The sequence below is a fragment of the Hylobates moloch genome, unplaced genomic scaffold, assembly GCF_009828535.3.
Source record: "Hylobates moloch isolate HMO894 unplaced genomic scaffold, HMol_V3 SCAFFOLD_13, whole genome shotgun sequence".
Lineage (NCBI taxonomy): Eukaryota > Metazoa > Chordata > Mammalia > Primates > Hylobatidae > Hylobates > Hylobates moloch.
This window is the reverse complement of record NW_026652288.1, coordinates 104,244,231-104,316,319: the sequence shown is the minus strand read 5'-3', so window position 1 is coordinate 104,316,319 and position 72,089 is coordinate 104,244,231. Positions and strand designations below refer to the sequence as shown.

General features: G+C 42.0%; 1 protein-coding gene and 2 pseudogenes across 2 annotated transcripts; 2 read left to right on the top strand and 1 right to left on the bottom strand.

Annotated features, from left to right (window-relative positions):
- Window positions 1-13,128: 13,128 nt before the first annotated feature.
- On the bottom strand, window positions 13,129-15,909 carry LOC116480124 (large ribosomal subunit protein eL24-like; annotated as a pseudogene).
- Window positions 15,910-25,080: 9,171 nt separating this feature from the next.
- On the top strand, window positions 25,081-53,057 carry PPP1R2 (protein phosphatase 1 regulatory inhibitor subunit 2). Of its 2 annotated transcripts, XM_032171945.2 has the most exons (6): window positions 25,081-25,513; window positions 39,118-39,225; window positions 44,401-44,478; window positions 45,527-45,621; window positions 50,125-50,292; window positions 52,370-53,057. In XM_032171945.2, exons 1-6 carry the CDS (start codon window positions 25,392-25,394, stop codon window positions 52,414-52,416), a joined length of 618 nt encoding a protein of 205 aa, XP_032027836.1. In that variant the 5' UTR covers window positions 25,081-25,391; the 3' UTR covers window positions 52,417-53,057. The 2 variants fall into 2 exon arrangements, with proteins under 2 accessions (XP_032027836.1, XP_058282190.1); XM_058426207.1 differs by lacking the exons at window positions 25,081-25,513; window positions 39,118-39,225 and adding an exon at window positions 41,332-41,540.
- LOC116481353 (U6atac minor spliceosomal RNA) lies at window positions 46,090-46,202 on the top strand (annotated as a pseudogene).
- Window positions 53,058-72,089: the final 19,032 nt, after the last annotated feature.

The following is a 72,089-nucleotide window of genomic DNA, read 5'->3' as shown; positions in this document are numbered from 1 at the left end:
CCCCATTCTGGAGTAGATGCTCCTTTCAGGGTGAATTACTTGGGGGTTCGGAGTCCCTGTGGGGCAGTTTCTTTGAAGTGTTTACTTTCTCCTCAGGTCTTCAGAGCCAGGCTGAAGAATGAGCCCATCTAGGGGTTTATGTAAGGAAGAATCTCTGAGGAAGAACATAGGGAGTTTCTTTTAAGGAAAAAAATACATACATATATATATATATATATAATGTTGTCATTCATTCAACTGATATTTATGGAAGCCCAATCGCATTCCAGGCATTGAAAAATACAGAATCCCTGTCCTCCCACAGAAGCTCACAGTCTAGTGACAGAGAAACAAATAAAGATGCAGTTATAATCCAAGGTGAAGAATGCAAAGGCAGAGGCACACAGAGGGTGCCGGGGAGCTCCACGAAAGTCCCAACCCCTGCCAGACACAGGTAAGCAGTAGGGTTGTGCAGCTACACCTACGAGCACTCCAATTTCCCAAGACCAACAGGTCTCGAGAACCTCTTTGTGGCCAGGCGCGGTGGCTCACGCCTGTAATACCAGCACTTTGGGAGGCCAAGGCGGGTGGATCACCTGAGGTCAGGAGTTCAAGACCAGCCTGCCCAACATGGTGAAACTCTGTCTCTACTAAAAATACAAAACTTAGCCAGGTGTGGTGGCGGGCACCTGTAGTCCCAGCTACTCAGGAGGCTGAGGCAGGAGAATCGCTTGAGCCCGGCAGGCAGAGGTTGCAGTGAGCCGAGATTGCACCACTGCACTCCAGCGTGCATGACAGAGCGAGACTCCATCTCAAAAACAAAAAAACCTCCTTGAGTTTGTTTTTTAACATTGTGACTTGTAAAACCAGAAAGACCTCAGAATGATCGCCCTGTAATTTAACTTAGCTCACATAACTGACAATTTACTGTTTTGGGAAATGAATAGAAAATTAAGCCATTTCATTAGATTTTTGCTTTTTTAGCATGAATATGAAATGTTCATTTTCTGGAGCACTCGAGTCTCTTTGATGCTTTAATGATTACAAAAATCCCAAGGATTTTAATATATACAATTTTCATTTAACTAAATAAATACGACCTCAGAATGTAGCTTCCAATTCTAAATCCCAAAAGGCTGAAAGCCGTTAGCAAAAAGGCAGTGAGGAGGAGGTGGACATGGAGGGAGGAGGGCCCCTCCTGGGCTCTGCCTGCGGCTGCACCCTACACTCTGACACCCTGGCCCCACCGCCCCCCACCAAAGGGCATTTGGCTCCTCTGCTGAAAGACAGTTATTCCTGAGTGTTGCACTGGGGAGCTGGCTTTTATCTCAGGGTGCAAAATAAGTTGTGATTTCATTCCTCTTAAGAGCTGTCTAGTAACATCTAAAACAATGAATGTCACTATATTTTGCAACATTTTTCATGTCTCGAGCAATACATAGGCTCACTTTTCTTTATGTGAATGAATGACTGAATAGGTAGATAGACAAATGGACTTGAGTTTTTAGGTAAGGAAGGAAAAGGAACCTATGGGGCAGGTGTCAGGGGTAACCAAACCTGAGAAAAATTGGGGGGAATCACAGGGCAGTATGTGAGTACCACACGTCTATAGGAAACATGGGGACTAACAACAAAAAAATCCAGAGGGGAGAGAAAGAGAAAGGAAGTAGGACATAAACCACAAAACAGAGGCAATAGTGTATCATAAATCTCACGCACCCATCATCAGCTCCAGCAGTAGGTATAAAATATAAAATCATCTTAAATTCCATAGAGATTACATTCTCTGAGCACCTCCAGAACAGAAAACATAACCTTGCACTTTTCTGTTGTTGTTTAAAAAGTGTATTTGCGAGAGATTTCACCAATCTTGCTTCAGCTTTCAGCAACCCCTAATTTTTTTCCTAGAGTGCTTTGAAGCAGATCCCACGTATCACATCCTATTATTTTGCCCATAGCTTCTTCAGTAGAAATCTCTAGCAAATACAGACATTTTTTAGACAACAAGAAAAAATTGCAAGGTTATGTTTTCTGTTCTGGAGGTGCTCAGAGAATGTAATCTCTATGTAATTTAAAGATTATTTTATATAATCTGGAAGATGAAAAGGAAGATGTATGCCCAAAAATGTTCATAGTTTTACTTGTAGCCATCCCCAAGCTGAAAGGGGCGATAAACTAAAGCTAACAGCAGAGGAAGGGTCATAAATCATGAAACAGCCACTTGATGTGATGTCATCTGTGCATGAACATTTGTAGTTGTAAGAACTACGAAGCCACACTCACTGCTGGGGGGGTCCCAGTGCACGGCCTTGCTGCCCTGCAGAGCTAGAACCTAAAGCATGTGACTCCACCTCCCCAGCCACACCTGATTGGACCAATATGTGTCCACCTGAGCTAACGACAGCCAATCCACAGGCTGAACAGAAACCTCTGACTTTTATGGCCTCACTGGATGGAAATGATAAATTGAGACAATCAAATAAGGGTTTGACTTTAAGCAATCTGGAAAGAGGATCATTGAAAGCTCTGGTACTGCAAGGTCACGTGGTTTGTAGTGGCCACTACTGGCCATGCACTACTGAAGTGATGTGTGTGGAGCAGAAACGCAGGGTAAGCAGAGATGTCCCCGCCCACCCAAGGCCCCTGACAGCAGCTTCAGTAGCTGTTGGCGCTCCCTGTCCTAGCACCAATTCCTGGGGAGCTTAGCCAGCTTAGACGCCTGCCCTTGGTTTCTGTAAGATTAGGCACGTACACACAACTATTTTCCGAGACAATTTAACTTCACTGAGTAAATGTTCCTTGCAACCAAAATAGTCCTCAGACAAAAGCGTTCACAATATAATGTTGAGTGAAAGACAGAATGCTGCATTTTAACTATGCTGTGTTTATAGCCTCATGAAATGATGGCATAAAATTAAGAACTAAAAGTGAACAGAGGAAATGAAGGCAATTAATGTGTTAGAGTGGTGGAATTATGGGTAATTTTTCCCCCTTTTATAGTTTTGCTGCTGCTACTCATAGTGGAGACCCTAAAACTTCAGACCCTAAAACCTCCTTCTAGTTCAGCCTGACCCTCTTGTAAGTCAGGTGTCCAAAGAAATAGGCTTCTTCTTCCAGCAACTACCTCAGACTTTGAGACCTTTCTGGACTATTCTCCTATCCCACCACATCCACAGAACAGCTGAGATGTACTAGTTTGTGAATACAGGATGTGTTGTAGTTTAAAATTTCTCTATTAAAGCGATCTTTATTTACTACCAAAAAGGCTCTCTATACACTTTTCTAGGAGACATTAAGAAAGATATCAAGTAATTTAGAAAGTTTTTATTCTTATTTTTATTTATTTTATTTACTTATTTATTTATTTTTTTGAGACGGAGTTTCGCTCTTGTTAAGCCTAGGCTGGAGTGCAGCGGCATGATCTCTGCTCACTGCAACCTCCGCCTCCCGGGTTCAAGCGATTCTCCTGCTTCAGCGTCCCGAGTCGCTGAGATTACAGGCATGCGCTACCATGCCCAGCTAATTTTTGTATTTTTAGTAGAGACGGGGTTTCACCATGTTGGCCAGGCTGGTCTCGAACTCCTGACCTCAGGTGATCCACCTGCCTCGGCCTCCCAAAGTGCTGGGATGACAGATGTGAGCCACTGTGCTTGGCTGAAAGTTTTTATTTTTGTAGTCGTCTAAACATTGTTTTGTTTTATAACAGATATCCACCCCAAAAGCAATCATTTTCACCTTGGTAGTGAGAAACTACTACAATTTTTTTATATTTGTTAAATATGGTCAACTTTCACGCTACAATCAATGTTTCGAGTAAACACAACATTCAAATAGACTTCAGAGTTCTCTAACATTTCCAGCAGAATAAGGCGATCGGAACTAATCATTGGAAGTGCTAAGGAGCAGTGTGGTGGGAGGTACTGGGAGTGGGCCCAGCGCTAGCCCTGACCCCACTCATGAGCCACTCACTCCACCAGATCTCTCTAACAACTCTTCTAGGTCAAACATTTAGTCTTGTAGTTTTGTATATGACAAATAAGGTGAGATTTTGCTGACAAAGAGGGAGTCTTATATCATTTTTAGGGACAATAAGCCACAAACTTATTTATAAGACCAACCCTATAGATTGTTTTGTCTTTCTAAACCTTACCAATGTATATGTTATTTTGCAGTCAAATGTTCTAGCCCTAAGCTATGCCCCCACTTAATTATTTTGATGTATATCTGGCTCCTTGGGGATACGTATATTTTACTCATATTCCATATTATAGCCTATAAATGCAAGAAAGTACTGTATTTTATTCTCCGGAGTTTTCCTAGTATTCTAATTATAATTAAAATATTAAAAAGCCAACGTTCAGCATCTTCAGTACACCCAGAGATCCAGGAGGAACAACAGCTCATTGAATTATAAAGCGACTCTCTCAGTGAACAAGGTTGGAAGACTTGAGAAAAGAGCTATCAAAGCTGGATCATAATACATGTGGTTAAACTCTACCCCAGAGCTCTTGGTCTAAGGGTGCTGTAGCCCTAATGCTGCCTCTGGGTATCTGCAGAGGGGAAGGTGCTTAGCTTCTGCTTAGAGACTTTCTGTGACCCTTGATTGACATGCATCCTCCTGGCTGGGCATCTCAGTCCTCGCCACCCAACTTGCCTGCCTCTTCTCCTGTGGCTCCTTCTCAGGCAGCCATTTTTGGTTTTCAGCCAAAGCATGTCGCAATTACCTGGGGCGGAAATATATTGGTTCCTTGGGAAGATATCCCAGGATGGGAAGACAGAGGGCAAAAGGCTGCAAAACATTCTCCAGGGTGATTCAAACCTGCTTCCCTGACTTGACTGGGAACCACTGCTTTTTCAAAGAAAACTAATGACCACTTCCCATGCCTCCCCTATCTGTACCTTTAGTACACATCACTCCTTTTGTTGAAATGTCCTGCTGCCAAAATCCAACCCACATCTGCTCTTTCGCGGAGCAATTTGGCAAAAGCTAGTAAAGCTGAGGATGACCTAGTAATTCTCTTCCCTGGTAAATATCCTAGAAACACTTCTGCACATAAGCAAAGAAGACACATATGAAAATGTTCACTGCAACACTCTTTGAAAGATGGAAAAACCAAAAATAACCTAAATGTTCATTAACAGAAGAACTGATTTAAAAATTGTAGGCTGGGTACAGTGGCTCACGCCTGTAATCCCAGCACTTTGGGAGGCCGAGGTGGGCAGTTTACTTGAGGCCAGGAGTTCGAGACCAGCCTGGCCAACACGCTGAAACCCTGTCTCTACTAAAAATACAAAAAGTAGCTGGGCATGGTGGTGCACGCCTGTAATCCCAGCTACTTGGGAGGCTGAGGCACGAGAATCACTGGAATCTGGGAGGTGGAGGTTGCAGTGAGCCAAGATGGCGCCACTACACTCCAGCCTGGGTGACAGAGCAAAACTCCATCTCAAAAAAAAAAAAAAAATTGTAGCATGCACACATATGTGCAGGTACGCATACATACCATGGAATACTATGCTACAGAGAAAATTAGAGCTACATGTATCAACATATATAATCTATAAAATACGTTGGGCAAAAAGCAATATACAGGATATAGTATGAAATATATAAAATGACATTATTTCAGAATACATAAGTATGCAATAAAGTATAATGAAATACAGGAAATAATAAACACCAAATTCAAGGTCCTGGTTCTCTCTGGAGAGTGGAGGGAGAGGGTTGCAGTTGGGTAGAGGAACACCAGTGGCTTTCATTGCATGGGTAACTGTATTAGTTTCTGTGGCTGCTGTAGCAAATGACCACAAACTCAGTGGTTTAAAGCACCTGAAATTTATTCTCTCATAGTTCTGGAGGCCAGAATTCCAAACTCAGTATCACTGGGCCAAAATGAAGGTGTGGGCAGGGCTGTGGAGGCTCTAGGGGAGAATCTGATCTGTTCTTACCTCTTCCAACTTCTGGTGTTTTGGTGGCTGCTGGCACTCCTTGGTTTGTGGCCACAACACTCCAATCTTCCAATCTGCTTGTCTTCACAGGGCGTGTCTGTGTGTGTGTGTGTGTGTGTGTGTGTGTGTGTGTGTCGTGTGTGAAATCTTCTGCCTGTCTCCAAAAGAATACATGCAATTACATTTAGGGCCCACCTGGATAATCCAGGATAATCTCCCTACTTCAAAAGTCTAACTCGGCCGTGTGCGGTGGCTCACGCCTGTAATTCCAGCACTTTAGGAGTCTGAGGCAGGTGGATCACTTGAGGTAAGAAGTTTGAGACCAGCCTGGCCAACATGGTGAAACCCCGTCTCTACTAAAAATACAAAAATTAGCTGGGCGTGGTGGCACGTGCCTGTAATCCCAGCTACTCAGGAGGCTGAGGCAGGAGAATTGCTTGAACCCAGGAGGTGGAGGTTGCCTTGAGCCACTGCATCACTGCACCACTGCACCCCAGCCTGGGCGACAGAGTGAGACTCTGTCACAAAGGAAAAAAAAAGTCTTATTCATATCTGCTATGACATTTTTTCCAAATTTAACATTTCCAGGCTTCAGAGATGAGGACCTGGTAGCTTTGGAAGAGCATTTTTCAGCCTATCACTGTAATATTTTCTTAAACTGAAGGGTAGGTAATAGAAGATATAATGGCTTCCCACTTGGGCCCAGCAGAATGACTCCTGCAAAAAGGGTAGCCAGAAAAAGGGGGGTCATTCTGCCATCAATGAGGCAGTGACCTGAGGATACACCACCAACATTCACAGGTGCACCCATGGAGTGGGCTTCAAGAAGAATGCCCCTCAGGCACTCAAGAGAGATCCAGAAGTCTGCCATGATGGAGATGGGGACTCCAGATGTACGCACTAATACTAGGCTCAACAAATGTCTGGGTGAAAGGAAGGGCCCTACCACATCCATGTTTATCGTGCAGAAAACATAATGAAGGTGAAGGTTCACCAAACAAACTCCATACTTTTGTTTAACTATGTACCTGTGACCACTTTCAAAAATCTATAGACAGTCAGTATGGGTGAGAGCCAACCACTGATTGTCAAATAAAGTGATAAAATCATACACACACAAATAGACACACAATCATGGCCCTTTACCTTTTTTTTGAGACAAGGTCTCATTCTATTGCCCAGGCTGGTGTGTAGTGGTGCGATCATAGCTCACTGCATCCTCTGCCTCCTGGGGTCAAGTGATTCTCCCACCTCGGTCTTCTGAGTAGCTGGGACCACAGATGCGTGCCACCATGCCCAGCTAATTTTTGAAGTTTTTTGTATTTCACCATGTTGCCCAGGCTGGTCTCAAACTCCTGGGCTCCAGCAATCCACCTGCCTCGGCCTCCCAAAGTGCTGGGATTACAAGTGTGAGCCACTGTGTCCAACCTTATGGCCCCTTACTTTGAATAACAGTTGTCTATATCTTAAGGCAGATACAGACTGTGAACCTTTCATAGAAAAAGAGGTCTCCATACCCCTGAACCCAAAATGAAAGTTTTTTTTAAAGAAAAAGAGGTCTCCAGGAAGCTGAAGGGCACTGTAATATGGGTAACTCAGTGGGAAGGTTAGAAGATTATGTGTCATGCTCTAAAAGTAGAGTGTATGAATTTGTCATTTCAGAGGTGGGACAATTCTGGATAAAATGAGATCCAGGGCCTAACATCTATAACCTGATTTTGCCATTCTGAGATTTTTTTGTGAGTCTTTTTTAATATGTTAAATTATGTTTCTAAACAGTGGTATCCTCCTCCAAACATTCACATTAGTGAGAGAGCTGAAGATCAAAAATCAAAGAAAACCTTTCAGAACCAAGTGGATTGGATACTAACTTCTAGCAGAATTCCAAGAATTGTGGACAGGTCAGTGGACAAAAATTCCCATCATACTACCTAGGCAGCCACCAGCTCCACCTGCTTTTAATCCAAGCCTTCTGTTTCCCACCCTTCCCAGGCCAAAATTACTGCCAGTTCTCTATGAGTCAGCTCTGTCCCCAGGAAGTGACAAATGGGCTCAGGAGCTGGCATGGACAGCACTGGAGGAAGCAAATGGCCACTCCTTTGTCATCACAGTTCACTAAGTAGTTGTTTGTTCTTTGCCTGCAGCCTGGTCCCAGCAGGACTGGTGAGAGCTCGTGTGTGCACCAGAGTCAGAGGACACCCTGTGTCCTCCCTCCCCAAACGGGGGAGTGGTTGGTAATGACAATAACCAACCTTACTGGAAGATGGTATGAAAATCCACAAAACTGAAGCTGACATCTGTGGCATTTTGCTTCAGGGCATTTTGTCAACAAAGCATACTGTGCACTAGAAACAGTCTAGGTGGGTCATTTGCACCTGTAAATTACTAATAAAAATAACATCTCAAGCTTGGCAGGCTTAGAGGCTGAGATTGTTGGCACTTCATCTGTCAAGTCTCAGCTCAGATGGCATCTCAGAGGCATCTGCCTAAAAGTGATTGCCCCAGTTACCTTCCATCCGGTCACACTTTTTATCTCTTTCTTACCATTTTTCATAATCTGCAATGATTTTGTGTATGTATTTGCTTATGTATTTGTGGTCCATCTCTCCCACTGGGAGGTAGGCTCTCTGAAAAAAAAAAAAAAAAAGACCCTGCTTTTTTGGTACCCTCTTATACCCTCAGACCTAGAATGGTTCCTGGCACATATTTAAGTACTCAATAAATATTTATTGAATAAATGAGTGGGTGAATGAACAAATGAATGTACAAATGCAGAGGCTGAATATAAATGTCCCAGGGCCCAGAAAGAATCAGTCACAGAAGGGAAAACAGGACCTAGATAAAAATGTCTTATATTCATGTGCCTCAACAGATCTGGCTACAATTGCTTCCCAGTTTGCTATATCTGGTATGTTCCCACAACTTACACTGGACTATCACAGGCACATTCATTCATTTTTCAACTGGGGAGACTGAAGCCCAGCATAATGAAATGACTTAAGTGAAATTATGTGGCTAGTTACACTTATAACTTGAACTTGGACCCTGTCTTCCATCAGAAAAATAACTTACTCATAGGATGATTTGGGTTTTTTACCTCATTTTGTTCATTTCCCCACAAACAAAACGTATTCTATGAGAAAAGTGTTTTTGTCTCCATGAGACAAAAAAACATGGTATAAAGTCAGTGTTATATTTTCCAAGTCAATAACCACTACCTAGGGGATTCTATTCAAGGACTAATTATTAAGGAGGCAACTTTGGCCAGGCTTGGTAGGACTCACAGTAACAGAGATGAGTGAGATGAGGACGTCCTGCTCCCAGGGCCACCAGGTACATGAGACCGTCAACATGAAAGTCCTGGACTCAGACCCTGGCTATTTTTAGCATTAGGGAGATATGGTTTCAATGGTTAAGGGGCAACTCTACCAGGACGCAGGGAACTGAATGACTCCATGAGACACTCCCAGCTCCAAGGGGCCTTCTGGACAAGAACAGCACAGGCAGCAGGAAGAATAGGTGTTTTGAACAGACCCACTTCCCCTCCTCCCATGAGACTATGCTGCCTCCTTGTGATTGAAGAAGCAAATGCTGATTGCAAGTACTTCATACATCAACTGAGAAACATTAAAATGTTCTTAATAAGCATGAAAGATTTATCTGCATCCAGTTCCCATTTCCCCCTTATATGTTATAGAAAGTTTACTCCAGCTCATTCCTTCATCCTTTGCTTCTCCCTGAAAATGTCAGGTGTTCCTAAACCTGTTTTGAATTATAACAGAAAAGCACCACTGTCTGTTACTGAAAGGAGAAAGAATTTTTTCATTTCATACAAATAAAAGCCCTGAAGGATGATATCTTCTCCTAAGTAGGTTCACTGTCAACCAACAGCAAACAAATTACCCACAGTAAGCAGTGACTCTGTGAAAATGAGTGATTTATCAAAGAATAACCTTAGAGAATCTTTCCTAGTTCTCAAACCTCTTTGTTAACTAATATTATTCATTAACTATGTCTAGTATTGTGGGTTTGTTTTGTTTTTTTTTCCGAGATGGAGTCTTGCTCTGTCACCCAGGCCACAGTGCAGTGGCGCCATCTCAGCTCACTGCAACCTCTGCCTCCCGGGTTCAAGCAATTCTGCCTCAGCCTCCTGAGTAGCTGGGATTATAGGTGCCCACCACCACACCCGGGCAATTTTTGTATTTTTCATAGAGACGGGGTTTCACCGTGTCAGCGAGCCTGGTCTCAAACTCCTGAACTTGTGATCCACTGCCTCAACCTCCTAAAGTGCTGGGATTACAGGCATGAGGCACCACGCCCGGCCCTATGTCTAGTATTGTAGCAACTACTTCCACCACCATCTCATAGAAAAGCATCTCCTTGAAAATCACAAAAAGCAAATGATGGATGGCTTCCTAAGGGGCAATTTTCTACACAAATAATGTTTAACAAAAAACTGAAAAAAAAAAAAAAGGACAAAGCAAAGCAACTTATAATGTAGACTAATTAGAATAATAAAAGAAAATTCAAAGGAAACTATTCAGGTAGTAAAGCAAATCTCTAAAACAGAATTCATAGGACACCCCGGAAAATATCGCATACACGGCCACCAAATTCAATACCAGCAAGAAATAGTATGGTGGATTGCTGCCTGCGGGACAATGGTTGGTAACCTAAGCAAACCTATGTTTGCAGTTATCTCCTCTGAGGACTGGTTCGACTCATTATTTGATTTATGCCTGAGAACTCTGACCCTCACATGTGCGCTCTGGCAGAAAGGCAGTTAGTTCTTGTCCTTGGAATTACTGCCTCCAAAGATAAATCCAATATGTCAACTCAAAATCATTTACCTAAATTACCTCCTTGATTAACTGTTGGTTTGCCAGCCTGTCTCTCCCACTAGATGGTGACAGGAACCCTGTCTCATTCATCTTTGTATTCCTCCCTTCTAGTACAGAGAAATGAAGTTACCAAAAATTAGCGTGGAGCTGGGCTTAAAAATCAATCCTTTTTTGAGTATTTCATTGTTCCTATCTTTTTGGCATTTTAAGGAAGTTTAAAAATATTTTTAAGGCCAGGTGCGGTGGCTCACGTCTGTAATCCCAGTACTTTGAATCACTTGAGGACAGGCGTTTGAGACCAGCCTGGGCAACATAAGGAGACTCCGTATCTACAAAAAATAAAATGAGCCACGTATGGTGGGGTGTGCCTATAGTCCCAGGCACTCAGGAGGCTGAGGTAGGAGGATCTCTCGAGCCTGGGGACTTGAGGCTGCAACGAGCCACGATTGCATCCCTGTACTCCAGCCTGGGCAACACAGTGAGACTCTGTCTCAAAAAAAAAAAAAAAAAATTTTTTTTTAACCAAAAACACCTTAGGCTCCGTATCTCAAATTAGCTCATAACAGATTCACAACATTTTATGAATGATGGTGTTGTTTAGTTCCCTTGGGGCTGTTACTATTCTGCTATTATTAATCAAGATCTCAAAAATCACAAAATAATACATCGAATTCTGAAATATTAATTATAAAACCTATAAAGTACAAATCCTAATTTGTACCAAATATTACAGGTGACTGCAAGCAAGTTATCTCAAGCATTTACAGCTGGGATCCACCCAGAAACGATCATCGTTAGAGTCTCCACGTGTAACCTCAGCATCTCATCCACAGCAACGCCCCCAGCTGCCTGCTGATTGCTCCATCCCCAACTCAGTGTTCGTGGCTCAGCATCCATCGCAGTACTAACACTATGCCTTCGGAGAGGAGTGCCTTAGAGTCCACAGCTGAAGTCTATAGAAATCTAGCAATTCTATCAAGAGAAAGCAAAATAAAATGTCGAAAATCAGGCCAAAAGAAAAGAAAAAAAAAAAAAAGCACAGGATACTCCCAATAGGTGCCAATAGAGCAATGATTTAGGTACAGTGTTTTGGGGAGAACTGGAGTCTGCTGGAGTTGCTCAGAGTCTAGAGGGAAAGAGAAACAAGAAAGCCGGCCATGTAGACGTGGAGATCAAATAAGATGAGAGGCTGCAATGGAAGGTAGAATGAGGGATTCTGGGGGAACAGAGGAGGGCCACCTGATGCTGCCCTGAAGAGGTAGAGGAGGCTTCATTCCAGAGCAAATCCTGAGCTGCGTTTGGAAAAACAAGCTGCAGGTAGTCAAAAATAGAAGGGGGAGTCCAGGCGCGGTGACTGACACCTGTAATCCCAGCACTTTGGGAGGCCGATGCAGGTAGATCACGAGGTCAGGAGTTTGCGACCAGCCTGGCCAACATGGTGAAACCCCGTCTCTACTAAAAATGCAAAAATTAGCCGGGCACGGTGGTGGGCACCTGTAATCCCAGCTACTCAGGAGGCTGAGGCAGAAGAATCACTTGAACCCAGGAGGTGGAGGTTGCAGTGAGCTGAGATCGCGCCATTGCACTCCAGCCTTAGCGACAAAGCGAGACTCCGTCTCAAAAAAAAAAAAAAAAGAAAGAAAGAAAAGAAAAGAAATAGAAGGGGGAGGAGGCGGTATCCCAGGCAGAGGAAAGACTGCCACCAAGTAGGAACTCAATTCCGTAGCACCTAGGGTCCCGGATCCTGTAGAGGAGAAGTAGAACAGGTGGTCAAAGGTCAGATCGCTGACAGCTTTGTAAACTGTGACATGGAGCTCAGATTACAATCTGAAGGTGACTTGATTCAAGGACTCAATTCTAGGAAACAATTTAACTTACATCGTAAAAATGAAATCCAAGTACCAACTTGTTAATTCACGGCAGGAAAAAAGTCACTAAAGAGCAAATCGAGGCTGGAGTTCTCTGAAAGCAAACGCTCTGTCTTCAGGTTGGCTATAGAGAATGCCAGGATCTGATGAGGAAGGGGCTGGTAAAGTTCAGGCAGCTGACTAAAGCAGCGTCATTCATGACGCTATGGGGATCCACCTACCTCTTGCCCTGGGAGGGGTACCGTCCGCAGCACTGAGTGATGGCTCTAGCAGCAGAGGAGAATGGAGAGAGGATGCATGGGCCTGATAGCAGGAGGACCTGTGAGATGGCCAGTGCTCCACTGTGTCATGATGAGGGCCTGAACTAGAAAGTGGAAGTAGAAAGGAGAAGGTAGATTTAGGAGATTTTTATTTTTTTTTTCTTCTTCTTCTTCTTCTTCTTCTTCTTCTTCTTTCTTCTTCTTCTTCTTCTTCTTCTTCTTCTTTTCTTCTTCTTCTTCTTATTATTATTATTAGAGTTATAATCCAATCTTTATTTAAAAATCTAATCTGCCAGTTTAGTGTTTTCCACCAACTCGGGGAGCTGAAACTTTCACAGGCTTCACAATCTTTTGCTTAGGTGCTGCCTTTGTAGGTGCCTTAGCAGCAGCCATTGCAGTCTCTTTAGATGCTTGCTTAGCCATTTTTTGCTTCCTTAGCAGCCCTGATAGCTTGTTCTCTTTGAGCCTTTCTAACTTCAGGTTTCCAATTCCTCTTGGCCATTATAGCAGCAAGAGATACACCGTAATGGCCCTCTGGAATTTGACTGCTCAGAGGGTTCTTTTCTTTTGAATTTATTCCAACTGTCCCTTTTTGTGTTTCCTTCTGTAGAGGACAGTCCAGTTTATCTGCCGAGGATTCCTCTTGGAAACGAACGTCAACCCGCATTTTGAATTAAGAAACTGGAAAACCCTCCCGTCGGTCCTGGCGTGGCGCCTCCTGTGTCCGGGGTAGATCTCGTACCCGCTGAAACTGCACAGGTCAACCTTCACCGCAGCGGCTCCACAGGAAGAGAAATGATGGCAAAGAGAACTATTATTATTTTTTGAGATGGTGTTTAGTTTCGCTCTCGTCACCCAGGCTGGAGTACTGAGGTGTGATCTCAGCTCACTGCAACCTCCACCGCCAGGTTCAAGAGATTCTCCCTAACTCAGCCTCTGGAGTAGCTGGGATTACAGGCGCCCACCACCAGGCCAGGCTAATTTTTGTTTTTGTTGTTGGTTTTTTTGTTTGTTTTTTTATGAGACGGAGTCTCGCTCTGTTGCCAGGCTGGAGTGCAGTGGCATGATCTTGGCTCACTGCAACCTCCGCCTCCCAGGTTCAAGCGATTCTTCTGCCTCAGCCTCCAGAGTAGCTGAGACTACAGGTGTGCACCACCACACCCAGCTAATTTTTGCATTTTTTTTTTTAGTAGGGATGGAGTTTCACCATGTTGGCCAGGATGGTCTCGATCTCTTGACCTCATGCTCCACCCGCCTCAGCCTCCCAAAGTGCTGGGATTACAGGCGTGAGCCACCACGCCCAGCCTAATTTTTGTATTTTTAGTAGAGGTGGGGTTTCACCATGTTGGCCAGGCTGGTCTCGAACTCCGAACCTCAGGTGATCCACCCACCTCAGCCTCCCAAAGCGCTGGGATTACAGGCATGGGCCACCACACCCGGCCTGATTTAGGAGATTTTTAGGAGGCAGAATCAGGTGATCTGAGGGATCAACTGTGTGTGGGAAGTGAGGGGGAAGTAGAGGTTTGAGATGACTGATCACTGTCAGCCAGAAAAGGGGAGTAAAGGAATGCAGGCACTCCCCTGTGTGGGGAGACGATGAGATTCATGACTTGGCTCCTGTCAACTCATAGGATTATCTTCTGCCACTACCGAGCATAGATCCTTTATGCCTGTCAGACTGAACACCTTGCAGTTTCCAAAGGTGTCACCCTCTCGGGCCCCAGTCTGTTTATATACATCATTCCAGACAACACAACACCCTTCTCCCTGCCCTGCTGACTCCTGTTTACCAGCTCGCCAAGCCTGTCTGGCCAGCCTTCTCTGGTCCTTCCCCTGCTCTCCTGACTATCCCACTGTTATGGGTTGAACTGTGTCCCCCAAAAAGATATGTTGAGGTCCTAACTCCCAGTACCTGGAAATGTGACCTTATTTGGAAATAGGGTCTTTGCATATTGAATTAAGATGAGCTCATTAGGGTAGCCCCTAATACAATACGACTAATATCCTCATAAGAAAAGGAGAATACCACGTGAAGACAGAAACACATGGGGAGAACACAGGACGACAGCAGAGACTGGAGTGATGCAGCGGAAAGCAGGGAACGCCAAGGATCGCTGGCCAGCACTGGAAGCTAGGAGAAGGCAGGAAAAGATTCTGCCTGGAGTCTCAGAGGGAGGATGGCCCTGCTGTCACCTTGATTTCAGATGTCTAGCCTCCAGAACTGTGGGAGAATACATTTCTGTTGTTTTAAGCCACAGGAAACTAGTACATCATCATTTCCATGTGTCCATGTTTCTGTGTTTGTAAACACTGTATGTCCACTTAGGCATTTACCACCTAGTCTGGCCATTCTTTGTTTTATATTTATTTATTAAACTATGAGCTTACAGCTGGGTGCGGTGGCTCACGCCTGTAATCCCAGCACTTTGGGAGGCCAAGACGGGCAGATCACCTGAGGTCAGAAGTTCGAGACCAGCCTGGCCAACATGGTGAAAACCCGTCTCTACTAAAAATACAAAAATGAGCTGGGCATGGTGGCATGCACCTGTGATCCCAGCTACTCAGGAGGCTGAGGCAGGAGAATCACTGGAACCCGGGAGGCAGAGGTTGTAGTGAGCCGAGATTGCACCATTGCACTCCAGCCTGGGCGACAGAGCAAGACTCCATCTCAAAAAACAAACAAACAAACAAAAAAAACTAGCTTACCTTTAAGGACAAGAATCATGTTTTATACATCTCTGGACATACAGCAAGTTGTTTGGCACAGTGAATGCTTAAGAAATATTTCTTAAATGAGAAAAAATATGGACCAAAGTTCTTGATGCCATTTAGAGATCAGCAAGAGCTTACTAGATGGCAGCCACTGGAAGGAGTACACAGGGGGATGTCATTGACATGAGCCTCAAGAAATTTTTACCCTGGGCCATGGGTCAGGATGGAGGGAACGATGGTAACAGCAGCAGTCGTCTTGGGAGTCAAGCAGAAACCTAACTCCTGCCCAGCTCTGTGCTCCATGGCACGGAATTGCCGGCCACTATTTGTGAGTTGCCTGGGACAGAAAACCCAGCCTTCTGTTAAGGGGAGGAGTGCAGGCAACATTCTGGGAAGGCATCTGGGGTCTCACACTGGCTGATGTGACAGGCGGGTGTGTACCAACACACAGCAGTTCTACTCTGTGCACGGCCACTCTTTTGAGCCTCCAGAATGTTCCCCATCTCGTGACCACCCCTGGGACTCCCCAGTGAGCCCAAAAACTAAAGGGGTAACACCTGGTAGCAGAGGCTTCTCTGAGTGACATGGAGCCATGCCTGCATGATAGCCATTTTCCTTCCTGCTTGGTTGGGGCCTGTTCACACCGTTTGGGTTCTCAAATATCCCGAGTATCACCCTGCACATAAGCAGTGTGTGAGGAATGGAGACTGGCATGCCCAGCAGGCAGGGCGGCCGAGGAGAAGCTACACGGAGAGGCCGGAAGATGACAGTGGGGAAAGAGGCTGCACGTTCAGGAGCCCGAGGGTGACAGGGATGGGAGGCCTGGTGAGCAGACTGGCCTTGGGTGTGAAAGGCCATTCGACTCCCTGAGAGCTGGCTGGGCTTGCTTGGTTGGCTCCTAAAGTGACTATCCCAGGAGGGAAGGGCTTGGCCTAGTCCCAGAGCTGAAAAGATTGAAAGCAGAGTTCAGTACTTGTGAGGGGGAGGAAAAGACACTGTGCTTGGTTCTGCTTAGAGCTATTATAGCACTGACTTAATTGTATTGTATTTCTAATCCTTCAAGAAGCATTCTGTCACATTTAATAAGCCTGCAGACTTGATTCACCAGAAGATTTTGTTCCTGCCCACTCTGTATAAATTTTCTTAACTTCTTTTTTTTTTTTTTTTTTTAGACTGAGTCTCACTCTGTTGCCAAGGCTGGAGGGCAGTGGCATAATCTCGGCTCACTGCAACCTCTGCCTCCGGGTTCAAGCGATTCTCCAGCCTCAGCCTCCCAAGTAGCTGGGATTACAGGGGCGCGCCACTATGCCTGGCTAATTTTTCTATTTTTAGTAGAGACGGGCTTTCACCATGTTAGCCAGGCTGGTCTCAAACTCCTGACTTCAGGTGATCCACCCACCTTGGCCTCCCAAAGTGTTGGGATTACAGGTGTGAGCAACCACATCCGGCAATTTTCTTAATTTCTCTGTCCCTCTATGGAGGGAGAGGAAACGTGAAACAAAAGCAGTTAATGCTTTTATGCGTTCTCTTTGACCCTGCAGTCTTAGTTAATTTTTTCCAACTTGGCGGCATCTAGCAAGATCAAAGTGAGTTTCAGCTGTGGTCAGCCATAGAGCTCCACAGTCTTGCACTGCAGCCGTTCCTAGCACAGAGCCAAATGGACTCTGTCTGGACTCTCTTCTGAAATGTAGCAAACACAATTGCCTTTGACAAGCACAGCTGAGCAGCTTATTTAAGAATGTCAGAATATTAGGGGTGTGATAGACCTTCATAAAAAAATTAAGATGAAATTTGTGTTGACTAGGGTCCAGTCTTGGACAGGGTTAAGCTTCCAAGTAGGTAAATCATGAATGACAGGCAGTTAAAAAGAACATTCTAGTTGGTACCTACAAGGTAACAGTATAGGTGCCACCATAAAAAAAGAATGAAAAATTTAAAATCTAGAGATAAAGCTAGTTTTTACTTTGGTTTTATTTTTAATTCAATTCCATTCAGGATGCTAGTTAGAAAACCTCCATATATGAGAAACAGTGAGAGGCAAACTCTTTTGTCCCGTAGAATGTTGTTGACATCAAAAAAGAGCACTAGAAGCCTTCAACATTTCCTGTTTATGTTGCACAGATCAGAGGTTCACACAGAAACCACCTGCCCACATGGCCCCTGCTGCTGGTTTCCCAAGCCCCAGCTCTCCTCTGCAGTCTCCTCTCGCACTGCTTTCTTCTGATGAAGTCTGGCGAAGTCCTTGGGGGAGAAACCAACGAGACAGCAGTTTATCCTGTGAGAGCCTTGTGGTTCCTACTAAGGGATTCCCCCCTCCTGCCTCAGCCATGGGAGAGCAAAGAAGGTCTTGAGTCCTATCTAGAGCACCACTTGATAAAAACACCTGCTAACACAGGTGCACCTGATACAGGAAGCTATGCCTTTGTGAAAACAGCAACAGCATTCTCCTGGAGCCCAGAGCCAGAGCTGGGAGAGACACACGAAATGAGGGGTGGACGTGTGTGTGTGCATGTGTGTATGTATGTGTATGTGTGTATCTAATAACAAACTTTGTTTTGTTTTGTTTTGTTTTGTTTTGTTTGAGACAGGGTTTCACTCTTGTCACCCAGGCTGGAGCGCAATGGCATGATCTCAGCTTGCTGCAACCTCCACCTCCCAGGTTCAAGGGATTCTCCTGCCTCAGCTTCCTGAGTAGCTGGGATTACAGGTGCCTGCCACCATGCCTGGCTAATTTTTGTATCTTTAGTAGAGACAGGGTTTCACCATGTTGGCCAGGCTGGTCTCAAACTCTTCACCTCAGGTGATCCACCTGCCTTGGCCTCCCAAAGTGCTAGGATTACAGGCATGAGCCACCGCACCCGGCCTAACAATGAACTTTTTAAAGAAAGGTTCTGAACCTAAAAGGAAAAGAGGAGGCCGGGCATGGTGGCTCATACCTGTAATCCCAGCACTTTGGGAGGCCGAGGCGGGTGGATCACCTGAGGTGAGGAGTTCGAGACCAGCCTGGCCAACATGGTGAAACTCCATCTGTACTAAAAATACAAAAAGTAGCTGGGCATGGTGGCGTGTGCCTATAATCCCAGCTATTTGGGAGGCTGAGGCAAGAGAATCTCTTGAACCCAGAAGGCAGAGTTTGTGGTGAGCTGAGATCACGCCACTGTACTCCGGCCTGGGTGACAGAGCGAGACTCCATCTCAAAAAACAATTAAATCAAAATGAAAAGAGCAAATACAGTACCCGCTGTAGTTTATTTATGCAATAAACTAAGCAATAGACAATACCTAGAAAAGGACCTGGCACATAACAGACCTCAATAAAGATTTCTGACTGGTGACAGGACAATTTCCTCTTTTTAATGCATTCTCTATTGACTCAGCAGTCTTTCTTATTTCTATTATTTCCTTTCCAGCATTATAGCTGCTAATGCCTTCCTTAGCCATGCAGAACAAGATATATAGTCAGATTGCTTTCCAAGAAATTCATGTTGTTATGGGCACCATTATTGGGGAGGTCGAATTTAGGAACAGTTAATTCATTTATTCCCTGATTCAACTGTGAAAGGAAAATAAATCTTGGGACCCTAAACTCACTAAGCCAAAGGGGAAAAGTCCAGCTGGGAACTGGGTCTTGCACACCTGCCTCCCATTTTGTTCCTAAATAGATAGCAATAAGATAAAAAAGCTACAGACCTCCCTCACAGTTTGCCCACAGGGAAATTCCTGTGGGCGCCCAGATCTTTATTCTAAAATAGTTCTGTCGAATCTCACCCTGGCAATGTACATTGATAGCTTATCTTTGCAGGTATGGGGCAAAGGACAGAACTCAAAGACATCCCTCTGCTTACCTGAGACAAAGGTGTATCTGATCGCTTCCTCTGCCCTATGTTTATGTTATGTAAAAAATGCAGATTCGTTGAATGTATAAGTGAATGTATAAGTGACTGTACCTCTACCACCCTCTCACATGTAAATGGCTGATCAAAGACTCAAAAGAATGCAACTGCTTGCCTCTTATCCACCCACGCCCTTTGTAAAAAAAAACTTTCTCTTTCTCCAATATTCATTTTTTCCCTTTAAATATTGAGGTCCCCAGACCCTCTTTGGAAAAAGCATGGACCACAGTTCTTCCTGTGGATCTGTGTTCTTTCCTGAGCACATCCTTAACCTTGGCAAATAAACCTAAATCATCGAGACTCGCCTTGGTCATTTTCTTTGATTTACATAACCAACATGTATTGAGGGCCTCTTGCGGCAGACACTGTATTCATTAAGTTATGCTGTCAGGGGAGAAAGAGGAGGAAGACATGCACCTGCTCCCAAAGAGGCCAAAGCAGAGGGACGGACACTTGGAGAATGATGATACAATGAGAGAGAGGAATGCAAACCGTTCCTTAGGATCTCCGTGAAGGTGAACACTGACTCGGCCTGCATGGAGTCGGAGAAGGAGATGACCTTTGAACTGGGGTAATTTAAGAGCAAGAATAGGGGATAGCATTTCACATAGATTAGTAAAGGCATGAAAAAGGGACAGAATATAGGGTGCTCTGACACCCTGAGAAGGGCAGTGTGACTAGTGTGAAGAACACAGCGGAAAGCAAGTGGATGTAAAAAGAAAGGGAGACTAGAAAAACAGATCGGGCTGGATTGTGAAGGCCCAAGGGATTTGGACTTCATCCTAGACAATGAGCAACCACTGCAGACTGAGTTCCTTGAGCAAAAAAAAAAAAGAAGGGCAAGTTCTTTTTTTTTTTTTTGAGACGGAGTCTTGCTCTGTCACCAGGCTGGAATGCAGCGGTGCAATCTCACTGCAACCTCCGTCTCCCGGGTTCAAGTGATTCTCCTGCCTCAGCCTCCCAAATAGCTGGGACTACAGGCACGCGCCACCATGCCCAGCTAATTTTCGTATTTTTAGTAGAGACGGGGTTTCACCATGTTGGCCAGGATGGTCTCCATCTCTTGACCTCGTGATCTGCCCGCCTCGGCCTCCCAAAGTGCTGGGATCACAGGCAGGAGCCACCGTGCCTGGCCAAGAAGGGCAAGTTCTTTTTTTTTTTTTTTTTTGAGACGGAGTCTCGCTCTGTCGCCCAGGCTGGAGTGCAGTGGCACGATCTCGGCTCACTGCAAGCTCCGCCTCCCGGGTTCGCGCCATTCTCCTGCCTCAGCCTCTCCACGCCCGGCTAGTTTTTTGTATTGTTAGTAGAGACGGGGTTTCACAGTGGTCTCGATCTCCTGACCTCGTGATCCGCCCGCCTCGGCCTCCCAAAGTGCTGGGATTACAAGCGTGAGCCACCGCGCCCGGCGAAGGGCAAGTTCTAATTGTTTGCCCAAGCCTAACACTGTGTGTGGCAAAGTGGAGTTGAATTTATAAACTAAGGATCATTGCGTATCCCAATTTAAAAAATATATGAGAGCAGTATGAAGATGAATGGGCAGTGAAGAAAGTGGAGTCCTCAGACCAATCTGGAGACAACAGTCAAATAAAATAATAAAATTACACACTTGAGACGTTTCAAACAAGAATGAATGCTAACGAGCATAAATACAATAATAAAGTAGAAAAGTCTTCCAATGGTGACTTTTGACTATGTAGGCTTCAAAATATATTTAGGGTTTTCCATGAAGCATTTATAGCAACATCACATATGTTCTGAATCAAAGCCTATACTCCTTATCCCATTATGAGTTCATAGAATAACAAAATGCAAGATAATTTGGCAAAATTGACACAATGAAATTATAATACATGACATTGCTCCCTTACTTCTTGCAATAATTTATAAACCAAACCAGTTAACACTTACAGAAAATTTGCAGTCACAAAAGACTGAGTGATTTCTGGCAGGCACAAGGTAAATTCATAGCTTAGCCAAAAAACTAACTCATATTTCCTACTTACCATTCCAAGGTTTGTTACCCTGCGTGTCCTGCGTTCTTCATTTGTTTTTGCCTCATAGGTTCTGAAAGAAGTAATTGCCTAGAGTCTCTGAATTTAACCAGTTTTTTAAAAAGGGTCAGGAAACATCTAGGGACTAATGAAATCTCTGTGTACCCTAGGGGGGCCTATGCCCTGTGAATCTTCTCAGAAAAGTATTTTCGCCACTTGGTAAGGTTAAGGAATCCTTTCAGTAGATGTCTTTAAAGAGAAGAAACAGTGGAGCATTTCATGGTTGCAAATGAAAGCCATTTTTCTTAAGCAGAAAATGATTAATCTTTGTCCTTGGCTTTTTCTCTGAAACTTTCTGTTTTGTTTAAACGATCTTGCCCCTGCTACCATGAATTTCTACAATGTATTTAATACGACAAAATCTGTGATCTTCTCTTTCCGGGGAGGGATTACCTGAAAAGGAAAAGAACAATGTGCTATTCTTGGCAAGAAAAGAGTTGCTGCTGACTCAGTGGTCATGAAGTGACAACTTTTGGGAATTTTTCCAGATGTTAGGCGGGGGCACTACCCACTTCTCTACTCTGTGGACCTAGCTGATGACTCAGGCAGGCTGGGTGAGCCAACCATGGAAGCCATGGTCGCTTTGGAATTCTGTCCTTGGTGAGAAACTCAATGGTGTTGCCCATAGTCATCTGTTCCAGTGAATGGAGAGCCAAATGACTCAGCCACGTGATGGGGTACAATAAAAGTGTCCCCTCTCCTCCTCCAAATATGTTGTGTTGGGTCAGGCAACCATGATAATGAAGTCTTCAAAAAGAGAGCAGAGATAAATGCCAGATTATCCTTAAATCATGTAAATCTCTTTAAATATATGATTTGCCTTGAGCTCAATAGCTACTTCCAGAATGAAACCAGAATGAAAGATTCCATCTACAATTCACCTCTTGGCAGCCAAACCCTCAATACACAGGAAATGTAACACCAATGCAGCTAAATTCAGTGCTCAGGCTGTTTGGTCCAGATAACTTCCTACAGGAGCAAACCTCAGCAGAGGAACAGAAGGAGAGTTCTGTTTAGAGGCATTTGAAAATCTTATTTGGGCCACCCTGAGGAATAAAGTAGTTCAACTACTCTGAAAGATAAGGAAAAGCAGGCCGTGCGTGGTGGCTCATGCCTATAATCCCAGCACTTTGGGAGGCTGAGGCGGGCAGATCACCTGAGGTCAGAAGTTTGAGACCAGCCTGGCCAACATGATGAAACCCCATCTCTACTAAAAATACAAAAATTAGCTGGGTGTGGTGGCGGGCACCTGTAGTCCCACCTACTTGGGAGGCTAAGGCAGGAGAATCACTTGAACCCAGGAGGTGGAAGTTGCGGTGAGCAGAGATTGTGCCATTGCATTCCAGCCTGGGCAACAGAGCAAGACTTTGTCTCAAAAAAAAAAAAAAAAAAAAGCAGTACTGGCCCTCACAATTTTACAAACTATTTTTTTTTAAGTGCTACCAAAGTCATCTTCATCTGCATTCATTTGTTGTGGGTTTGGGAGTGGAAGAACCAGTACAGGAGACAAAAGTTTAACTCTTGATGAGGGAAATACGTTTCCAAGGTTCTTCAGAGAACTCTTCATCACATCCTGTTCCAATGTTTGTTAGTTAATTGACTGTAATAAAACATTTTATGTCATACGATCATAGTCCCTTTCATTAGAGGGTCTGAAAGCAAGCTGTTGCTTAATTAAGGGCCCAGTCACAGTTGAGTTCAGGGCTGCTGAACTCAGTGATGCTTCCCAGCCCGAGCAGGAACAAAGCAAATCTGCCCAATAATTTAGAACATACAGGGAAGTTTGTGTATTCCCTTGAAAACAGGATTGCCATCACTGACCTAGGCTCCTGCTGACAGGGCAGGAGACGCAACACAGGTGTTGAACACTGTGGTGGAAAGAACTCAGGAAGGGAAGGGAGGTGGCCATCCTGCTTCCCCTCGCTGAGAACCCTCTCTCTGCTCCATGGGCTGGACAGGGCTGTCAGGGTGTAATGTTAGATCCACTGAGCAGTCCTGGCCTGGGAGGGAGAGATGGCACCAGTGGATATTCGACTGGGAACAAAGGTGGGGCCAGTGCCAACAGTGACTGTGCAGGCCCCTGGCTGAGGCAAATCCCTGGGGAACACATTCCACTCTGTGACCAGCAACCCTGTTTCCCTTCTCCCCTTCCAGCTCACTTCCCCTCCATTATCTCCATCCACATCCATTCCCATACTGAGGCCCTGTTCTGTGCCAGGAACTCAGCTAGGAGCTAGGGGCTAGGGGCCAGACCATAAAAACAATCGTTTTCAGAACTCTACAGTCATCCCTGAGGGGCGGAGTCCTAAGGACACAGAACAGGGTCATCCTCAAAAGGCACAGAGCCTGTGTTAAAGAAGATGAGACTGTGCTCCAGAGATGAGCCATGGGAGTGAGACTGCTGCTATAGGGGCTACATAGGGGAAAACGCTTCCTCTCACCCCCAACAGCAGTGGACAGACATTGCTGGGAGCCAGGTGTCAGCTCAATCTAAGAACTCCCTGAGTCAGAGCTGTCCAAAAATAAAATGAGTTGCACGGGGGTGTGGCGAGCTTCTAGCCCCTGGGGTTGTTGGAGAAACAGGCTGGATAGCCACCTCATGGGCCTGCTTGACAAGGTCCCTTCCAGGCCCAGCGGTCTGTGAATCCGCAGGGGCTGGTTCACCGGAGGGGCCAGTTCTGGGTGGCTCAGTCTGCTGTGCTCTAACCTGTGGTGAGGACGATAAAAAGGCCTGTTCAAGAAGGAGTCATGGAAAAGAGCCTGGTGATGAGCGAGCTGCGGACTGGACTTGGGAGAGGGAGGGAAGGGAGTGTACAGGGGCCACAACAAATACCACACACTGGGTGGCTTTAAGCAATGGAAATGGGCTCTCCGTTCTGCAGGCTTGAAGTCCACATCAACCTGCGGCAGAGTTGGTTCCCTCTGTGGGGGGAACCTGTCGCGGCCTCTGCGGGCCCAGGGGGTCCTTGGCTGGGAGATGTGTCCCTGCCACCCTCCCGTCTCCTGCGCTCTCTGCCTAGACGGGTTGTGCGACGGCGGGAGTCGCTGCCCGTCTGTCCGTCGGCTTCTCCAACGGTAAAAGGAGCTGAGGCGATTCCAATGCAGACATTCTATGATTTCATAATAGGCCTCTAAGGACCACTCCAATGCTGACAGTCCATGCTTTTATAATAGGCAGTTCGGCTGTTTACACGGGCGAAATGGAAAGAGGAGATATCCGTTTTCTTCAAGTCAGCTAACCTCTCTGCGGAGTGACGTCACCTCGAGTCTCAGTCTGCTGATCTAAAAAATAAAAATAACATTACGGCATCACAAGGTGGTGGGACGAGGGTGCTCGAGAGGGTGCGCGGGTCCGGGAAGCTGCAAGCCCCGGAGCTCTCCCGCAAGTTCTCAGAAACAGCTCCCGCCTCCCAGCGCCGCGCGGGGGCGGGGCGAGCAGCCCGGGCGGGACGGAGGTGGCGGGACGAGGAGGTCGGCTTTGTTCTCGCCCCGCCCTCTCCCCGCCCCCTCCCTAGATATCGCGAGAGGGCGGGCCCGCTTGGCTTCGGCGTCGGCGTCGCTCCAGCCCTGGAGCTCTAGGCCGGCGTCTTTCTGGGAGCCGCGGGTCAAGTGCCGGCGGCTGAGGGTGCGCGAGGAGCCGCCCCCCGTTCGGCGTTGGCTCTGGCGTCGGGGTCGTTGTGTCGTGACAACCGCTCCGGTAGCCGTTTCCGAGGCAGCAGGTGCGGCCGCTTTAGCCCTGAGCGGACTCTGCGGCTGCCTGCGAGTCTCTGCTGTGCCGACCCTTCTCTTCGCGGACCCCACGCCAAGCAGCGACCCTGAGCCGACAGCCGGAGCGCCCGGCAATGGCGGCCTCGACGGCCTCGCACCGGCCCATCAAGGGGATCTTGAAGAACAAGACCTCTACGACTTCCTCTATGGTGGCGTCGGCCGAACAGCCCCGCGGGAATGTCGACGAGGAGCTGAGGTGAGCGCTGGGAGGGACGGCCTGGGAGCCCCTCCTTCCCGCCGGGCCCGTTACCTACCCAGACCCCAGGCGCGGGCGGGCGGCGTGGATGCGGCTCGGGTGCCGCTCGAGTCTCTTCTCCTGCCCGGCTAGCCGCGGGTGGGAGCGATCTTTAAGAAGGCTGGGCGATGACGTTTATCATGCTTCCTTTTTTTTTTTTTTTTTTTTTAAAGCATATGGGCATATATAATATTTTTAAACATCATCTTTGAACTTTCTGTAATCGGGAACGTCAAAGAATGAAATTGAAGCTTCAGATCTTCGACTGTTAAGCTTTTACTATTTCTTAACCTCATCTCTGAGGTATCTAAAATTCTTCGATAATTACAGTGTATTTTCTTGCTTTGGGAACCCTTTAAGATCTAGTCTCAAGCTAATAGGCGATCCTTCAAAGAAGAGACCATTTCCCCCGTTAGCATCGTGCCACACTGTATTTCTGCATCTGCAGCCAGAGTTTTGGGTGCTTTCTAGTTTTTGTTCCTGTTCAGAGATAGATCTAAGCTCAAAACAGTTCAAAGAGGAGCAGCTTGAAATGACCCAGTGATAATTTAGTTGCTCTTGCATACGCTAAAGATACACATGTAAAAAGCTGTTGACCTGAGCATTGTATGTGATAATTATAATATAATTGGAAACGACCCGAAGTCCATTAGTAAGAACTGGTGAAATATTAATTACGGTACGTTTGTATAATGGAACAATATACCAGCCTTTAAAAGAAGAAAGAAGTAGGCGTTTATGCACAGAGAAGATGTTGCAGTACAGTATCTGTAGTGGGTTAGAAGTGCAAGGGGGCTTGGGCGTTGCAAGATACTAAAAATATAAGGACTCTACTTTCTGAAAATAAGGCTTAAGAAAATTTACCATTGAAATTGGTAGTCATGAAGCTAAAATGAGGATGTTTGTGAAATCTCAGAATATAGGAACCTAGGGCATTCCTGTGTAAAGGATCTTATTTAGGACCATAAAAGGAACTACTGCTTGGTGGTGGTAAATTTTAGGGATTTGTGTTACCTTGAAGAAAATATTGAGTAGATTCACAGCTTAGAATCGTGGCCTTTTGGGGCTGGAAAGGACCTTAGTTTTGTCTAGCAACTCCCACGCTGATGGATGCTTGAATCTTACATTCTCTCACACACAATTTTCCAACCTCTATTTGGGCTAAGCCACGTTAAATGGAGTGCTGGGGGAGTGTGATGTATAGGTCATGGAATTAAGACAAAATTTCACCAGAACGTAACTGAAGCAGGAGAACCAAGTTAGTTAAAAGATAAGTAGCATCCAGGCGTGGTGGCTCACGCCTGTAATCTCAGCACTTGGAGAGGCCAAGGTGGGAGGATTGCTTGATCCCAGGAGTTTGAGACCAGCCTGGGCAACATAGTGAGACCTCATCTCTTAAAAAAAAAAAAAAAAAAAGAGAAAAGATAAGTAACGTAACTACAGAAGGCTCAAATATAGCTTCAGGGTTTTCAGCAGCAGGAATGTGGTCCTTACTGGCATTTGTGTTATTTAGCTATTCTCCAGTGTGAGCTTCTTTTGGTCCATTTACCAAGTGACTTACTCTTTATTTCTGCTTCTTTAGTTTCTGTTTATTCTCAACTTGAATCTGCGGTAATTTCCCATGGTCCCAATCTATGGATTGGCCTCTTTTTTTTTTTTTTTTTTTTTTTTAAGACGGAGTCTCGCTCTGTCGCCCAGGCTAGAGTACAGTGGCGTGATCTCGGCTCACTGCAAGCTTCACCTCCCGGGTTCACGCCATTCTCCTGCCTCAGCCTCCCAAGTAGCTGGGACTACAGGCGCCCGCCACCACGCCCGGCTAATTTTTTGTATTTTTTAGTAGAGACGGGGTTTCACCATGTTAGCCAGGATGGTCTCGATCTCCTGACCTTGTGATCCACCCGCCTCAGCCTCCCAAAGTGCTGGGATTACAGGCGTGCGCCACTGCGCCCGGCCTTGGCCTCTTTCTTTCTGTAATTGGTTGGGATTTACATTCAGGTCTTTCTGCCTCAAAAGCCACTATACTAGACTGACTCAACTACATAGGGCTGCCTCTTCTGTAGTATCTGTGGCAGGGTAGATTCACTTAAAAGGGACTGACCTGTCTAGTTAGAGTTATAGTCCCGTCTTTAAAGAGAACTATCAAACCCTAATTCATTGAAGTTCATGATGTTTGGTTCCAAGTGGTAAAAAGGATGGGTTTTTAATGATCATTGTTATGTAACTGTAAAGCAAATAAGCTAATTCTACTAGTAATACAATATTGTCTTAGTCTGTTTTCTGTTGGTCATAACAGAATGTCTGAAATGATAATTTATAAGAAACTAAATTTATTTCTTACAGTTCTGGAGGCTTGGAAGTCCAAGAGCTTAAGGGTGCATCTGATGAGAGCCTTTTTGCTGGTGGGGACTCTGTGGAGTTCCAAGGTGGTGCAGGGCATCACATGGCAAGGGAGCTGAGCATGCCGGCTCAGGTCTCTCTTCCTCTTCTTATAAAGCCACCAGAACCACTCACTTGATAACCTATTAATCCATGAATAGATTAATCCATTCATCAGAGCAGAGCCCTCATGACCCAGTCACCTTTTAAAAGCTGCACCTCTCAACACTGCCACATTGGAGATCAAGTTTCAACGTGAGTTTCAGAGAAGACAAACATTCAAACCATACCAAATATACATTATTATTTGTCACAAGTCATGCAAACAGTATCATTAACTTTATGAGATCCTCTTTGAACAGAAACAATAAAAGTATAGAGTTGGCCCCCTCCACGAATTCAGCCAATACCAAATAGCCCTTTACACTTGGGAGCCATTTTACACACCAGATTCACCAACAAAAATGCAAGAAAGTTAGCCCTAAATAGCCCACGAAAAGGACACTTGTTTATAGTACAGGAGCTGAAACAAGAAAGCAGAGCGTCGCCTTGTTTGACCCCATCTGGGAACATGCTACCTCGGCTGTGAACGTGTGCACTGGGCAACTCAGAATCTGCTCTGCTCTGTGGCAGTCTGTGAGCAACTGCTAACAGACCTCAAATGCTGGTTTTGGGATTACATGTTTTAGCAAGTAGGTAAACTTGCAAAGAAAGAATCAGAGAATAATGAGAATGAACCCTACCTTTTATCGGTGTCTTTGTTGTGTAAAATGCGATGATAGTTTGACTCCTACCCATCCCCCAGTTGTGAGAGGATGTTATTTTACATAAATATTACCAAGGAATTTTTAAAAATAAAATTCAAACATACTTCAGATATATGTTCATAATTCGTATATGTATGTACTACTATCATTAGATAATTCTCAAAACTCAATGTACACTTAAAGTGAGGTTTATACAAAGCCATCTTCAGGTAGTCTTTAGCATTTCTATTTTTTTATCCAATTGTCAGGACCGATCAAACCATCATTGAGGGGGGTTTTATTTTATTTTATTATTTTTTTATTTTTTATTTATTTATTTTTTTTGAGACGGAGTCTTGCTCTGTCGCCCAGGCTGGAGTGCAGTGGCGCAATCTCGGCTCACTGCAAGCTCCGCCTCCCGGGTTCACGCCATTCTCCTGCCTCAGCCTCTCCGAGTAGCTGGGGCTACAGGCGCCCGCCACCACGCCCGGCTAATTTTTTGTATTTTTAGTAGAGACGGGGTTTCACCGTGGTCTCGATCTCCTGACCTCATGATCCACCCGCCTCGGCCTCCCAAAGTGCTGGGATTACAAGCGTGAGCCACCGTGCCCGGCCGAGGGGGGTTTTATTTTTTTAGATGACTCAGTGCTGTTATTTTCTTATTGTTTATACTTTGCATTAGTGCTTATGTCTTTTTTTGTTTGTTTTTGAGACAAGATCTCACTCTGCCACCTGGGCTGGAGTGTGGTGGCACAGTCACAGCTCACTGCAGCCTCCATCTCCTGCGCTCAAATGATTGTCCCACCTCAGCCCACCACACCCAGCTAATTTTTGTATTTTTTGTAGAGATAGGGTTTTACTATATTGCTCAGGCTGGTCTCAAACTCCTGGGCTCAAGCGATCTGCCTGCCTCCCAGAGTGCTGGGATTACAGGTGAGAGCCACCATGCCCCACCAGTACTTATGTCTTTAATGAGTGGTTTCTGCAGGTACCATTTGTCAGATACCAATCTTTGAGGGTTAAATTAAAACTGGATAGAATCCATAAATCCACATAACTAAGTATAGATAAATCTCAGTACATTGCAACACAGCATTCAGCTGGTTTAAACACCACTGTCATCTTCAATCATTGTGGAATTCCCATTCTTTCAGCATACCTTGAATATAGGGCACAACTTATGAAGGTCTAATTTAGCAGGCCTAGTGAGTACATATGTGTATCTTAATGAAAACAAGACACTGTTGATTCTAAGATGTACTATCCAGAAAGAAAAAATACTGCCAACTGTGATTATAAGATGCCATCCTTTTAAGACATGTTCTTTTTCAGAGATGTGAAAATGTAAAAAATGTGTTTTGGGAATTATTGAAAATATGACAGTAAATATTGCTAAAGCCTATCATTTGAGAAGGATTATAGTTTAGTGGTTAATCTGGTGCCAGATTGCCTGGGTTTGAATCTTGTCTGCTGCTTATTAGCAAACTTTATTAGTTGTGACTTTCAGTGAATTATTCATTATATCTGTGCCTTAGTTTAAATATTAAATGAATTAATAAATGTAAAGTGTTTAACCCAGTGCCTTGCCCTCAAATGTTAGTTTTATTGTAATAGAAATAAATATAGAAATTCATTTTTTCCACATCTCAGTGGGTTTTTTACACAGTCTGCTTTGGAGTTCACTATTCTGTTCAATTGAAATTCTATAGTAGTCTTAGATAATGCAGGCAAATTCTGCTTGAAAAAATTATGCCTTAATTTCCTTTGATATAATTTAAGACATAAACACGCTTCAACTTTGTCTTTTTCTGCCTATAAAGGGAAGTGGAATATTAGAGTCAAAGGTTTACTGAGTAAAATAAAAAGTTTGTTTTCTAAAAGTTACTTTTTGCTTACTTGTAATGGCTTTTATTGTTAAGTCTTAGTTTAATTGTTCTGTAACGATATCAGGCTTCGAAGTCTTACATTGTGTCAATCTATATAAGTTGAATCTTCATTTAAAGAAAGAACCATTTCTTGAAATGTGCAATTAAAGTTAAATCACCTTGAAGCAAAATCTTGCTTCCCATTCCAGACACAGTCACAACTATCAAATGAGCAAGTCACAAGCAACAAGAAGTTCCAGTAGGTCTTTGAGGTGGCACCATATGAGCTAACAAAGTAAAAGTGAGAAGCGGTGACTTTTTCAGCACCAGATTTAGGCTGTAGGAAAACCAGTCACCCAAGAGGGAGGGGGAAAACTGAAACCAGCAGGTGCTCTCACCATCATGGCAGATCTGCCATGTAAATGGTGGTGCCCCTATTTTTGTCTGCAGGGATACTGACCTCAAAGGAAGTCATACAGTTCGTGATGGTATTGGGATTAGTTATTCCTTGGGTTTTTGTTACTCCACAACTAACGTTAATTCTGCCATCACTTTAGAGATGCTGACTTTCATATCCAGTGTCCCCTGCTGACAGTTTCCTCTATTTCACTAACTTTCTAAGATTTCCTAGCATTTTTGGAGTCTGTTTTGTAATACCCTTATTTAAATGCTTGTTTTTGCAAGATATTGTTGTCTTTTTTTGGATCTGAATAATTGTACTAATTTCTTTTTCTCAGTGCTCTGTTGAGAAAACAAGTTGAGTGAGGTTTTGAATATTTAGAACTTAAAATTTCATTTACAGTAGAAAGTAAACTAAATGGCAAACAAACTGGGGAAAATTGAAGTTATATAAAATGTGGTTTATATAAATCTAAAGAGCTCAAATTTATGGGAAGATTTCTAATAGGCAAAGGATGTAAACATAATTCACACAAGGAAAGTAAAATAATATTAGGCAAAGAAACAACAGTTTTAAAATACTATTTTATACCTGCTGAAATGGAAACATACACACACACAATACCTAATCCTAGCAATGGTTTGGTAATTTACTGGGGACATTACAAACAGTCCTCTTTTTTTAAAAAAAAATATCTATATGGCAACATGGAGTGAACTATAAAGTTCTTAATAAACTTTAATTCAGACTCTTAAACACTAGCAAATTTTCTTCAAAACAGCATCGAATAGCATATCTACAAATATGTTCATGTCTGCCATATTTTAAATAGGAAAACTTACTTAGATTATCAATCTAAATGAATCTTATACAGTCAGAAGGTAAAAAGAAAACACAAGCAACTTATAATCTACTACATATACTTAAAACATATCAGCATATGTATTTTATATATACTGCATGTACTGTTTTATATATATTTTATATGTTTTGATAGCTTATACATATTTATATGTATTATACAAAGGAAAGAATATGCTGAAATCAAATTATGAATGGCTTAGGGTGCTGGGATTGTGATTATTAAATTTTATTTTTAATTTCAAGAAAACATAATTTCTGCTTGTGTTCTGCAGTTCTTTTTCTTCAATCATTATCTTGCAAAAAATATTTACAGGATGTGGCGTTCTCTCTTTCCCATTAGAGATACTTTTTAAACTCCAGAAGTCTTTACTCATTCTTTTTTTATCCTAAGCAACGATTATCAGTTGTCGTTGTCTCTTTTTTTCTTTTTTTTTTTGAGATGGAGTTTCGCTCTTGTCTTCCAGGCTGGAGCACAATGGTGCAGTCTCAGCTCACTGCAACCTTTGCCTCCTGGGTGCAAGAGATTCTCCAGCCTCAGCCCCCTGAGTAGCTGGGATTATAGGCATGCGCCACCAAGCGTGGCTAATTTTTGTATTTTAGTAGAGACAGGGCTTCATCATGTTGGCCGGGCTGGTCTCGAACTCCTGACTTCAGGTGATCTGCCCACCTCCTAAATTGTCATTTTTAATTCAGTATTGTTAACATCACTTAGGAAGTAACTTGTTTTACTTTGAGATTAGGAGGCACCCCCAAACAACATTATTAATGTGTGTTTATTTTTTAAATATTTTATTACAGTGTAATACACACACAGAAAAGCATATTAAGTATAAATTTAAAGTGTCAGAAATTATTACTAAAGCACACACTGGCTGGGTGCGGTGTCTCACACCTATAATCCCAGCACTTTTTTTTTTTTTTTTTTTTTTAAAGACAGAGTATCCCTATGTTGCCCAGGTTGATCTCAAACTCCTGGGTTCAAGTGATCCTCCCACTTTGGCCTCCCAAAGTGTTGGGATTTATAGGCATGAGCCACTGTGCCCAGCCCCCTAAAACTTAACTACTAGTGGCCTCTTGTTGACTGAAAGCCTTATAGGTAACATAAACAATTGATTAACTACATGTTTTGTATGTTACAAGTATTATGTTACTACATTCTTATAATACAGTAAGCTAGAGAAAAGAAAATGTTAAAATCTTAAGGAAGTGGATCATCATAAAGATCTTTATCCTGGTGGTCTTTCACATTGAGTAGGCTGAGGAGGAGGAGGGGTTGGTCTCACTGTCTTGGGTGGTAAAGGAGATAGAAGGAGAGGCAGGCTCACTTGGTGTAAGTTTACAAAAATACATCATAATTTATGCCTAACTTTTGTGCTTTTTCATTTCTCTTAAGATGCTTCTATGTGGTGCTAATAATCTTCCTTCTACTGTTTCGTTTCAGTGTCCATAATAAAAGGGTCCATGTTGTAAAATAAGTCAAGCAGTCTCAAATAGAACTCTTTGTCAGACTGTCTAATGCCAATTTGTTTCCTGGCTTTGCTGCTTCTACATATTCTTCCATATCCTCTGGCATTGATTCAGAAGCACTCATCTTTATCAAGTCATCTTCTGTTAATTCTTCTGATGTGATGTCTATTAGCTCTTGAATTTCAGGATCTATATCTTGAAACCCTTCACCCCACCAAATAATCCACAATCTCATTAGTTCCTTGATTGGCACTGTCGTAAATCCCGCGAAGTCATGCGTGACATCTGGATACAGTTTTCTCCAGCAGGAATTCATTGTTTCAGACTTGACAGCTTCCTTAGCTTTTTCTATAACAACAATGGCATACACAGTGGTGAAACCCTTCCAGACTTTCATGATGTTCTCCATGAGGGTTGACAGTCTTTTCCATAGAGTAAGGATCCCCACACCCCAGGCCACGTGGCAGATGCCTGAGCTCCGCCTCCTGTCAGATCAGTGGTGGCATTAGATTCTCATAGGAGTGCAAACCCTATTGTGAACTGTGCATGCGTGGGATCTAGGTTGCCCACTCCTTATGAGAATCTAATGCCTGGTGATCTGAGGTGGAACAGTTTCATCCTGAAACCTTCCCACCTGACCCCACACCACGCAAAAATTGTCTTTCACGAAACCGGTCCCTGGTGCCAAAAAGGTTGGGGACCACTGCATAGAGTACCATGTGTACTGAATCTTAAAGGTCCTCTGTGACCCCCTGATCTAGAAGTTAAATTGGAGATGTTGTGTTTGAGGGTGAGTAAACCACCTTGACGCCTTCATAGGGCTGAACTCATAGGGTTCATAGGTGGCCAAAGAGAGACATTGTCCAGAATCAAAACAACTTTAAAAGGTACTTTACTGCCAGGCACGTGGCTTGCGCCTGCAGCCCTAGCTGCTCAGGTGGCTGACACAGTCAGATCACTTAAGCCCAGGAGTTCGAGGATGCAGTGAGCTATGATTGTGCCACTGCACTCCAGCCTGGGCGATGGAGTAATACCCTGTCTCTCTCTTTTTTTTTTAAGCAGTTCTGTATGGCAAGGTACTTCCTTACCTTGGGGACAGAACATTGATGGAACCAAGAGGGTTCTCATTGTCCAGACCTTCCACAACCACAAGACTGGCAGCTGGTGTTTATCTTTTCCCTTCAAGCCTCCGGGGTTAGCAGCTTTATAGTGAAGGACAGTTCTGATCATAAACCCTACTGCATTGGCACAAGACAGTAGAGTTAGTCTGTCCCTTCCTGCCTTAAATCCTGATGCTTGCTTCTCTTTTCTTACAAATAAATGTCCTTTGTGTCATTTTTTTTCCCCAGAATCGGGCACTTTTATTCTCATTAAAAACCTGTACAGGCAGATCAGATATCCTTTCTCCTTAATAATTTTTTCTTTTTCTGGACAGTCTCACTTTGCCACCCAGGCTGGATTACAGTGGCTCGATTGCAGATGGCTCACTGCAGCCTTGACCTCCTGGGCTCAGGTCATCCTCCCACTTCAGGCCACCCCCAAGTAGCTGGGACTGCGGGTGTGTGTGTGCCATCATGCCTGGCTAATTTTAAAAATTTTTTGTAGAGATAGTGTCTCACTATGGTTGCCCAGGCTGTTCTCAAACTCCTGGGCTCAAGAGATCCTCCTGCCTCAGCCTCCCAAAGTGTGGGATTACAGGTGTGAACCACTGCACCTGGCCCTTTCTCATTAATGATTTTCTTAATGGCCTCTGGGAGCTCGTCTGCAGCCTGTTGGTTGGCAGAAGCTGCTTCTCTGTTATCCTGTAATTTTAAAGTCAAACCTCTTTCTAAAATTATCAAACCATCGTTTGCTCGCATTAAATTCTCCAACTTCAGATTCTTCACCTTCTTTTTGCTTTAAGTTATCATATAGTGACATCATTTTTTCTCAAATCATATTAGAGTCTATAGTCTTGTAGCAATCCTGCACTCACATAAAAGATGCATCGGCAATACAAAGGTATTTCAGAAAATATGCAAGGTTTTCATGCTGGTATCGCTACTACAATGACAGCTTTGTGAATTTCCTTTTATTTTATTTTATTTTTACAATGGTCTTTATGATGGATTCATGTTTAAATGACTGGCAACCACAGTTGCAGAGCTCCATCTAAGGTACTCATCAAGCAGTTCAACTTTTTCTTGTAATGTCACAACTTTGCTTCTTGGGAATGCTTCCAGCATCTCTAGTGGCATTTTGTATGGGTCCCATGGTGTTACTCAAGGTTTACAGTATTGCACTAAATAGGATAAAAAGTACTCAAAAACCAAGAGAGATCACTTTTTATTGCAGTAGGCAATTTACTGGAGCAACAAACTACTCACACTGAAACAACTAGCATCATTGAGCTTTTTTTTTTTTTTTTTTCTGAGGCAAAGTCTTAATCTGTTGCCCAGGCTGGAGTGCAGTGGCATGATCTCAGCTCACTGCAACCCCTGCCTCCCGGGTTCAAGCGATTCTCCTGCGTCAGCCTCCAGAGTAGCTAGGACTACAAGTGCAAGCCACCATGCCTAATTTTTTGTATTTTTGGTAGAGATGGGGTTTCACCATGGCTAGGCTGGTCTCGAACTCCTAACCTCAAGTGATCCACCCGCCTCGGCCTCCCAAAGTGCTGGGGTTACAGACGTGCCTGGCTGCATCATAAAGCATTTTAAGCAAACTTGCAACACTTGAGGAGACTGCAGTAGCAACAAGAGATAGCTGTGAAACTGTGACATAGAGTAGTATGTACTGTGGTTAATTTTATGCAGTTATGATCCAACTGCAGAGGCACCATGTGTTGTATGTGCATGTTTTGATAAATTTTAACTTTACATTTTAACTAGGCTTGTGAATATTTTATGGTAATAAATGATAAAGTAGACTGTTCTCTACATGTAATGCACTTATGACATAACTACTTTTAAGGTTTTTTTAAATATTTCTGGGCTATGTGGTTTATCTGAGTTTCTTCAAATTATCACAAGCCTACAAAAAATTTTCCAGTAGATTTGTTGAAAAAAAATCTGCATATAAGTGGACCCACACAGTTCAGACTCATAATATTCAAGGGTCAACTATAAATAGAGTACAAGAGAAGATGTTTTTTTGGCTTCTCTATAGTAAAGGGTAACTGAAACTTGAACCTTCAATGTCTGTCTCCCAGTTAAATTTGTTTTTTGTTTTCTGCCACGAGCTCAACTATGACTGTGAGAGGCAGAAGCCTAGGCGTCTAAAGAAATCGATATTGTTAAAGCAAGCTCTGTTTACCCAGTCTAGTTCAGTCCTAGAAGAGTGTGATGAGTTCCCTTAAAAATTACACAGTCCCACTCCTGGCAGGTGACTTTTTTCAAATACTAAGGACATATTAATCTGATTAGGGCCAGGTGTGGTGGCTCATACCTGTAATTCCAGCACTTTGGGATGCTAAGGCAGGGGAATTGCTTGAGGCCAGGAGTTTGAGACCAGCCTGACAACACAGCAAGACTCCACCTGTAAAAAAAAAAAAAAAAAAAAAAAAAAGAAAAATTAGCTGGACATGGTGATGCATACCTGTGGTCCCACCTAGTCAGGAGGCTGAGGCAGGAGGATCACTTGAGTCCAGGAGTTCGAGATTGCAGTGAACTATGATCATGCCACTTTACCTAGCCTGGGGTGACAGAGTGAGACCCAGTCTCTTTAAAAAAGAGAGAAATTGTGACACATGCTACAATATGAATGAACCTTGAAGACATTATGCTTGGTGAGATACGCCAGTCACAAAAGGACAAATACTTTATGATTTCGCTTCTGCTAGGTACCTAGAGTGGTCACATTTCTAGAGATAGAAGTAGAATGGTGGTTGCCAGGTTTAGGGGCTGGGGAGAGTGGGGAGTTAGTACTAATGAGTACAGTTTCAGTTGGGGAAGATGAAAAAGTTCTGGAGATGAATGGTAGTGATGCTTGTACAATGATGTGAGTGTTCTTAATGCCGTAGAATTGTACACTTCGTAATGGCTAGTGCTTACTTCAGGAGCACATACGCTAAAATTGGAATGATACAGGGAAGATTAACCAAAAAACAAAAAGGTTAAAAAGGTGAATTTTATGTTATGTTTTACCACAATTTTAAAAAATGAAGAAAAAAAGCACTTAGTCCGAAATGGGGACACTGTGGGTATATTAGGGTAGAAAGCAAAAGAATATGAAGTCACCTGCAAGAGTAAGCCTGTATAATTTTTACGGTAACTCATCAAACCATTTTGAGAGTTTGGAGAAGGGAATATGTTATTAAAATGTTGAGTATGTTATTCTTAAAGGGTATTTCGGGATCTGGGAAATTGAAAATACCTGCAGTAAAACCTTAACAATTTAGACCAAATGCAGAAAGGATTATTTAAATCAGTGTAACATTTACATTGATTCTTTTTAAGGCAGATTTTTTCCAAGTACATACTAAGTAACAAACTATATGTAACAAAATAGTGTTGGCTTGTAGAAAGGTCTTTGAGGTCTTTTTTAAGGAGTATGTAAGAATTTAAAATGAAAGCGTTTAATTATCGAGCACCTTAATAGTTGTGCAAATACTTCATTGAATGAAATTTAACAGATGTTTCTAAAGTACTTATAGGCTACGCTCAGTGACTTGCGCCTGGAATCCCAGCAGTTCAGGAGGCCCAGGCGGGCAGATCACATAAGGTCAGGAGTTCAAGACCAGCCTGGACAACATGGTGAAACCCCGTCTCTACCAAAAATACAAAAATTAGCCAGGTGTGGTGGCGGGCGCCTTTAATCCCAGCTACTCAGGAGGCTGAGGCAGGAGAATCGCTTGAACCCAGGAGGCAGAGGTTGCAGTGAGCCGAGATTGCGCCGTTGCACTCCAGCCTGGGCGACGAGCAAAACTCTGTCTCAAAAAACAAAAATAATGGCCCGGCCTGGTGGCTCATGCCTGTAATCCCAGCACTTTGGGAGGCCGAGGCAGGCAGATCACCAGATCAGAAGTTGAAGACCAGCCTGGCCAACATGGTGAAACCCTGTCTCTACTAAAAATACAAAAATTAGCTGGGCGTGGTGGTGAGTGCCTGTAATCCCAGCTACTCAGGAGGCTGAGACAGGGGAAGCACGTGAACTGGGAAGGTGGAAGTTGCAGTGAGCCAAGATGGCGCCACTGCACTCCAGCCTGGGCAGCAGAGTGCGACTCCGTCTCAAAACAAAACAAAAATAATAAAGTACTTATAGAGAACTTCTATTGCTCTTCAAGTAAATCTGAATACACCATTTCTGAGCAAACCTTTATTTTTCTAGATTAGAAATAAACAGAGCTGTAATTTATTTGCAATCTGATGATTTAGTGGTATCTGAGTTTGATGGGGTTTTCTCTATAGTTTTATGCTTTGAATCTTTATGTTCTGATTGTTAACAGATATCCCAGGAAGAAGTTATGCCAAGGAAATACTCCTGTTGTGTTTTTACCAAACAGTTCCTGGTATATAGATCAAAAATGCCTACTGACATCAGCAAATGTCTAGAGTTTGACTTGCATTATTTTATAGGCCAAATGAAGACTAAGCATGTCATAGTATAGTAATGTTTTGAATGCCTGATATAGATACTAAATATTGTGTTTTTAATATGTGGGCACTAGGTGTTCTATATTTACTGACATTTTATTGTAGTTACTTAATGGTTTTTACCCTGAGTCAGCTTCTATTCTAGGAAAGTATATGTGAAAATAGATGTTAGCCATCAAATAGAAGTTGAAATGTTAAATTTGGACATTTGTGAATTGTGATGTTCAGGTGTATCTTTTTCTGCATTGGGAAAAACGTTTTTTCTTTTTAATTTTAGCAAAAAATCCCAGAAGTGGGATGAAATGAACATCTTGGCGACGTATCATCCAGCAGACAAAGACTATGGTTTGATGAAAATAGATGAACCAAGCACTCCTTACCATAGGTAATGCTACATAGACACCATTCCTCTTGTGACTGACTTCCATTTTGCATTTCATATGAACTTCTGGATAACAGCCTATTTGAATGTGTTTTATCGTAGGTTTGTTACTGGAGCACTAGTGAAGTCAGTAACCTAACTGCAATTGGTTTAGTGATGGTTTAAGTGATGTGTAAGTTTAACATTATGAAAGCCATTTTGTACATTGTAATGATAGTAGTAAATGTTTATTTGTTGCACCTCAGTGGTTGCTAGCTACTAATGGTGCATATATTAGTTTTAACTTCCATGAAAGGAAGATGAGATATGGGCTTGTCTGCTTCCCAAGTAGAAATCTGGGGTTTACTCAGTCTCTTTGCAGAGAAGCATAACTGCATGGATGGTAACCCACTGAAAGGTGTCATTATTACTGTTTATGTCTTTATTTTTTAACTTAATGTAATATTGTTGTTCAGATCATTACATGTAATTTTTGACAATTTCAAGTCTCAGAATTTTCTAAATGAATTGTGAAATTACATTATGCAGCAGTAACCAGTGTGAAGACAAAAATAATGCAATAAGCATTATTATGAGAAGATGAAGATTCTAAATAAGTATAGATACCTAATTAAGATAATACCCTGGGCCAGGCGCTGTGGCTCACGCCTGTAATCCCAGCACTTTGGGAGGCCAAAGTGGGTGGATCACCTGAGGTGAGGTGTTCAAGACCAGCCTGGCCAACATGGTGAAACCCCCTCTCTGCTAAAAAAAAAATACAAAAATTAGCCGGGCATGGTGGCGGGCACCTGTGATCCCAGCTACTCGGGAGGCTGAGGCAGGAAAATTGCTTGAATCCGGGAGACGGGAGGTTGCAGTAAGCCAAGATCGTGCCATTGCACGCTAGACTGGGCGACAAGAGCAAAACTCTGTCTCAAAAAAAAAAAAAAAAAGATAATACCTTGGCTGGGCATGGTGACTCTTGCCTGTACTCCCAGCACTTTGAGATTACAGAGGCAGAGGTGGGAGTATTGCTTCAGGCCAGGAGATCAAGACCAGCCTAAGCAACATAGTAAGACTCTTTCTACCAAAAAAAAAAAAAAATAGTTATGCCCTACCTACCTTGTATTGAAAAAAATAAAAGATTTCTAAGATTAAAATATTTTGTCATTGAATTAAGACAGCATAAATCCAGAAGTTGGCCGGGCGCGGTGGCTCATGCTTGTAATCCCAGCACTTTGGGAGGCCGAGGCGGGCGGATCACGAGGTCAGGAGATCGAGACCACGGTGAAACCCCATCTCTACTAAAAATACAAAAAAATTAGCCGGGCGTGGTGGCGGGTGCCTGTAGTCCCAGCTACGCGGGAGGCTGAGGCAGGAGAATGGCGTGAACCCCGGGGGGCAGAGCCTGCAGTGAGCCGAGATTGCGCCACTGCACTCTAGCCTGGGCGACAGAGCGAGACTCCGTCTCAAAAAAAAAAAAAAAAAATCCAGGAGTTACCATTAAAATAGAGTTAACTGCAGTTTCCATTTGTTCTGTAGTGAAAAAAGAGTTAAGAACTACTGTATTTTAAGTGGGTGAAAACTTTGGAAGATAATTTGAAATAACCTGTTACTAACAGAAACAGTAAAAATAATAAACATGAAGATATTAAAGATTGTGATGAACATAAAAAGAAATAATGAAATAGGTACAGATGCTGAAACTCAATGAAATTTGAGTGAATACACAGTTTTTTGTGGTATATATGGATGTACCATGGAATATATATAAAAAAGAACAAAATAATGGCATTCACAGCCACCTGGATGGAGTTGGAGACCATTACTCTAAGTGAAGTAACCCAGGAATGGAAAACTAGACCTTGTATGTTCTCACTTTTAAGCGGGAGCTAAGCAAAGTCATAAGAATGATACAGTGGACCTTGGGGATGGGAGGGTTGAGAGGGGGTTGAGGGATAAAAGACTACACATTGGGTGCAGGGTACACTGCTCGGGTGATGGGTGCACCAAAATCTCAGAAATCACCACTGAAGAACTTACCCATGTAACCAAACACCACTTGTTTCCCAAAAACCTATTGAAGTAAAAATAAATTGAGGGGAAGAAAAACAATAAAATTACAATTAGTTAAAAAAAATACGCATGTTAAAAAGAGGTTTATATTCTTACTTTTCTCCTAAATTGCAGGTATATACTTTAAAAATCTTTAAAAAAAAAAAAAAAAGATACAAGATCTGGCTATGTTGCCCAGTGCAGTGGCTATTAACAGGCACAGTTATAGCACACTACAGCCTGGAACTCCCAACTCAAGTGATCCTCCCTCCTCCGCCTCCCAAGTAGCTGACTATGGGCACACACCACCGTGCCTGACTTCTAAAACGTATATTAAAACCTTCATTGTACCAGAATCCAAAATCAGTGTTCTTTCTTTTTACTAAATGTAGTGGCCATCCCTCACGCACTCGTGTTAGTTGGGGATAAGTATCCTAAAAGAATTAAGATCAGACATGATTTAAAAAAAGTTGAGGCCAGGTGCAGTGGCTCAATGCCTGTAATCTCAGCACTTTGGGATCCCAAAGCGGGAGGATTGCTTAGCCTCCCAAAGAATGCTGGTTTTTTGGGTTTTTTTTGAGACGGAGTCTCACTCTGTGACCCGGGCTGGAGAGCAGTGGCACGATCTTGGCTCACTGCAAGCTCCGTGTCTCAGGTTCAAGAGATTCTCGTGCCTCAGCCTCCCAAGTAGCTGCGATTACAGGCACCCACTACCACGCCTGGCTAATTTTTGTATTTTTAGTATTGACAGGGTTTCACGGTGTTAGCCAAGCTGGTCTCAAACTCCTGACCTCAAGTGATCCACCCGCCTCAGCCTCCCGAAGTGTGGGATTACAGGCGTGAGCCACCACGCCCTTCCCCAAAGAACTCTTGCCCAGGAGTTCAAGACCAATCTGGGCAACAGAGTGAGACTCTGTCTCCACACACAAAAAAAATTAAAACAAATTCGGCTAGGCGCAGCAGCTCACGCCTGTAATCCCAGCACTTTGGGAGCCTGAGGCGGGTGGATCACCTGAGGTCAGTTCAAGACCAGCCTAGCCAACATGGTGAAACCCCGTCTCTACTGAAAATACATAAAAATTTCCAGACGTGGTGGTGGGCGCCTGTAACCCCAGCTACTCAGGAGGCTGAGGCAGGAGAATCACTTGAACCTGGGAGGCAGAGGTTGCAGTGAGCTGAGATCGCGCCATTGCACTCCATCCTGGGCAACCAGAGCGAAACTCTGTCTCAAATAAAAAAAGTAAAATTATCCAGAGGTGGTGGTGTGTACTTGTAGTCCCAGCTACCTAGGAGGCTGAGGCAGGAGGACTGTTTGAGCCCTGGAGGTTGTAGCTGCAGTTAGCCATGATCACATCATTGCACTCCAGCCTGGATGACAGGGAGACCTTGTCTCTAAAGAAAAAGAAAAAAAGATTTTCAGAATAGCTATGGCCATTATTTTTTGATTGTTAATAAATGTAATTTGAATGGTAGATATTTGCCATTCAAATAGCCAGGAAAGTTATTTGGTCCCTAAGTAATTGAGGCTATGTGTATGCAGAGATGCCTGTGTCCTGCTTTTACCAGTTCACTGCTGGGTTTTATCATTTCTTTCCATGACTTTCCTTTTTCTTTTTGAGAGTTTTATTTGGCCAGCCATGGTCGCTCACCCTTGTAATCCCAGCACTTTAGGAGGCTGAGGTGGGAGGATTGCTTGAGCACAGGAATTGGAGATGAGCCTGGGCGACATAGAGAGACCCCGTCTCTACAAAAAATAAAAAGAATTAAGCCAGGAATGGTAGCACATGCCTGTAGTCCCAGCTACACAAGAGGCTGAGGTGGGAGTATCACTTGAGCCCGGGAAATTGAGGCTGTAGTGAGAGCCATGATGGTGCCGCTGTACTCCTGGGTGACAGAATGAGACCTTGTCTCAAAAAAAAAAAAAAAAAAGTTTTATTTAAGTGAAGATGCTTTTTATAGAAACATCATGTCTTATTACCTAAGAATCGCACAGTTAGTATACAAGAAGTTATTGCTTCTATATACATGCACATATATAAACATAATTCAGTAAATTTTACAACTAGAATTTTCTATAGAACAATTCTATAAATTAACAAAATGTTTATTTTACCTTACTTTGCTTAATTAAACCCAATAACATAGATCAGTTTATTTCAACTTCCCTTAGAAAAAAGAGGATCATCTAAACTATAGACTTACTTGTCACCTTAATTAACCAGGAAATGGATAAACTGGCAGTATTTTATAAGTAGCTGAGTTTTGCTTTATATACTTTCCGGTGGCTTAAGAATTAAGGATGCCCATTTTTGCATTGAAGTGGGGAGCAAATTTTTCATTAGAGGGTAGAGTGAGAAAGCTAAATCGCTTGTAAACTTCTGGAATTAGATCTTTGGGATCGAATTTTGTTATTTTACCCAGTCTTGTGTCTGCATAGATCTTTTGTCTCTGTCTTAAGATTGATGTAGAAATACATGTTCTAAAACCAGACAGTGATTTACTTTGCATTACTTGTTCCTTCCCACTGGATGGAATAATTGGAACTTTGTAGTATTTTTTTTTTTTCAGATCATTTACGTTTTCAGTACAGTTGTTCCTCATTATCCATGGAGGTGTCAGGACCTCCCTCAGATACCAAAATCCTCAGATACTCAAGTCTCTGATATAAAATGGCGTTGTAGATGTATATAATTATGCACATCCTCCTGTATATTTTAAATCATCTCTGTGTTACTTATATTACCTAATAAAATGTAAATACTATGCAAATAGTTGTTACACACTGTATCATTTAGGGAATAATGATAAGAAAAAAGTCTACGTGTTTAGTACAGATGAAATTTTTCTTTTCTCCGGCTGTTTTCAGTCCACGGTTGAATTCATGGATGTGGATCCTGTGGATGTGGCAGGCAGACTGTATTTATGTTATTATTTTTTAATCATTTGGAGTCTTTTCTTGATTGGGTGCCATACTTTTAAATATTTGTATTGAATAGGAACTATATAAAGTGAAACCTCAAAGATAACAACAGAGCTATAAATACATTGATATGTTAAGTAGGTTGATAAATTGTTTTTCTACCTTGTTTTTGTGGCTGAAAATTTATGTTTCAGGTATTAATTACAATGTGCTTGTCATACTAGTATGATGGGTGATGATGAAGATGCGTGTAGTGACACCGAGACCACTGAAGCCATGGCGCCAGACATCTTAGCCAAGAAGTGAGTACTAATGACTGGAGCACATTTTCACTTAGGCTGTTTATCATTGTGCAGAGTTAAAAGCATTCTACATTGCTTTCCCTGTATAAGCGGAAAGAAAAGGCTGTTTATCAACATTTTTTATGCTAACTTTTTTTTCCTTTTTTTCCCCTTTTTTCACCTTCTGAGTCATCAACTTTTATAGTCTTGTCTCTTGATTAAAATCAAGGTATGTAGGTGGCAGGAAGAGCAGTGTACCTGCACTTGGGATACTGAAATGTGTCACTTCCCTGTGGGGGTTTTTATTTGTTTTTTGAGACAGAGTCTCGCTCTGTCACTCAGGGTAGAGTGCAGTGGTGTGATCTCAACTTACTGCAACCTCCACCTCCCAAGTTCAAGCAATTCTCGTGCCTCAGCCTCCCCAGTAGTAGCTGGGATTACAGGCCCATGCCACCAAGCCTGGCTAATTTTTGTATTTTTAGTAGAGACAGGGTTCTGCCATATTGGGCAGGCTGGTCTCGAACTACTGACCGCAAGAGATCTGCTGGCTTCAGCCTCCTAAAGTTCTGGGATTACAGGGGTGAACCACCGCGCCTGGCCCCTGCCTCCTGTTTTTAAAGGTAGCAGTGAGAAAGGCAAAAATAAGTTAATTCGTAAAAGCACTCTTCCTTTGCTACTTACTGATTTCTAGCACCCATTCCACTGTTCTTGTCTATGCCCATGTCTACTCTTTTTATTCTTTTTTTTTTTTTTTTTTTTTTTTTTTTTGAGACAGGGCCTTGTTCTGTCACTCAGGCTGGAGTGCAGAGGCACAGTCAAAGCTCATTGCAACCTCAAACTCCTGGGTTTAACCAGTGCTCCCACCTCAGCCTTCCAAGTAGCTAGGACCACAGGCGTGTACCACCATGCCCAGCCCATTTCTGCTCTCTTGCCTTTTATTTTCCTCATCAGGTTATAGCTAGCACATTAATGATCTTCAGATGTTTTTGTAAGAATCAACAGTTGAATAAGGCTCTTAAATAATATCAAAACATCACTGTTAATTTCTTTGTACATGATTGTTGCATAGATTAGCTGCTGCTGAAGGCTTGGAGCCAAAGTATCGGATTCAGGAACAAGAAAGCAGTGGAGAGGAGGATAGTGACCTGTCACCTGAAGAACGAGGTAGTTTATTTCCTTTCCTGCTTTCATCATGATGCTAGTAGTTTTTGCTAAGATAAATCCATTATTTGGAAGATGAGCAAATGGTTTTCATTTTGGGGACACGGGGGAGGAAAATGAAAGCAACATTTTTATAATTCAAATACTACTTGTGTGTTTTGTTGTGTAATAGTTTTTTACCCCTGATTTCAAGAATATGGGGAAGTATTACCATCTTTAAAGTAATTATAAGTATTATTTTCTTTGTACTTTTTAGTGCAGAGTAGATACTCAGTAAATACTTTTTAAATTAATGCATTTCAAGTCATTGAGCGTTTGGACGGTCTTAAAGTGGATAGCTGAAAGAGCTAATTTCCCAATTGCTTATGCTTTTTCTGTTGTTGGACAGTGGTGTAACTTAACAAATGAACCAAGATGATCAGATGCAGAGTGAAGGTCTTTATTAGGTCCCATCAATCAAAAGGAGCAGTAGTGTCATAGGAAAGGAGATGGAGACAGCCCTCCCCTTCACAGGGATGGAAGAGGGTCTTGTAGGCCATTCAGCACATACACATTTAAGGCATTGCTGCCAGCTCATGCTTTCTGTTTCCACAAGTAAAAGTGGTTACCTGTGGAGGCTGGGAGAAAAGGAAGATGTCTTATCTTGTTGCATTTTATACTTTTTGATTCATGTGAATATATAATCTTCTCGGGAATTAAAAAATTGTGTGTAGTTTATTTGCAACTATTTTTAAAGGAGAATCCAAGCTTGTGGGTAGAGGGGAAAGATATAAGAAAAGCACATACTCACAAAAAAAGAGGAAGAAGGAAAATACGGTAGAAACCTACTTGAAGTGTTGCGGCATAGGGACTACCTATACTGTGAAGAAGCTGAGAAACTTGAGAACAAAGGATCTTTGTCGTGTAGCTGCTAAGGTATCATTTACTAGTCTTTCCTATCATCTTCAGAATATAGCCTGTTCAACAGAGCTATGATGGGCTGAGCCTAATACTTGTACGAGAGAAATTTTACATGTAGCATATTCTCGAGTTGTATTGTATCTCAACTTCCAGTGACTTCCAATTTAGTTTCCCAAAATGTACCCCAAAAGATCCTTGAAAAGTATTTTAAATAAAAATAGTTTCTGGAGTTTGTTTCCTCATTACTCTCTAAAAACATGATCTGTTGAGAATAAAGAATTTTTTGTTAATGTCAGTTTTAATTGAGAGATCTTTTTCTCAAGTTGTGATTTCATGAGTCAACCAGCAGGGGGAGCCATTTGACTAATTATTTCATTAATTCATTTTCCACTGGTGGGGTTGTTATTGAATTATATAGATGTTACGTGGCTGAAAAATTGTTGTCTATTGACAGTAGATAGCTTAGGGAGAAAAAATTGTAACTCACAGCATAGCAATTAAGATTATTGTCTAAGGAGACAGACAAACCTAAGTTTGTGCTCCAGGTATGCCACTTGGCTAATATGCATAATTTCTCCGAGCCTCAGTTTTCTCATTTCTAAATTGGCAACTGTAAAAATCTTTTGGTGACTACTAAATGAGTTAAAGCATTTAAAGCACTTAGCACTGATCTTGGCATATTGTGAGCACTCACTAAATACTAACTTTTAACAACTTAATCAAGATATTCCCCCATAAAAAGTAAAAGTAGGTATAAAAAGAATAATTCACTTGTTGTGTTCATATAAATAGTCTACCTTAACCTTTTTAAATGTTAGTTATGACTTATTAAGAATCATGATGGCCGGGTTTGGTGGCTTATTCCTGTAATCCCAGCACTTTGGGAGGCTGAGACAGGAAGATTTCTTGAGGCCAGGAGTTTGAGACCAGCCTGGCCAACATGGCGAAACCCCATCTCTACTAAAAATACAAAAATTAGCCAGGCGTGGTGGTGCGCGCCTCTAATCCCAGCTACTCGGGAGGCTGGGGCACAAGAATTGCTTGAACCTGGGAGGTGGAGGTTGCAGTGAGCCGGTATCATGCCACTGCACTCCAGCCTGGGTGACAGAGTGAGACTTTGTCTTTAAAAAATAAATAAATACATAAACATGATGCACAGTTTGAAAAACGCTGGCTCATATTGAGAAAATAATAGAACAAATGCACAATATATTATATATATAGTCTTAAAAACATTGAAAATTGCTGATATACCTTCACAAAATAAAAACGAACCAAAAGAAATATTGGAAACATGAAGCAAATCGGAAATCTTTAACCAAGAATAGGGAATTAAATTATAACTCAATAACTTGTAACGATTTTAAAATTATATAAATCATTGTGTACATGGCAGAATGTTTACTGTATGTTCATATACTTTATTGTCTAAACTGGGTAATTATTACAGTTCTTTTTTTTTTTTTTTTTTTTTTTTTTTTTTTTTTTTTTTGAGACAGAGTCCCGCTCTGTCACCCAGGCTGGAGTGCAGTGGTGCGATCTCCACTCACTGCAACCTCCACCTCCCAGGTTCAAGTGATTCTCCTGCCTCAGCCTCCTGAGTAGCTGGGATTACAGATGCACGCCACCACACCCAGCAAATTTTTTGTATTTTCAGTAGAGATGAGGTTTCACCGTGTTAGCCAGGATGTTCTCAAACTCCTGACCTCGTGATCTGCCCGCCTTGGCCTCCCAAAGTGCTAGGATTACAGGCATGAGCACTGCGCCCAGACTTTAGCATAAGTTTTAAAAATATAAATATAGATGTTGATAAAGCTTAGGGAATTAAGAAAGTACTGGCCAGGTGCGGTGGCTCACACCTGTAATCCCAGTGCTTTGGGAGGCCGAGGCAGGTGGATCACTTGAGGTCAGGAGTTCAAGACCAGCCTGACCTACATGATGAAACCCCATCTCTAGTAAAAAAACAAACAGAGAGAAAGTACTTTGGAGGCCAGGTGTGGTGGCACGCATCTGTAGTTCCAGCTACTTGGGAGGCTGAGGTAGGAGGACTGCTTGAGCCCAGAAGTTGGAAGCCAGCCTGAGCAACAGTGAGATCTTATCTCTAAAAATTAAAATTTAAAAAAAGAAGAAAGTACTGTAAGTACCCTTATTGAGAGATGTCTCTGCTTTTTAAAAAATAAATAAATTTTTGAGCTATGGTCTCGCTTGTCAACCCAGGCTGGAGTGCAGTGGCATAGTCGCGGCTCACTGCAGTCTCAGCCTTCTAAGCTTAGCCAATCCTCCCATCTCAGCCTTCCCAGTAGCTGGGACCACAGTTGTGTACCACCACACCCAGCTAATTTTTTGTAATTTTTTTGTAGAGATAGGGTCTTGCCATGTTGCCCAGGCTGGTCTTGAACTCCTGGGATTACAGGCATGAGCCCTAGCATTTGGCCTCTGCATTTTTGACATTGAAATATTTTAATGAAATTTTTAATAAAACAATGGTGAAGCCAGGCGCAGTGGCTCATGCCTGTAATCGCAGCACTTTTGGAGGCCAAGGCAGGCAGATCACCTGAGGTCAGGAGTTCGAGACCAGCCTGGCCAACATGATGAAACCCCGTCTCTACTAAAACTACAAAAATTAGCTGGGAGTGGTGGCACATGCCTGTGATCCCAACTACTCGGGAGACTGAGGCAGGAGAATCGCTTAAACCTAGGAGGCTAAGGTTGCCGTGAGCCAAGATTGCACCATTGCACTCCAGCCTGGGCAATTAGAGTGAAACTCCATCTCGAAAAAAAGAAAAAATAAAACAACGGTGAATGATTTTAATGCTGTTCATTGGTAAACTAGCTGGCAATTTTATATTGGCCCCCCCTTTTCTGTTTTTTTTTTTAATTTTCTGATCTAAGGAAGTTAAAAACCTTAAAATTATGTATTCATAAATAGTTGCTCTAATGTGATCAGTTGTGTTGCTGCCAGCTTTATGTGTCTATGGTGAAGACTAAAATGAAAGAATAATTTGGAGTCACTTCACCATTACTTTATAATAGGTTTTTCTTAAAATTACTCTGAAAATGAGGTTATGTTTTTAGCCAACAATGTCTTAAATCATGGCAGTTTCTTAACAGGTAATTGTTTTACAGGATTTTTTCTTAATTATAAAAATAGAAAATAATAAAATATTAAAACTACTTCATTGTTCCTTGACTCAGAATTAACCACTGTTAATTGCTGAGTCTTATTTTTCTCTGTGTGTGTGTATGTGACAGGCATTGTACATAATAAATATAGTATATGGTGTTGTAACTTGCTTTTTTGTCATCATTTAACTCTTTCTGGATAATTTTCCCGTAGCTTTAATCTTTCTTCACAAATATAATTTCTAATGGCTGGATATATTCTTGTTCGTCCATTGAGATGAATGCCAGAAGTAAATATTTTAAATTTTGCAGGCCCAGTGGTCTCTATTACGAACTACTCAACTCTGCCATTGAACACAAAAGCAGCCTTAAGCATGACAAAAACAAATGAGCATGACTGTTTCAATAAAATTTTATTTATAAAACAGGCATGGGCCAATCCTTGAGCTCAAACTTCCTAAGTTTACATTTTGCATCTTATAGAAAAAAAGCGACAATTCGAAATGAAAAGGAAGCTTCACTACAATGAAGGACTCAATATCAAACTAGCCAGACAATTAATTTCAAAAGATCTACATGATGATGATGAAGATGAAGAAATGTTAGAGACTACAGATGGAGAAAGCATGAATACGGAAGAATCAAATCAAGGTTAGATGTTTGGAAAATGTCACTGAGACTTTTGTGATGCTCTGTGCCTAAGATAATATACTTTATTTTGCTTTAAACTTGTGAAAAAACAGAAAATTTTGCTGAGATTCACTTTATTATACCAAATGTTTCTAAAATTTTAACCCCCATGGCCAGTTTCAGAATAATAAAGTTTTAATACCCAGAGTTGATTTGATTTTAGACCATATGTTTTATTATATGGCTTTCTTCTGGTTTACTTGCCTTTAGGCAAGGATGTTTGTCTTCATATTAAGCTATATTTTATTTTGAATATTTTAGGTCATGTTGTATTTGTCATAACGATCTAAAGTTTAAAATTTTTTAAATGAAACATTTTTTTTTTGAGACAGAGTCTCGCTCTGTCGCCCAGGCTGGAGTGCAGTGGTGCGATCTTGGCTCACTGCAAGCTCCGCCTCCCAGGTTCCTGCCATTCTCCTGCCTCAGCCTCCCGAGTAGCTGGGACTACAGGCGCCCGCCACCACGCCCGGCTAATTTTTTGTATTTTTAGTAGAGACGGGGTTTCACCATGTTAGCCAGGATGGTCTCAATCTCCTGACCTTGTGATCCGCCAGCCTTGGCCTCCCCAAGTGCTGGGATTACAGGCGCGAGCCGCCGTGCCCGGCCTGAAACATGTTTTTAGTATGGAAGATTTGTTTTTACATCCCTTTAGGTACAAAGTATGTCATATCTTTCCAATACGGATTCTTTTGACTGTTGGATTAAGTTATTTAACTGTTTTTGTTTTTGTTTTTATTTTTTTTGAGTGTTAGACACCCAGCCCCTGCAGCCTAGCAACTCCTGATCTGTCATAGGAAATAGGTTCTATTTATTTTTTATGAACCGTTACTCTGGTATTTAATGAAGTGAATCTTCTGCACCACTAATGAAGATTTTTTTGTGCCCACCACCTACTCCTTGTACTTAACAAACTTCATACTTTTCAGTGGAGGCGTAACTGATTTTATTTGTGGTGCCCAGAATGGTTAAGTCTTAGGAAATTAAATAATTATTATACTACCATTTTGGTAAGCATAGTATGAAATATGAATAATTCTATGATACAGCCTGATGAGTTGCTGTCTCACAGTGTCAGGATTACAGTACTTTTTGTTATTCCATAATATGCTTCAGCCTTTTAGTCTATTTCATATAGCCTTTCATTTCCATTATATATCCCATAGTCTGTTTAACTTATATTTCACTTGAGCAAACTTCATCTTACATAGTAGCTGTGGCATGTTTCTATTATCCATTTTTATTTTTATTTTATTTTTTATTTGTTATAGAGGCAGGGTTTTTTGTTTGTTTTAATGCCATTTCTTTTGAAAAATAACTATGGCATTTTGTCCGTCTCTGCTTATAAGATACTACATTTCACACATTTAGTACATAAATATATTTTTTGTTTAAGTTTAATGGAGGATTAGAATTTTGTATTAGCTCAGTGCCTGATTTTTCTTCACTGGAGATGAAGTACACCTTGCAAAGGAGTATATCCTGCTTAGCATTATAAAACCCACAAGAATAGGGTAAGACTTAGAGAAATAAGTACCTTATTTATCCCCTACCCTTTTTGGGCCCTTAACATTTTACCAGCTTTTAAGATCTCTAAGTTCTGTAGAACCCATTAGTTTTTGGGCAGTGTCAGTCTCCTCCCTTCCCCCTTTCCTCCCCCATTCACACAATTCATTGGGGAAAATTGACGTGTTTGGACTCTTAGGTGATATTTTATAGCTTTGACGTAATAAATATATATCTTTTTATAGCTCTGGATATTTGAGTTGTCGTAAACTCTTACCTTTCCACCTGTGACTTACAGAAATGTTCAATCTGAAACCTGTTTGTTTTATCAGCAAGTAGACACTTCTGTTCTTTAGACTATTTAGGGGAGTGTATAGATTCTTCAATTTCAGTCTAAATCAGCCTACATGAAATATACCTTATTTGTTTTTAAAATTTTTATATTTGCTTGTCATGCATGCTAATAAGAAGGGAACTTTAGCCAGGGTTGACAATATATAACAAATTATGTTGACTTTTTCTTTTATCTTTGCAGGATCTACTCCAAGTGACCAACAGCAAAACAAATTACGAAGTTCATAGAAGAGATTTGTTCAACACTGCAATTGTTTGTTAGATATAAACCCTGTGACTATAATACATTGCTTCTTGTTCTCCACAATTCATGACTTAAGTACCAAAATGCATACCAGTTATTATATATTGCCAAGAATTAAATGATAAACTTAGAGACTGATTAGACTGAAAATGCCTAATTGATATATATATTCTTGTGCCTAGTACTTTACCACAAATACAGTGTAATATCATCAGTCCAAAACTGCATTACTTTTGTAAAAACACTGGTTAATTTGTATAAGATATTATAGAGCTTTTTATGCTTTAGAAGTTAAACAATATCTTTGGGGGGGAACTAATTTATTTTCATCACTCGAAATGTGGTAGCTCTTACAAAGTTTGATGATTTGTTTTTTTAAAAATCAAAAGCCAATTGAACAACAGGATATATAGACTGATAAATATTCAGGCTGTATTTTAACACTTGTCTTCAACTTGATTTGTCTGTTTAATTGAAAGAATTATAAGAGTTACTGTTGCATTTTCTGACCTACTACCCTTAAAATTCCTGTTGAGGTTCTTTGTGTTTACAAGGAAAGGACTGAACTTTTTCTCATCAAAACTAGCTTTTTTCCCCACAAATAAATTATCAGGTTAAACTTTCACCAATGTCTGCTCTGTTTTTTGTTTTTTGGGGGTTTTTTTGTTTGTTTTTGTTTTTTAATGTTTTTGGTACACTGGGCAGACTTCAGAGCAGTTTTTAAAAAAAATAAATATTCTAATGTAACTGTCTCTCCATTCCCTTTAAATACCTGTCTTAACCTCCTGCTTTTATTTCCTACTCCTTTCCACACACACACACACACACACAATCTTTTACCTTTTAAAGGATCATTAAGATTGTCACGACATTAGGAATTCTTTCTGTCACTCTTCTGTCATTTGCTGCTATGTTGAAATTCTTATTTTGACCATCAATGCCTATGAATTCTTCTAATACATGAAGAAAATAGATTGAGTAGCAGCAGTACTATAGGTGGGAAATACCGTTTAACTGCTGAATTTCTATACCTCTCTGATTTACAGATTGCTAATTAAATGGCTATTATTAGTTTGGCTTAATTAGACTTAAGAAAACAACTAACTGAGGGGTTTTTTTGTTTTTTGAGGGTTTTCTTTGCATGAGAATTGTATGTAACCAGTGGTATGATTATTCCTGAATGTACAGACAGAAGTAAGCCTGGACATTGTTTAACTTAAAAACTTTAAATAGTCCCTGCTTTAAGGGAATACGATAATGTATACTATGACAAATGTACTTTATTCTTCTAACACAGTAAGAATTATGTGGAATTTTTTCCTTAAACAAAGTGCAGGAAAGCCCTGTGTGTCTTGGTTTAGTTATGGTTTCATTTCTAGCCATACAATTGATGAATTGTATATAATTTTTGTTAGTACCAAAATAATCCGTAATATGAACAGACTTCTAAAATAATGTCTGTGTATCTTATATATATATATATATACATATATAAAAGAAGGCTTTTATTGAACAGCTTATCTTCCACTTGCAGGTTTATGGAAATATCAGTATTTCAAAATAAATAAAAAGTGGGAGAATTCTTTGCTGTTAGAAGAATGTGGTTATTATTTTGATTTTTTAAAATGAAATATATAATCCAAGTACTGCTGAACTATAAGTACAGTATTCTAAACATTTCAGCTAGTAATAACACTGATTTAGAAACACAACTGTTTATCTCTGGTTTCTGAATTTAGAATGTTGGGATTACCTGTTTAAATCTGTCTTGGGGGATGTAGAGATTAAGTCTGTACATATGCGTGCACATATATTCATGCACCCTCTGATTTTGGTTTTCTTGTTTCTGAGTTCTTAGAAAGTATCCACATACTCTTTTTTTTTTGTAGAAGTAGCTGTCGTAGAGTGAAGAAAAGGATAAGACTTTAAACAGTTGATTCTTTTTGTGTTTTCTACAAACTATTTTTTGAAATTTAAATCACAAGCAAACTCATTTTCTGGTTTTTAGAAAGTAGATGATGATTTCAGCGGAGTAAGGCATGCCAAGCAGCATGCTCAGTGGGTTTTAGGCTGTCAAATGTAGCCGAGAAAAGGTATGTTCAAGTCATAAGTAGCTAATTGATAGGGTATGAACTAGTCAAAATATGAACCATTATGATTCAAGTTAGATTTTCCTCTGGAGAGACAGATCTGAATGTTCAGTTCTAGCCATGGTAGATTTTACTTTCAACTTTTTAATCAGTATCACTTTCTGTGCTTAACTCTTTGGTGTTACCTTGTCCGTTTTCATTTGTCTAAAATTCTGCAGAGATGACTAAAATTTGACATAATGGTATAAATTGATTGTTAAGGTAACTTTCAGTTGAAGATTAAAGCAAGATACCATTTTCCCCATGACTTTGATTTTGTTTACATTTTTCCCTTTCAGTTAGTATACACTACACATACTGTAATAAAATACAATAATATGACAATTGTCTGTGTGTCGATTTTATTTTATTGCTACTTAGCTATCTCAAGACCATAATCCATTGACCAAGTGCTCTGGATACCAGGAGTGGATCATGGATTACGCTGTGGCAAAGTAGTTTTTGTAGTCATAGTAGCATTGTGCTCAGTCTCTTACATCTAATCCTCAAAACCGCCACACAGAGCAAGCATTCTTACCTACGCTTTGTAAGTGAGGAAAATGCCCTTGGTCAACTTATTTATTAATAGTTTCAGTGCCTCACACATGCTAAATGACAGGATTTAAATCCAAATCTAACTAAATTTCATGGTCTTTATTCATACATTTTTTGATGTAGAAAACATTTTGGAAATTGTGCCTTACAAATAAACGTATATGGATTATTGATACGTAACTGTATGCTTTAGGAGTAGCATTTTTCAGGTGTTTGGGCTTCTGGGGTTTGTTAAAATCTGAAAAATTGGAAATAATTTAATTTTGTTTGCAGTTTGTGTGCCATCTAGGAAAAATCGCTCAAAAGCACAAATAGCCAGTGGCTGGAGATGAATGCATGTCATTTGGTTGTGTTTTGCAAGTTTGTTTCTTAGCAGGCTGTTTCAAGCTCAGAACATGATTTTTTTTTCATAGAATCCATCTTAAGTCAAGGACCATGCCAGCCTATAAAAACCAACATGGACCTAACCCAGGATTTCCCAGTGTGTTCCTTGAAACCCTTGTCCTACAAGATGTTCCATGAAAATGATAACGATAAACAAGCCTTGCACATACTACGTACTTTATTCCCCTACCCTCTTGGAGACTTATGTACATTATTATCATAATAAGGAGTCTGAGCAGTCCTGCTTATAGGAACCTATTTAAAACTTAGTTTTACCTTCTTCAAACATATTTCACTATAACCACCCCGCTTTGTCCATCAAATAACATCCCAAGTAGGACAATAGGCCAGGGTCTCTTAATATATCAAACTTGGACTTTCTCCTAAAAAAGGAAGAGAATGGTTTATCAGTGAAAGAAGGAAGACATGGTAGCAATAACTGCAGAGTATTGATGGATTGGATACAACTTGCCAAACATAAGATTTTAATTTTTGGTAACTTATGTAAGAAACTGCAAAATATATATTCAGGACAGATGAATGTGTAGTTGTGGTTGGTTATAAGCTGCAGTGGTTTTGTACTGAGAGACTATTATTCCAAAGACCTGCTGCTCAAGCAGTTTTTTGGAATGTCTTACACTTGCTATCAACTCTTTGCGTAGCTGGTTGGCAAGAGCACATCTGCTACCCATCAAGAAAACAGAAGAGCAGATAACAAGTGTCTCTGGTCTGTGGCTCATACCCCCAAACTTGGTTACTCCAGCAAAGTGGTTTTGGGATTTGACTCATCTGGTTTTTGATTTGAGGAATTATTTGGGGGAGGTAACGCTGAGAGTAGGTGAGTGAGGGTGGATTTGGCAAGTGTTTAGTCATGATTTTATCTCAACTACCCAACCTGAAATTTTTTTCAGTAAAGTCTGCCAAGTGTTTAGCATTTCAGTTCTATTACCAATGGGAATTGTTGCAATTGGAAGATAACTCCTGTAAATTGTTCCTGTTTAATTGTGTGTGGATTGATGACAGTGTTGACTAAAACTGGAAGAGGATTCTGCAGGCTAATTTTTTATATCTTAATATCATTTGACCTCACTTATTAAGCAAAGAGGATTATAAGCAGCTTTTCAGTATGCCTTGTTCTAATGGTTCAATCTGAAAAAGTGTTACCAATAATAGAGCTAATGAAATGAACATAGGAAGCAAACTTTAGTTACATTCTCGTTTAGTTAGGCTCCTTGGTCTCGGAAGTATCCCTATATAAGCAATGACAGCGTCAGAATTCTGTATTTTTATCTTCCTATGTAAAAGACACTCTCAATTGAAAAATAAGCATTTTATCGTAGGGCACTGTGCCAAGCTAAATTGGGAAATGCAAACATAAGATTATTTCCCTGCCTTTAGAGAGTTTCAAGCTTAGGTATGCAGAGCAGAGAGAGAGCACTGCTTTGCAAGAACAAGGAAGGAGTAAGAAGACACTCACCCTCTGCAGCCATTCTCAGGAGGCCTTTCTGGTAGGTGAGACTGAGAAGGGTAGGCTAGCAAGACACTGCTATTTATCAGAGTTTTATGTGGATTTTCTTAATACCAAATTAAGATCTCTGATTGGTTTGGCTCTGTGTCCCCACCCAAATCTCACGTTGAATTGTAATCCCCATTTTGGGGGAGGGACCCAATAGGAGGTGATTGGATCATGGGGGTAGATTTCCCCCTTGCTGTTCTTGTGCTAATGAGTGAGTTCTCAGGAGAGTTAGTTGTTTAAAAATGTGTAGCACTTACTCCTTTTCTCTCTCTCTCCTGCCACCATGTGAAGATGTGCCTACTTCCCCTTTGCCTTCCACCATGATTGTAAGTTTCCGGAGGCCTCCCAGTCATGCTTCTTGTTAAGCCTGTGGAACTGTGAGTTAATTCAACCTCTTTTTTAAATAAATTACCCAGTCTCAGGTAGTTCTTTATAGCAGTGTGAGAACAGACTAATGCAATGTCTCTAGATCACCTACCTCAAAATTTTTACTAAGCAAGATAGTTCTCACAAAAATCAGAAATGTCAAATGATTTTTTTTTTAAACACAAAAGCCTAGTACAAATGTTGGATTTCAGAAGTTGAAGCAGATTTGTGGATTGTTGCCATTTAAGCTTCTGCTGCTGTTTTAATGATCCCTAAGTTGATTTACTGGGGGACAAGGGGCTGAGGAAGGAAAGGCTGGGTCAAAACCACAATATGCAAGTCCTGCTTTAGCTTGAAACTATCTTAGGAAATGTGCTTTGGTTCCCTGCTAGCTTTGAAAAGCAAACTGGTCCCTGCTTCCCCAAGTAGGAGTGTCTGAGTCTTTGTGTGTGTTTTAGAGACAGAGGCTCACTGTGTTGCCCAGGCTGGACTCGACTCCTGGTTTCAAGTGATCCTCCCACCTCAAGCCTCCCCAGGAGCTGGGACTACAAGTATACACGGCTACACCCAGCATTTTTTTTTTTTTTTTGAGAACAGAGTCTTGCTCTGTTGCCCAGGCTAGAGCACAATGGTGTGATTTCAGCTCACTGCAACCTCTGCCTCCCAGGTTCAAGTGACCCTCCCACCTCAAGCCTCCCGCGTAGCTGCGCCTACAGGCACGCACCGCTGCCCAGCTAATTTTTTGTATTTTTAGCAGAGATGGCGTTTCGCCACGATGGCCAGGCTGGTCTTGAACTTCTGGCCTCAAGTGATCTGCTTCCCAAAGTGCTGGGATTACAGGCATGAACCACCGCGCCCGGCCACTGCCCAGCTTTTTTTTTTTTTTTGAGACTGAGTCTTGCTCTGTTGCCCAGGCTGGAGTGCAGTGGTGCAATCTCGGCTCACTGCAAGCTCCGCCTCCTGGTTTCACACCATTCTCCTGCCTCAGCCTCCTGAGTAGCTGGGACTACAGGCGTCCACCACCACACCCTGCTAAATTTTTTTTTTTTTTTGTATTTTTAGTAGAGATGGGGTTTCACCGTGTTAGCCAGGATGGTCTCAATCTCCTGACCTCGTGATCTGCCCGCCTTGGCCTCCCAAAGTGCTGGGATTACAGGCGGGAGCCACCGAGCCTGGCCCTATGCCCAGCTTTTGAGAGTTAGTTTTTCATGGTAAATCACAAAGTATATAATCCAATCTAGGACTCTTAAAAACAGTCCTGGGAGACCGGGTGGAATTGACCAGATTACTAAGTGAATTGAACCCAGAATAATATTCTCTATTACTCTAAGCTTCAAGCATTGTTCTGTAGACCTAGAGTCTGAAATTTTATGGACTCAATGAGGACACACTGATAAAGTTGAGAGGAAAAGATGTTTGTTTCTTAGAACATTATTAAATATTTATTAAGCACCAAGTATGTGCTCAGGAATTTTGCTGGGGAATGAATGCACATTGAAAAGGTAAATTAAAAATGGTTCTTAGAACAAAGGTATATAATCACCGTGACAAAAAGCAAAATATATATAAAAGAGGTAGAACAGAAGAATCACGATGTCTATTGCTTACATGTCTTATGTATATCATAAACATCATGTTTGAAACTGAGTTTTTTTCCTCCAAACTGTTATTTTTATTTTTATTTTTTTCGTGAGACAGAATCTTGCTCTGTTGCTCAGGAGTGCAGTGGCAGGATCTCGGCTCACTGCAACCTCCACCTCCCTGGTTCAAGCAATTCCCCTGCCTCAGTCTCCCAAGTAGCTGGAATTACAGGCACACGCCACCACGCCCGGCCAATTTTTTTGTATTTTTTAGTAGGGACGGGGTTTCACCATGTTAGCAAGACTGGTCTCAAACTCCTGAGCTCAGGCAATCCGTCTGCCTCGGCCTCCCAAAGTGCTGGGATTACAGGTGTGAGCCACCACGCCCGGCCCCTCCCAACTATTCTTAATAGCTCTATCCCCCACCCCAAACACTCTCCCAAAATCAGTAACTGAGCACCACATTGTCTACCTTGATTCATTTCTTTCTCTCAAATACTCAAATCCAGTCCATACCTTCATCATGTATCTAAATCTCTCAACATCTTCAGTGTCTACCGTAGATACCTAAGTCAAGCCATCATACTTTTTAAAAAACATTTTTTTAAGAGGCAGAGTCTTGCTCGGTTGCCCGCCCTGGAGTACAGTGGCCCGTTTATAACTCACTGCGTCCTAAAACTCCTGGACTCAATTGATCCTCCCACCTCAGCCTCCTAAGTGGCTAGGACTATAGGGATGTGCCACTATGCCTAGCTAATTTTAAAACATTTTGTAGAGAGGGGGTTTTGCTAGGTTACCCAGGCTGGTCTTGAACTCCTAGCTTCAAGTGATCCTCCTGCGACAGCTTTCCAAAGTGCTGGGATTACAGGAATGAGCCACTGCGTCCAGCTTTCCAGTCCTTTTTTTTTTTTTTTTTTTTTTTTTTTTCTGATACAGTCTCGCTCTGTTGCCCAGGCTGGAATGCAGTGGCGTGATCTCAGCGCACTGCAAGCTGTGCCTCCTGGGTTCACACCATTCTCCTACCTCAGCCTCCTGAGTAGCTGGGACTACAGGCGCCTGGCTGATTTTTTTTTTTGTATTTTTAGTAGAGACGGGGTTTCACCATGTTAGCCAGGATGGTCTCGATCTCCTGACCTCATGATCCTCCCGCCTCAGCCTCCCAAGGTGCTGGGATTACAGGCGTGAGCCCCCGCGCCCGGCCTCCAGTCCATTTTTTAAAAAGCAGTAGGTGTTACTGTCCTACTTAAAGCCTTTCAGCAATTTCTCTACCATCCTTAAGAATGAGTCCAGGTTTCTTAGACTGACTGACAAAACTTTGTACTGGTTCCCGCATACCTGTTCAAATTTTTTTGTGCCACTCCTGCTTAATTATTTCAGTCATTAGAAATTTTATTTTGGTTTTTTATTCAGTTTGTACAGTTTACTGAGTTTCTCTCCTCTGTTAGGGCCTAGATACTAGCAAGCGCCTCTGCTGGAAATGCTCTTTAATAATTTTTCATGCAACTTTTCTGCTCATTCTTAGGTTCAAACGTAACTCCCCCAGAGGTGCTGTTCCCTGCCTATTCCATCTAAAAAAGATGTCTTTCCTATGATTCTCAGACTGTTTCCCCAACTTGTTGGTTTATTTGCTTGTTGCCTGGTTTCCTCACTAAATAAAAAGCTCCATGAAGGCAGGAGCTGTTTTCCTTACCTTACTACAGTATTCTCAGAGCTTGGTGTGGGCCAGCTCAGCAGAACTCTCAACAAGCATGGCCAGAGTGAATAAAAGGGTGATACCTGCTCATAATGTGATTCACCTTTTCCTTCCTATTAATGTTTCTTCATGGTTCATGTTTGAATATTAGAACCGGAAAGAAACCAAAAATCAGCTAATTTCCTTAGAAACCAGAAATAACTAATTTCCTTAATTTTTAGAGGCAAGCAAAGGGAAGTCAATATTACTCAACTGGTTCTTGGCAGAGGAGAGACTAGAATCCAGTTACTCTGACTCTTCATTTTCACAATAAATCTCTCCTTGGACTGAACCACTGTGGCCCTGTCTTGCTTTGGTGGTTATCTTTTTTCCAAAGTGGAGAGTATTAAGAATTAACACATTCAGGATAATCTGAAAACAAGCTCTTACACTGAGGTAAAATTTCTCAAATCAGCTGAGGCCTTGTACCAAAACTCCAGCTCGTAAGCATTTTTGGAAATCTTGCTAGAGAGTGGTGCATTTTCCAATATTCACAGACCAAACATCATCTTTACTCATTGACTCCAGCTTGTTCTTATGATGAACATTGGTTATTGTCATATATATATATATATATATATATATATATTTTTTTTTTTTTTTTTTTTTTTTTTTTTTTGAAACGGAGTCTCACTCTGTCTCCCAGGCTGGAGTGCAGTGGCACGATCTCAGCTCACTGCAGCCTACACCTCCTGGGCTCAAGCGATCCTCTTGCCTCAGCCTCCCCAGTAGCTGAGACTACAGGAATGCTCCATCACGCCCAGCTAATTTTTTTTTTTTTAATATTTTTGGTGGGGACGGGGTTTCACCATGTTGCCCAGGCTGGTCTCAAACTTCTGAGCTCAAGCAATCTGCCCACCTTGGCGTCTGGCCTCCCAAAGTGCTGGGAGTACAGGCACAAGTCACCATGCCTAACCCAGAACACTGATTATTACACTATCTGAAATACAGTCTTGTCCTCAAGAACCCATTGAAGGGATTCTTCCTGAGCTTTAACATGCTGAGCTTTTCCAACAGTAAGACATCTGAGGGTCATTACCAGCTTATGTGTGTGGGCGTTGTGACTGTTCTCCTTAATACCAAGAGGCTTGTTTTCATTTCGAGCCTCCTGTCTGTGTTTCTGGATGTTAGAAATTGCCAAAAATCTCCGACGAGGGTGAAGGGGTTATTACTGAAATGTAATACCTCTTGAATGGTGACCAGCCCTGTTTTATGAAGTTATTTAACACTTTTGGAGAAGATAGCAGTTTCCCACTTTTGTGGCCCAACTAGAACATGAGTCAAAGAAGTTTTGTGATTTTTTAAAAATAGGCTTTATTTTTTAGAGCAGTTTTAGCTTCACAGAAAAACTGAGAGAAAAGTACAGAGATTTCTTATGTACCATCTGCCCCCACACATACATAACATCCCCCATAATCAATATCCCCCACGAAGTGGTACATTTGTTATAATCAATGAACCTACAATGACACTGACCCAAAGTCCATAGTTTACATTTGGGTTCACTCTTGGTATAGTACATTCTATGGGTTTGGACAAAAGCATAATAATGTATACCTACCACTGTGATATCATACAGAGGAGCTTCACTATATCTACCACTGTGATATCATACAGAGGAGCTTCACTGTATCTCCCACTGTGATATCATACAGAGGAGCTTCACTGTATCTCCCACTGTGATATCATACAGAGGAACTTCACTATATCTCCCACTGTGATATCATACAGAGGAGCTTCACTGTATCTCCCGCTGTGATATCATACAGAGGAGCTTCACTGTATCTACCGCTGTGATATCATACAGAGGAGCTTCACTATATCTCCCGCTGTGATATCATACAGAGGAACTTCACTGTATCTCCCACTGCGATATCATACAGAGGAGCTTCACTGTATCTACCGCTGTGATATCATACAGAGGAGCTTCACTATATCTCCCACTGTGATATCATACAGAGGAACTTCACTATATCTCCCACTGTGATACCATACAGAGGAACTTCACTGCCCTAAAAATCCTCCCCACTGATTCATTCCTTCCTCCTCCCAACCCCTGGCAACCACTGGGCTTTTTGTTAGTTCCATAATTTTGCCTTTTCCAGAACGTGATATAGTTGGAATCATACAGTATATAGCCTTTTCAGATTGACTTCTTTCACATAGTAATATGCATTGAAGCTTCCTCCGTATTTCTCATGGCTTGATAGCTCATTTCTTTTTAACACTGAATGTTATTCCATTTTGTGGATATACCACAGTTTATCCATTAATCCACCAGAGGACATCTTGGTTGCTTATAAGTTTTGGAAATTATGAATAAAGCTGCCACAAACATCTGTGTACAGGTTTTAACATGTACAACTCCTTTGGGTAAATACGAAGGAGTGCAGTTGCTGGATCATATGGTAAGAGTTTATTTAGTTTTGTAAGAATCTGCCAAACTATCTTCCAATGCAGCTGAACCATTTTCCCACCAGCAATAAATGAGAGTTTCTGTTGCTCCACATGCTTGTCAGCGTTTAGTGTTGTAAGTGTTCTGGATTTTAGCCACACTAATAATTTGCAGTTCCCAGATGATATGTGATGTGGAGCTTTTTTTTTTTTTTTTTTTAAAGAAACAAGGTCTTGCTGTCATCCAGGCTGGAGTGCAGTGGCACAATCACGGCTCACTGCACAGGCTCAACCTCCAGACTCAAGCAATCCTCCCATCTCAGCCTCCCAAGTAGCTGGAACTACAGGCATGCGCCACTGTGCTTGGCTCAATTTTGTTTTTCTTGTAGAGATGGGGTTTCACCATGTTGTCCAGGCTGGTCTCGAACTCCTGAGCTCAAGCAATCCTCCCACCTCAGCCTCCCAAAGTATTGGGATTACAAATGTGAGCCACCATGCCCAGCCAAGTTTTAGATTTTTTTGTAGAGCTGAGGTCTCACTATGTTACCCAGGCTGGTCTCCAACTCCTGGGCTTAAGCAATCTTCACACCTCCCACAGTGCTGGGATCACAAACATGAGCCACCATGCCCAGCTGGTTGTTTTATTACTGTTGAGCTTTAAGAGTTCTTTGTATATTTTGGATAACAGTCCTTTATCATATAAATCTTTTGCAAATATATTCTCCCAGTCTGTGGCTTGTTTTCTTTCTCTTGAATGAATTTTGAGAACCATACTTTGAACACTTACCTTTCTTTTTTGCCCAGACTCCAGAAAAATAATATTACATATGTTGATGAGACTTTTCTGAAGAATTAAAAATAAGAGATAAATGTTGATGAGGATGTGGAGAAAAGAGAACACTTGTAAACTGTTTGGGGAATATAAATTGGTACAACCATTATGGGAAACCATATGAAGTTTCCTCAAATAATTAAAAATAGAACTACTATATGATCCAGCAATTCTATTTCTGGGTATATATCCAAAGCAAATGAAACTGGTATGTTGACGAGATGTAAGTGTCCACCAATAGTTGAATGTATAAAGAAAATGTGGTGTATATATACAGTAGAATATTATTCAGCCTTAAAAAAGAACATGGGTGAATGTGGAGGACATATGTTAAGTGAAATAAGCCAGGCACAGAAATACAAATGCTGCATGACCTCACTTACGTGTGGAATCTAAAAAAGTCAAACTCAGAAGTAAAGAGTAGAATGGGCCGGGCACGGTGACTCACGCCTGTGATCCCAGCACTTTGGGAGGCCAAGGCGGGCGGATCACGAGGTCAGGAGATCGAGACCATCTTGGCTAACATGGTGAAACCCCGTCTCTACTAAAAATACAAAAAAAATTAGCCAGGCATGGTGGTGGGCACCTGTAGTCCCAGCTACTCTGGAGGCTGAGGCAGGAGAATGGCATGAACCTGGGAGGCAGAGCTTGCAGTGAGCTGAGATCACAGCACTGCACTCCAGCCTGGGCAACAGAGCCAGACTCTGTCTCAAAAAAAAAAAGAGTAGAATGATGGTTGCCAGTGGCTGGGGGTTTGGGGTTGGAAAAATGTTGGTCAAAGGACATAAAGTTTCAGTTAGATGAAGGAATAGCTTGGGGTAATCTATTGTTAAATATGGTGACTATAGTTAATAACAGTGTTTTGGCTGGGTGCAGTGGTTCACCCCTGTAATCCCAGTACTTTGGAAGGCTGAGGTAGGAGGATCACTTGAGGCCAGGAGTTCAAGACCAGCCTAAGTAATATGGTGAGACACTGTCTCTAAAAAATAAGAAATAAAATAAGCTGGGTGTGGTGGTACATGCCTGTAGTTCCAGCTATCTGGGAGGCTGAAGCGGGAGGATTGCTTGAGCCTAGGAGGTCAAGGCTGCAGTGAGCTATGACTGTGCCATTGCACTCCAGCCTGGGGGACAGAGTGAGACCCTGTCTCTAAAAAAAAAAAAAAAAAAATTAATAACAGTGTTTTATATACTTGAAAACTGCTGAAAGAGCAGGTTTTAAATGTTCTTAGGATGAAAAAATAAGTATATGAGGTGATGGATGTGTTAGTTTAACTATTCCACAATGTATACACATAAATAAAAAATGTGTGTACACACCATAAATGTATAATTTTTATTTGTTAATTTAAAAAATTGAAATAGAAGGATGTATTCTTTTCGAGATCTTCTAGATTTTTTATGTAAATGCAAGTGAGTAAAAATGTGATGACTTTTTTGTTGTTGTTTGTTGGTTTGTTTGAGATGGAGTTTTGCTCTTGTTGCCTAGGCTGGATTGCAGTGGCGTGATCTCGGCTCACTACAACCTCTGCCTCCTGGGTTTCAGCTATTCTGCTGCCTTAGCCTCCCAAGTAGCTGGGATTACAGGTGCCTGCCCCCATGCCCGGCTAATTTTTTTATATTTTTAGTAGAAACGCGGTTTCACCATGTTGGCCAGGCTGGTCTTGAACTCCTGTCCTCAAGTGATCCGCCCACCTTGGCCTCCCAAAGTGCTGGTATGAGCCACCCCGCCAGGTCTCTTTTTTTGAGACATAGTCTCACTCTGTTGCCCAGCCTGGAGTGCAGTGGTACAATCTGGGCTCACTGCAACCTGTGCCTCCCAAGTTCAAGTGATTCTCCTGCCTCAGCCTCCTGAGTAGCTGGGATTACAGGCATGCACCAAGACTCCTGGCTAAATTTTGTATTTTATATTTTTATTAGAAATGGGGTTTTGCCATATTGGCCAGGCTGGTCTCGAACTCCTGACCTTAAGTGATCCACCCACCTCAGCCTCCCAAAGTGCTGGGATTACAAGCTTGAGCCACCGAACCCGGTCGACTTTTCTTCCCTCCACCCCCTCCCCCTCTCCCTCTCCCTGTCTTCCTTCCTTCCATCCTTTCCTCCTCTTTCTTTCTCCTTCCTTCCTTCCTTCCTTCCTTCCTTCCTTCCTTCCTTCCTTCCCTCCCTCCCTCCCTCCCTTCCCCCCTCCCTTCTCTTTCTCTCTCTTTCTCTCTTTCTCTCTTTTTCAGAGTCTCGCTCTGTCTCCCAGCCTAGAATGCAGTGGTGCAGTCACAGCTCACTGCAGCCTTAACCTCCCAGGCTCAGGTGATCCTCCTGCCTCAACCTCCAGAGTAGTTGGGACCACAGGTACACACCACCACGCCTAATTTCTAAAATTTTTTGTAGAGACGATGTCTCACCATGTTGGCCAGGCTGGTCTCAAACTCCTGGCCTCAAGTGAACCTCTTGCCTCAGCCTCCCAAAGTGCTGGTATTATAGGCATGAACTACCATGCGTGCTCTACTTCAATTTTTTTAAATGACAAAAAGATCCACTTGCTGGATTTACCTATATTCAGAAGATGTGGATAGACCAATACAAGATATAAGTTTAGAACATACCTGGAACATTTCAGATACTCTACAGTAAAGTGTCTTACATGAATTAGTTCATTTAAGCCTCAAAACAATAAAGCTAACATGAGAAAGACTTTGTTAGATTTAGGGTCACCTAGATCATTGGTGATCTTAGTGAGAGTGTCCTCATTGGCCTTTTGAGGGTAGAAAGCCACATTGCACGGGGCTGAGGAACGAGTGGAAGGTGTGGAAAGGGATACTGCATGTATAGGTCGCTTGTTTAAAAAGTTTAGTTGTGAGAGTGAAGACAGAGGCCAGGCACTGTGGCTCACGCCTGTAATCCCAGCACTTTGGAAGGCTGAGGGGGGTGGATCACATGAGGCCAGGAGTTCGAGACCAGCTACTCGGGAAGCTAAGCCACAAGAACCGCTTGAACCCGGGAGGCGGAGATTGCAGTGAGCCGAGATTGCGCCACTGCACTCCAGCCTGGGCGACAGAGTGAGACGGTGTCTCAAAAAAAAAAAAAAAAAAAAGGAAAAAAGAAAAGACAGAGATAGAATAGACAAGATATGGCAGGGATTTGTATGTTTATATTTTAGAAATTATTAAGTATAGGATATAAGAAGAGAAGTTTCACCTCATATATAGGACAAGTGCTCACATTACTAGATACTGTTTAAAAATTCATCACCAGTAATAAGTTTGAAAAAAGAATTATGAAAGTACCCAACCAAGCCGGACATGGTGGCTCACATCTGTAATCCCAGCATTTTGGGAGGCCAAGGCAGGCAGATCATGAGGTCAGGAGATCAAGTCCATCCTGGCTAACACAGTGAAACCCTGTCTCTACTAAAAATACAAAACTGTAGCCGGCGTGGTGGCGGTCGCCTGTAGTCCCAGCTACTCCAGAGGCTGAGGCAGGAGAATGGTGTGAACCCGGGAGGCGGAGCCTGCAGTGAGCAGAGATCGCGCCACTGCACTCCAGCCTAGGTGACAGAGTGAAACTCCGGCAAAAAAAAAATTTAAAAAGGAGGGAGGGAGGGAGGGAGGGAGGGAAGGAAGGAAGGAAGGAAGGAAGGAAGGAAGGAAGGAAGGAAGGAAGGCAGGCAGGCAGGCAGGCAGGCAGGCAACCAATCATCCTGCCTTCCTGTTCTTTGAATCAGCTACCTCCTTATCTGTGCATGTTATTTTTTCCCCATGCTTCTGTAGGCACTAAAGCTGTGCATATTATACTATGCACATAATGTTAAGTATTTCTTTTTCTTTTTTTTTCTGAGACGGAGTCTTTCTCTGTCGCCCAGGCTGGAGTGCAGTAGCACAATCTCTGCTCACTGCAACCTCTGCCTCCCAGGTTCAAGCAATTCTCCCTGCCTCAGCCTCCTGAGTAGCTGGAATTACAGGCGCCCACCATCATGCCCGGCTAATTTTTGTATTTTTAGTAGAGACAGGGTTTCACCATGTTGGCCAGGCTGGTCTCGAACTCCTGACCTCATGATCTGCCCACCTCGGCCTCCCAAAGTGCTGGGATTACAGGCGTGAGCCACCACACCCAGCCCTAGTGTTAAGCATTTCATAGTGGCATCTTCTCAGCCTGGCTTTTTCCTTAATGCAATGCCTAAAATACATCACTGTTTTCTATGCTGTAGGTTTATGAGATCTATATTAATATTTTCCATTATTTTCATGTTATTTGCCTTCAAAAATTCATCTATTTTTAAACCATTAATTAGTTTCCAAGCAGATGGCACAACAACTGAAATCTTTTTCAGAGTCAGAGGCTTTGGTATATATTGTTAGAACTCCAAACTTTATGGTTCTTTGTTCAGACATCTTATTAACAATAGATATTGCATCCAAATTTTAGTTATAATACAAATTAAAATAACTACTGGTGGCAAAAAAAAAGCTACTAAAAATTTTTAAATCACCACCCCCTATTTTTTGTTAAATGAAAGTTTGGACAGTAAAATGGCAGGTCTTGTAGGAAGGCGATATTCCAACGCCCCATAACAAAACACTTGAGCACAGAGCTAGACAGCTCAGAGCTAATTTTGGAGCTCAGCAGTCAAAGCAAAATTTTTCAAAAGGATATCTGAGAAAAAACAGGTCTTAAGTTTACATCCTTTTGTTTAAACTCCACGTGGACAAAACTAAACTCAAACTTTCCCCACCAAATAATGCGAAAACTGTGGAGGAGTGTCTTCCTCACAACTGTGCTATGCATCAGGTCATCTTTGCTGTTCTTCTTACCCTCACACCTACATCTTATAGGTTACTAAGCTCTGTCAATATTACCATCAAAATGACCCTTGAATCTGTCCTTGTCTAGCTGTTCAGTATCTACTCTTCCTTTGATCCTTTACTACCCACCCCCCAGTTAGTCTTTTTCAGTCCCTCCTCTGTCACCCTTGCTAATCCTGGATATTACTATCTTTTTAAAACAAATGTAATCATACACTAAAATATTCCCAGTTTTACCACTTGTGGCTTCCTATAGATCGCAGGATAAAATCAAAACTTAATTTGCCTTTAGGTCCTTTATGCTGTGGCCCTGGTCCACAAGCATCTTTCCAAGCCATATTTCTTTCCGCCCTCTATATGTCCCCTGGGTTTGAGTGAAGCTCAGCTGTTCTTTTTTTTCTAACACAGCTCTTGTTTTCTTACTTTCTTTTTCTTTTCTCTGAATAGCAACTCTCTAACATTCTGGTATTTTCTGCCTTTTAGGTCAAATTCCACCTCCTACATTAAGCTTTTTTGTATGTGATTTTTTTCCTTTGAATCCCTATTATTATTGTATGTTTATTTCTCCCATATGGCATCTGCTGCTTTGCGTTGTAAAATTATGTATACCTGTCCTTTCTTTCCCTGGAATAATCACATCTTTCTTATATATTTTCTAACTCATAGGAAGGTACAGATGAATGTTTAGTTATTCTCGAGTCTTTAGGTATAGTAACTAGTGAAGCAATAGTATGTGATTCCAATCTGTGATGAGGGAGCCCTATTGCTCATCTACAGCTGGATGTAAATGGACGGACCAAGAAGAAGGTTGCATAGATTCCAATGCCTTGGATTTTTTCTCGATTGGATGTAAGAAAACATTCCAGCTACACTGCTCTTCCTCTCTTTTCTCTAGATCTGGACAAAAGCAAACTTGCTGGATTGTCAAGGTATGCAAGGATGCAAGGTATATGCAGATTCTAACAGATGGGATTCGGCCTACCACAGAAACTTTTATTCCATTTAGTTTGAGCTGAGTTTATCTACCCTGTGGTCTTAGAATATTCAAAGGTGATAGGGATCAGTGCTAAATTGGTGATACTTGGATTCTGTCTCAAGGAGGACTGGAACAGTTTGGTTTGAAGAGCCCTCTGTTTCGAAATGCTGGTTAGCAGGGAAACATGGTGATATTTGCTATTTTTTACTGACATGTCGGTCCATGGAGATACAAATGTTAATTTCAACAGATGTGTCAATTTTGCTCAGTAAAAGGTGTCAGAACATTGTACCATCACCAAAAATAGCTTCTAGAAGGCCCTGGGTCCCTGGATTTAGAAAGGTTAAAAATAAAGCAAAAACATTTTTACATATTTTTCAAATGCTGGTAAAATATGCTCTACACAAGGACTTTATCAGTGTACTTATTATCAGGATAGTTTCTTGCATAACCCAAATGACAAATATCTCTGCCAAGTTTTTATAAATTCCTAGGGATTTTTCATCTTATTCTTTCCTTTCAAGCTATTTATTGATACGGGAAGGCTTATTTAATAGCATTTTGTTATCCGTATGCATCTTAATCCAGCTTTGAAGATAATTTGGTTTTGGCTGCTATTCAGTTCCAAGACAACAATTTAAGGTAGGCGACTGGATAGCTGGTTGGCAGCTGGGATTTAGAATAGCTTTGTTCTTAATTTGGTTTGCTTCAGTTAGACATTACTCTAATTTTCTTCTTGCATTCAAACATCAACAACAAGATTTTACTAAGTATTGTGAAAGTAAAGGAGAACTTACAAAAATATGAAATAGGGTGAATTTGTGGATATGGAACCACATTACACCATTGAAAACAGAGGATGCCTTTTTATGATACAAAGTTGGCCACAGTAGCACCACCATGTCACTACATGTATTAGGTTTTGCTGTGACTATAATCATTTCCCCTGAAAGTTAACAAATACAATTGGCCCTTTGTATTCCTGGGTTCCACATCCATGGATTCAACCAACCTTGGGTAAAAAATATTTGCAAAAAAAGTTACATCTGTACTAAACATGTACAGACATTTGTTCTTTTTTTTTTTTTGAGACGGAGTCTCGCTGTCGCCCAGGTTGGAGTGCAGTGGCGCAACCTCAGCTCACTGCAGCCTCCGCCTCTCGGGTTCACACCACTCTCCTGCCTCAGCCTCCCGAGTAGCTGGGACTACAGGCACCCGCCACCTCGCCCAGCTAATTTTTTGTGTTTTTTTTTTTTTAGTAGAGACGGGGTTTCATCATGTTAGCCAGGATAGTCTCGATCTCCTGACCTCATGATCCGCCCGCCTCGGCCTCCCAAAGTGCTGGGATTACAGGCGTGAGCCACCACTCCCGGCCCGACATTTGTTCTTATCATTATTCCCTCAAAAATACATGATAACGACTATTCACATAGCATCACATTGTATTAGGCAGTATAAGTAATCTCAAGATTACTTATACTTACCCCCTCAAGATGATTTAAAGTACATGGGAGCCAGGCACGGTGGCTCATGCCTGCAATCCAAGTGCTTTGGGAGGCCACGGCAGGAGGATCGCCTGAATCCAGGAGGTTGAGGCTGCAGTGAGCCATGATTGCATCACTGTACTCCAGCCTGGGTGACAGAGTGATGCCCTGTCGTGGAAAATAAAAGTTAAAAATAAAGTATATGGGAGGATGTGCATAGGTTATATGCAGATACAGTGCTATGCCACGTTTTTTTTTTTTTTTTATCAGGAACTTGAACATCTGCAGATTTTGGTATCACAGGAGGTCCTGGAACCAATCGTCTGCAGACATGAGGGACAACTGTACAATGAAAACTTGATATGACAGTGTATTAGTCCGTTTTCAAGCTGCAGATAAAGACATACCCAAGACTGGGCGATATACAAAAGAAAGAGGTTTATTGGACTTACAGTTCCACGTGGCTGGGGAGACCTCACAATCATGGCAGAAGATGAAAGGCACATCTCACATGGCAGCAGACAAGAGAATAGAGCTTGTGCAGGGAAACTCCCCTTTTTAAAACCATCAGATCTCTTGATACTTATTCACTATCACAGGAACAGCAGGAGAAAGACCTGCCCCCGGATTCAATTACCTTCCACGGGGTTCCTCCCACAACACATGGGAATTCAAGATGAGATTTGGGTGGGGACACAGCCAAACTATATCACACAGGTCATTTACAAGGTGCCTCCACTAGGTACTGGTGCATCCGAGATTCCAACCCAGGTAGTCTCTGGAGCCTGTGCTCTTGAAGCAGGTGTGCCAGTGTTGCCACCTAAGTCCATGGTACACCTCTTTCATCTGCTATTTGTTTGTATTGTTCTTTGCATATCTGTGTTTCTATTATCTTCTAGGATATGCATAAAATCCA

What these genes read in the sequence shown, in the direction of transcription:
- PPP1R2 (XM_032171945.2), top strand. Translation starts at nt 25,392, where the DNA reads ATGGCGGCCTCGACGGCCTCGCACCGGCCCATCAAGGGGATCTTGAAG. An exon ending in AATGTCGACGAGGAGCTGAG is followed by an intron (nt 25,514 to 39,117) that starts GTGAGCGCTGGG and finishes TTTTAATTTTAG; the next exon opens with CAAAAAATCCCAGAAGTGGG. An exon ending in TACGGAAGAATCAAATCAAG is followed by an intron (nt 50,293 to 52,369) that starts GTTAGATGTTTG and finishes TTATCTTTGCAG; the next exon opens with GATCTACTCCAAGTGACCAA.